The sequence below is a fragment of the Arvicanthis niloticus genome, chromosome 2 (assembly GCF_011762505.2).
Source record: "Arvicanthis niloticus isolate mArvNil1 chromosome 2, mArvNil1.pat.X, whole genome shotgun sequence".
NCBI lineage: Eukaryota > Metazoa > Chordata > Mammalia > Rodentia > Muridae > Arvicanthis > Arvicanthis niloticus.
The window spans coordinates 141,940,430-142,009,765 of record NC_047659.1 but is presented as its reverse complement, the minus strand read 5'-3'; the positions used below and the strand labels follow the sequence as shown (position 1 = coordinate 142,009,765).

At 50.4% G+C, this 69,336-nt stretch overlaps 3 protein-coding genes across 9 annotated transcripts; all 3 read right to left on the bottom strand.

Moving 5' to 3' along the window:
- Positions 1-6,239: 6,239 nt before the first annotated feature.
- Positions 6,240-19,381, bottom strand: Rbm38 (RNA binding motif protein 38). 3 transcript variants are annotated; one of them, XM_076930324.1, is made up of 4 exons: positions 19,001-19,381; positions 18,357-18,480; positions 17,807-17,861; positions 6,240-6,691 (listed from the first exon to the last, which is right to left on the bottom strand). In XM_076930324.1, the coding sequence occupies exons 1-4, from the start codon at positions 19,229-19,231 to the stop codon at positions 6,490-6,492; spliced, it is 612 nt and encodes a 203-aa protein (XP_076786439.1). In that variant the 5' UTR covers positions 19,232-19,381; the 3' UTR covers positions 6,240-6,489. The 3 variants fall into 3 exon arrangements, with proteins under 3 accessions (XP_076786439.1, XP_034351128.1, XP_076786440.1); XM_034495237.2 differs by having other exon boundaries at positions 6,547-7,462; positions 19,001-19,374; XM_076930325.1 differs by having other exon boundaries at positions 6,547-7,462; positions 19,024-19,242.
- Positions 19,382-27,498: 8,117 nt separating this feature from the next.
- Rae1 (ribonucleic acid export 1) lies at positions 27,499-42,352 on the bottom strand. Of its 3 annotated transcripts, XM_034496060.1 has the most exons (13): positions 42,063-42,319; positions 41,428-41,595; positions 39,751-39,845; positions 39,060-39,164; positions 37,366-37,458; positions 35,869-35,955; positions 34,785-34,871; positions 34,608-34,679; positions 33,292-33,399; positions 30,555-30,661; positions 30,404-30,479; positions 29,749-29,943; positions 27,499-27,911 (listed from the first exon to the last, which is right to left on the bottom strand). In XM_034496060.1, exons 3-13 carry the CDS (start codon positions 39,838-39,840, stop codon positions 27,825-27,827), a joined length of 1,107 nt encoding a protein of 368 aa, XP_034351951.1. In that variant the 5' UTR covers positions 39,841-39,845; positions 41,428-41,595; positions 42,063-42,319; the 3' UTR covers positions 27,499-27,824. The 3 variants fall into 3 exon arrangements, with proteins under 3 accessions (XP_034351951.1, XP_034351950.1, XP_034351949.1); XM_034496059.2 differs by lacking the exon at positions 41,428-41,595 and having other exon boundaries at positions 42,209-42,352; XM_034496058.2 differs by lacking the exon at positions 41,428-41,595 and having other exon boundaries at positions 42,063-42,340.
- A 6,860-nt stretch (positions 42,353-49,212) lies between these two features.
- On the bottom strand, positions 49,213-62,674 carry Spo11 (SPO11 initiator of meiotic double strand breaks). Of its 3 annotated transcripts, XM_034495565.2 has the most exons (13): positions 62,544-62,674; positions 60,417-60,530; positions 58,413-58,501; positions 57,811-57,877; positions 57,245-57,353; positions 56,605-56,691; positions 55,688-55,724; positions 55,303-55,412; positions 53,483-53,582; positions 53,095-53,132; positions 52,433-52,509; positions 50,258-50,369; positions 49,213-49,422 (listed from the first exon to the last, which is right to left on the bottom strand). In XM_034495565.2, exons 1-13 carry the CDS (start codon positions 62,672-62,674, stop codon positions 49,303-49,305), a joined length of 1,191 nt encoding a protein of 396 aa, XP_034351456.1. In that variant the 3' UTR covers positions 49,213-49,302. The 3 variants fall into 3 exon arrangements, with proteins under 3 accessions (XP_034351456.1, XP_034351458.1, XP_034351459.1); XM_034495567.2 differs by lacking the exon at positions 60,417-60,530; XM_034495568.2 differs by lacking the exon at positions 60,417-60,530 and having other exon boundaries at positions 55,303-55,400.
- Between the last annotated feature and the right edge of the window lie 6,662 nt (positions 62,675-69,336).

Below are 69,336 nucleotides of genomic sequence, written 5' to 3'. Positions count from 1 at the left end.
CTTCCCTAGGCTTGTGAAATATCAGTCTTCATGTGGGAATTCCATGGCTGTAGAATTAAGTTACATTTTGTTTGTTTGTGACAGGTTCTTCCTTAGACCAGGCTAGCCCCGAACTCAAACTGTAGCCAAGGATGATCTTGAACTTCTAATGCTCCTGCCTCCTGGGTGCTAGGATTACAGAAGTATGGCGCACACCTAGTTTATACAGAGCTGGGACTTGAACCTGGCTGCACAGGCTCTTCCTTGAGCCATGCCCCTAGGCTCTAAACTAAGTTCTTTAGGACTCATTCATGTAGGAAGTAAAGCTGGCGCTGGAGGCTGGATTGTCATGGTGGGCCAGAAACACCTACCTCCTTTGAGCTCAGTGTTCAGGACGGGGAGAGAGAGCAGCTACTGGAGCCTATGACCTAACCCAGGGGTCAAACCCAGAAGCTTGCTGAGCAGTGAGGAGGTCAAGTGACAGCAGAGTGCCTGGCTGGGACTGCCAGGGAAGGGCACTGATGGCAGAGGAAGGCACATATGCAAAGGTCCTGTGGTTGAGAGGTGCTGTCAGGGAGCACATCCCTCCTGACTGCTCTTTCCGTAGACATTACTGAGCACTTGTTCCAGACAAGGTATCTGAGTACTGGAATGACAAAACCCGGTTCCTCTGTATTGGGGTCACATGGTCCAGCTGAGTCAGACCCCCTGGCCCTCCAGTGCAGGTGACTCAGTGAAGAAGTGCTGGCTGAGGCCTTCCTCAGCCCCTCCTCAAGCCTGACACTCTCTATGAAGCTACCATCCACTCATCCTGAGTCAGCACCTCTCTGCAGGCACTTGGCATGGCCTCGGGTAGTGACGCTTGTGTGCGGGCACACACACACACACACACACACACACACACACACACACACACACAGTGCTCCCAGGCACACAGTAGGCTATGCCTGCTTCCCAGACAAAGCTGAGTGTGGGTGTGACATGCCACCTGCCTGCCATGCCCAGGCCCCAAGTTCCCACCCTAGATTCCTGCAGCTCAGGCCTAGAAAGCACCACCCCAACCTGGCCCTCAACCGACCCATCAGCCTAGCCTGTCAGATCCTCCTTCATAAACGTTTATTTTTATTTTGTGTGTATTGGTGTTCTGCCTGCATGTGTGTCTCAGGGAGTCAGATCTTCTGGGACTAGAGTTACAGACAGTTGTGAGCTACCATGTGGTTGCTGGGAATTGAACCTGGGGCCTCTGGAAGAGCAGCCAGTGCTCTTAAGTGCTAAGCCATCTCTCCAGCCCAGTTCTCCCTTCAAATGAGCCCCCAAATGACTTCTTCACTTGCAGTTGTCCTCCCTGCAGCCACTGTGGACACATTCCTGTTCCTCTGACACTCAAACCCACCCCACCAGGACCTGTGTGCATGCAGTTCGAGCTTCTCAGCCTGCACTTCTCTGTGGCTCTTCATGGGGGCCTCCCTGGATAAGGCCCAGAGGTGAGCAGCACATTCACCATCCCATCTCTCCTCTTGGTCCTTCCTGGTACTCACCTACTTTTAACAAGGCTCCCAGTCATTTCCTCAGGAAAGCACAGTGCACATCCAAATGATGTGTTTGTTGGGGACCTGGAACACACTGGCACACTGTCTGCTCAGAGGTGGCGTCTGCTGCCCTCTGCTCTGGATGGCTGGTGTGAAGGCCTCTCTGCAGAACCTGAGGTGTTCTGGGACTTAACATCTGCAGTCAGCGGTAAAGAGGGTCCACCACTGCATTGAGCCAGCCCCCTGCCTCACAAGGGGTCAGTTTGGCAGTAAGAGACAGGGTATGACAGCCTTTCCTAAACAGCTATGCAAACCTGGCTGAAGGAGCCAAGCTGGGGTTTGCACACGCGTGTGGTGTTGAGGATGGAATCCTGGCTTTGTCCACGCCCACTCTAACACTGAGGTGCACCCCCAGCCCTCCAAGGTGGGGTTCCAAAATACTTTTGTGTATAGTTTCCTCCTTCTAGAAGGTGTTTTTCTGCCCCTCAGCTATGTTTCAGTTGCTATAAAAGGAACTCCCCACTATGGCTTAGTGTTACACACTCCTTTGTCTCTGCACAGGGCCTGGCCCCAAGTGCAAATCCTGCATCCTGTGTGTTGGGAAGCTGAGGCAGGAGGATCTCAAGTTTCAGTCCATAAACTGGGACAGAGTGAAGCCCTGTCTCAAAAATTTAACAACAACAACAACAACAACAACAACAAAAAAAAAAAAACCAGCCAACATCTTCTGTGCGCACATAGACACAGGTGCACAAAGCCACCCCACTGATTCTCTATCAGAGGATGTTTATCTGTATGGCAAGTGACATGTATTCTTTTATTTACTTACATTTCCTTTGAGACAGGGTCTCACTATGAAACAGAGGCTGGCTCCAAACTCAAGGTAATCCTCCTGCCTCAGTCTCCTGAGTACTGAGATTATAGGCTTACACCACAACACCCAGATTCCAGCAGGACTATTTATATCTATAATTTAGAACAGAACCTTTATTCTTAAAACTCCTCTAAAAATGCCCCTATCACCAGGTAGGGGCCAGCAGGAGGCATCCCAGGCTTTCCGAGCCATGGGTCATGCAGGAGCTGGGGGTAGGGTAGTAGGGACTCCCCATCTCTGTTCTCAACCCCTGTGAGCACCCAGAGGTAGAATACCAGGCTGATAGGCAAAGCCCAACTCTTATCAGCAGCCCCAGGAGGTACTGGGAGGGCAGGTGCCAGCCCCTCCCCCAGCCGGAGCTCTGGGCAGCTGTATCTAGACACGCCAACCTGTTTCCTGGGGTCCTGGCTCAGTGTTTACATGTCTGAGGAAAAACACCAGTGTGACTCAGCAGGCAGGGAGGCCTGTGAGTGGGGGCAACACCCAGCTGGCTGTGGGTGAGGTGGACGAGATGGGTTGGCCTGAACCCGGACCTGAGGTCTTACATGGCTAGATTCACGGTGCTTGAGTTAAATCGGGCCCAGACACCCTCCAGTACTCTGGCTACTCTGGCAGCATCTGGATACAACTGGATACTCTCTGCCTTGACTGCCTCTTTGGCGCAGGAATAGTCAACCTCCCATGGGGTGCCAGGGTCTCAGGGACACGTCAGAAGAGGAACCCACCAGTTCTCAGACTCCAAGGAAAGCTTAAGCTCGGGAGACATGAGGCTGGAGCCTGTGATGTTGCTGGGCGTGGCTGGAACTGCGGCTACCCTGTCTGGGGAGCAGAGAACTAAGCTCAAAGGGTTTCATGGGAATTGGGTGTAAATCTCACTTCTGCTGACTGCCCAGTCTTTCTTGGGGCTCCGTGAGATGAGTGCCCACCTCATGTCAAACTCTTACTGGGCAGCTTACCTCAGCCATCCCCTCTCATTTCTGTGATGATCCAGGGCATTGGGACTTGGTAATTAGCCATTTTATAGGAGATATAACTATGGCTGGGTCAATCACCCAAGCAACAAGACAGCTAGCTGCTGGGGCTCCAGCCTTCATGTCCAAGCTCTAGAGTGGTGGAGCCAGAGATGGCCCCTCCCACTGTATCCTGACTGCAGTAGGTCCTTGCGGTCAGTTGGTAAACCTGATAGAGAAACGGAGACATGAGAAGAACTGGTCAAAATGTCCCACCTGGCACCTGTGGGTGCCAGCTGGCCAGTGGACCACAACATAGCTGCCTGCATAGGCAGGCAGAAGGAGCTGAGCCTGGATCAACTCTGTCCCAACCCAGCCCCCTTCCAGAGGTCTGTCTGTTACACTCCCTGGGAGAAACTCAGTTCCCCAGTGAGAAACTGAGGCAGATGGGAGCAGAACCACGGGCAGCTACTGTCCTAACCCTGCCCAGGATTACAAATGCCGGCCTACTCTGGGACTCTGTCCTATGGGACAAGGGAGATTTATGTCTGAGGACCATCCTCTAGAGCAAGGGGAAGCAGTTGGCTCTTGCTTATAACAAACACACATGTGAGGGCCAGCTTCAGGACAACTGAGCCCAGGAGCCTCAGAGGCCACCAAGAGCCTGTTTGGCTCCCAGCTCTCCTTCATCAGCCTGTCCTTCATCAGCACACCCCGCCTCCCTGACAGAAACTCGGGGTTATCTGTTCCTAGCCTGCTTCCTCCAGAAGTTCCAGAAGTCTCCAGTAGCTCCTGTGACCCAGACAGGGCCCACATCCATTCCTGACCCAATCGCTGGGGTAGGGAGAGTAAATGACTGCTCAGCTGGGGACACTGGGTGGCAGGAGAGGGCCCCTTGACCCCACCCAACCACTGGGCCCAGGACAGCTGAAGCTGACGCCAAGCGGAGTGGGGTCAGCTTAGTTTGTGCAGAGGAAACTGGGCCTAGGAAGGAGCTAGGAACACATACAGGCATGAGCACAGGGGACATAGGGACAGGGGACAGCGTGAGCCTGGTGAGGCATCAGGAGGTGATTTCACAACCACTGTATGGCTGCTCTCTTTAGGGGCCATGACTGCACCAGAGCGCAAGGACACCAGGGAGTTAGGGGCAGGGAAAGCACCTAGTGCCATAGGTTCCGAATTCAGATCTCAGGACACTCTCTGAGCCTCATGTTCCCACTCGTGGGAGTCCTCAGCTCGACACTGGCTAGAGGCTGTCTATGCTTGGAGGCCTTGGTCATACTGAGGCCTGAAGCCTAAACAGCAAAGAGGATATGGCAGACCGCATATCCGAGCCCTGGGAGGCTCATAGCAGTGGGTGGCCGGGAAAGGGGATTCCTGTGAGTAGGGGTAGGTCCCCAGGGAAAGGGAGAGGTGGCGACTATGTGGCCAACCAAAGTGGTAACTGGACCTTAGTTGGGCTCTGGGCAAGCACTGTGAATGACCTGACTGAACTTCCCATAGAGGACAGCAGTAGGGCTCGGCTGGACTCTCTTGCCTGCTGCCCACCTGAACTTAGCTAGAAGGAAAAAAAAGCAAACTGCCCCTGCCCAGAGAAGTTCAGTCCAGGGTCCTGGGTCCTCCCCTCCTCTGCCTTCCAGCCAGATCTTGCTCCTCCCCCAAGTGACTTCAGTTCAAACTGTAGCTGCACCCCTGCCCACCACACAACACAGATGACATTCATGAACCCTGTTCATGTTATCCTGGCCCTAGGATGTGCATGCATGTTTTGCTTTGCAGATAACTGCGAATATACATCTGAGCCGAGTCAGGTCAAGTGTATCCACATCCCTGTATATGGAGTTTTTGTGTGTATCCCTGTGTGAATGTCCACCAGCAGTGTACAAACGCACATGTCCATGGGTCTGAACGTCTGAACCTGTTATGTGGAGGTGAGCACACTAATGTGTGCTCGGTCTGTAAGCATGTACTTGCTTGGGCGTGTGCCTCCCCTAGGTCACACTGTGCACCACTGGGTCTGTGCTGACAGCTGGAGACACTAATGACTCAAGTCCTGTCCTTGGGAAAATCCCTGTCCTGGGATAATAATGTGGCCTCTCCTACACTAGACCTTTCACCATGCTGCACCAGGGCCGATGGTGACTGCAGCTTGGCACTTACACTTGAGGACAGTCCCATGGGAAAGAACATGTCCTGTAGCAAGAACAGCAGGTATCATCGCCCTTACTGATGGCAGTGTGGTGCGCCTCAGGCGTCTCTTAGGCTTGCTTTGTCAAGACCCAGGAGGGCACTTTCCAGACCAAGGGGCTTCCTGAGGGCCTGGTCTTATGCTGCCACCAGCTGATAAGAGACAGGAAGTATACTGGCTTTGAATGGCCTTCCTGATAACCCTGGCAGTGCCCGCCACCCCTCCCTGGCCCCACACTCTTATCAGCAGCAGCAAATGTCAGCTGTGGGCTGAGAGCCCCATACTGACCTCCTGACCCTTCAGTGTTTGCAAACTGACACTCAGAGGTAGAGGCTTGGCATGAAAGCAAACCCAGTCTTGACAACCCAAAAGGGCGTGGGCCACAGGAGCAGGAAGGAGGCACATCTCAAAGTCAAATCAAGGGGGAGCCAGAACAGGTCCCCAAAGGACCCAAGGGACAGTGCAAGAAAGCAGTCCCAGGTCCACTTCTAAAGACTTGAGATCAGGTCCACAGTGGCCATGCCCAGTACTGGCTGCAGCAGATTCCTACCTTGTGGGGCTGGAGCCCTCCGGTTCAGACTGCTGGATGGGGCGTTCTGGTACTAAAGCTCGTGACCAGCAGAGGCTGAAGCAGGGTGAGGGTTTGATGGACAGCTATCAAAAACCCTGGACACAGGACCACCAAGCCACTGAGAGAAAAACCTCAAACCATCTTTTTCTTTAAAGAAAACAAGTTTTATTTTTATAATCAGAACATTCTAATAAAAATATTATTATAACATTACTCCCTCTGCCCTCCAGGCCTTGACTAAACAGGCGTGCTGTGGAGTGCCTACACACTGGCTCCCTGAGGTAGGTGTGGAGGGACCCACTGCCCAGCCTGCGGGCAGCCCATGCTGCCAGAGATGCCCACTCCTCCCCTCCCAGACGTGGGCTGGACCTTCTCTCTGTGCAGCTAGGTCATGCTCACAGTCTGGCATAGGTGACAATGGGAGGGTGGGTGGGCACAGAGCCTGCTTGAGGGGCACAGGACCAGGAAGAAGGCCCCCATGGCACAGCAACAGACACCTGAGAATTCACCCTGCTGGGCACCTCTGCAGGTGAGGTGGGTAGCGTCAGCAGACAGGAGCCCAGGGCCCTGCAGGGCTGCGGTCTGGTGATGGCAACCCTGTGGGGGAGGGGGAGCTCCATCAGTGACACAGAGAAATACTGTCATTGTCTCCACAGGGAGTTACTGACCAAAGCCAGTCTCTAAGTAAAAAATTGGTTTGGGATCTTGGTGATGATGGTCTTGCCTGCATGGCAGAAAATTCCCAGCAGGACATGGCACAGTGCTTCGACTGAGGGGTAACTGGGCCGGGTTTCAGGAACCCTGTTCCAGCAAGAGGACAGTTCCCAAAGAGAAGGGAGGACGTCTGTACACGTCCCAGAGTAAGGCACCTGGCATGGAGTGGCTTCAGAACTTCCAGAGTGTACCTTCCTTCTTCAGCCCTTCCTCAAGCATGGCAAGGCTGCAGAAGAAGCTTGCTGGTGCCTTCAGGGCAGGTGGGCCCGGGGGGGGGGGGGCCTGACAAGACCCAGGTGGCGGCTCCTGAGGCTGGCAGGTGGTGGCTGTGGCCCTGGGCAGGACGTGCCTCACTGCATCCTGTCAGGCTGTAGCTGAGGCGCCTGGTACTGCACGAAGGTGGCGCCTGCAGGCGCAGCAGCAGACAGGGCTGGGGGCATGGCCGCAGGGTAGCCGTAGCCCACGAAGCTGGTGGCTGCGGCAGGCGAGGCGGCATATGGGTACTGGTCGTAAGTGGCTGGAGGGTACTGAGCGTAGGCTGGGCTGGCTGGTGTATACTCAAGGTAGGGCGAGGACAGTGATGGGACAGGGGTGGCAGGGATCACCACGCTGGGCTGCACAATGGCTGGTGGGTAGATGTAGTGGGGAGTCAGCCTGTGGGCCAAGCAGAGTGTCAGTGGCTGTAGGCAGAGTGGGGAAGGCCAGGGGTGCAGAGAGCAGATCCGTGCCCTGCCCTGCCCAAGCCTGTGTACCCATCTACAAAACAGATGCAGCAACACATCAGGTATGCACCAACCCCAGGGCCTTTGCACAGGCAATGCCATCAATCCATAGGCCACTTAGCGCCAGATCTCCCAGTACCCTCCTCCTCAGACCTGACTCCCACTCTCCCATATATCCCATAGGACCCACCGTACAATGTATAACACATGGCCTTTGTTTAAACCGGGAGACTGAGGCCAGGGTAGCCTTGAGAGCTCCAGGCCTGTGCAAACACTTGGGGAATGGTACAGCCCACATGCTAGGTACCTACCTACCCCTCCAGAGACACCCTTACTCCTTAGCTACCCACTACCTCCCCGACAGACAGCAGGAGGACAGGCACACCCACTGCAGGCAGGGGCACAGGGCTGCTGGTGTGCTTGCAGGCTGCTGGGCAATCGGGAGCTCTAGAGGCCTGACTCCTGCTCTACCAGCAAGTCCATTTTAAAATCAGGAAGGTTAAGTGTCCTATGCCAGGTGACCACACAGGTCCTGCAGCTTCGAACTGGAGGGCACCTGTAGACCAAAGCTCCACCCCCACAACCCAGCCACTGTGGAAATGCATCGGGTGCTACCTGCTGCCCATGGCTGTGACAAGACACCCCCTCCCCGCAAGGAAGCACAGCACTACTGCAGGAGGAAACAGGTTAGGCAGTGGGGAAATGAGGAGCGGGCACTGGACCTACTGCTGGGTCTGCCTGGATGGCCAGCCTCCTGCTGAGCAGGCCTGGGGAAAGGGCTGAGCCTCTCTGGGCCTCAGGCCTGTCTGCAGCAACACCTTCACCCTATGTACAGCAAGGCAGTTCCAACAGCAGCAGAGTCAGAGCAAGATGCCACCAAGAGTGTCGGCACACAGCTCTCTCATGGTTTGTCTGAGCACTGCCTCTGAGGCACTGGGACCTCAGCTTCCCTTACTAGCTTAAGTCAGGCCTAGAACCAGTCTAACTTCAGAGAGGCTGTGCTCTAGAAGAACAAGCACACGCTCTGCAGCGCTCGTCCGCAGCAGTGCATGCACATGTCTACAGAGAGGTCATTCCTGGAGTCGCACGGTGAGGCGAGAACCAGCAGCTTGTGTGAGAGCATAAGCAATCAAAGTCATGAAGGGGACCAGTGCAGCGGCTCCCACACCCTCCAGGGTGCAGGTGCCACACCCCAGGCCAGGCCACTGCCCATATGACACTGTTGAAAGAGAACCCTGCGACGGGTGAGGTCGTTGCAGACCCAGGCCAAGTACACCTAACACGCGGGTCCAAGAGCCGAGGCTGCCCAAGGCCATCCTAGGGCAGCATGGTGCAGAGAATGCCCAGCACAGAGCAAGGGAGGGGGCGGCACTGCCGAGGGCTCCCCAAGGCAAGGAGCACATGTGCATGATTTAAACTAAGACCTCTACTCACCAGTGACAAGAGCAGCATCCCAGCACCCACCAGTCATAAGTAGACAAGTGACATGTGGCCTGTGTGCGGGAGAGCATGGCCAGAGGGCAGCAGAGCGGCAAGAACAAGCAGCACACAGGAGCACTAGAGTAATGTGTGTGCAGGAAGGTCAGACAGATGCCAAGTGGCTTCCTGGATTTTCTCCATGTTACTTGAGGGAGGGTCTCTCACTTGAATCCAGCCCTCACAGATCCTGTAACATAGCTCTGGGGACACTGTCTCTTGTCTTTTGCATGGTGGGATTACAGGTGAGCTGCCATCCCCACCCAGTACTTCCTAGGTTCTGGGGATCTGAACCATGGTCCTCACACTAGTGCAGTAAACACGTTACCTATTGAGCCACTTCCCTAGCCTCAACAGCAGCCTCCGACAGCACATTTACCAAAGGGACAGAGGCAAGGCCGGGTGGAGCTAGCAGCAGCACTGGGGTGCAGACAAGGAGGCATCCCTGGCACAGCTGTGACCCACACCCTCACAGCCCACCTCTTCATTTCCACAATGCATGGCAGCTGAGCACAGACGCTGCAAGACGACATGCACCAGCAGTGATGAGCAAACCGACTGACTGCAGCTTTAAGGCCAACCAGCCTAGAGGGGAGGCCTGGGGAGGTGTGTGCCCTCCTTGGCTGCCTGTGGTACTTACTCCCTTGATTGGAATGGCACTGACGTGCATCCAAACACTACCTCTGAGCTGCATGGTACCTTCTCAGGTTCATGCCAGCACACAGCCATGAACAGATGGCTGGGCTCTGCAGGACAGAAACCAGAGCCCAGGGGAGACTGTACAAAGTATGGTCTCAGGGGAAGGGGACTGCAGGGAGGAAGCCCAGGCAGAAGTGTGACAGACTCCTCCTTCCCAGCACCACTCAGCTGGCCCACCAGATCCCCAAGCCCTTGCAGAGACCAAAACCCGAACAGCAGCAGACTCCACACTCCAAGGCACCCAAGACTCCGCCCCTGCCTACGTTTGGGGCCAGGCCCACTCACTCCCTGCCCTGTCACCTGCCTGACCCTCCTGAAACCAGAGCTGTGGTAGAGGGGTTCCTGCTGCCTACTCCCCGCCATCAAGACAGGGTACTAACTGGGTCGGAGGCCTTCCCAGAGAAGCACAGCCTATCTTGGTGTCCCTACCTGGGTGTGTGTGAGGGGGAGCCCCCTACCTGGTTTGGGGGGGTGTTTCCCACCCCCAGCCCTAAGATTCAGAAGCATTCGTCAGTTTGAAGCTTTAAGAGTGCCATGCTCTAAACTTCCCTAAACATGAGTAATAGGGAGGGAGACACCCTTACCCAATACCTCTAGGGGTGGAGTTTGCTAACACTGAGTCTCCCTGCAAGGCCAACCCACAGCCCCATGCAAGGACGTGTACCTAGAGCAGAGCCTGGTTTCCTGCTTTGCCCAATCCTGTATGCCCTGAATGTTGGGGTCACCCATGTCTCTGCCTATTCACCTGCACTTTCTTTGAGGTCTTGGCCAGGTACCACTGTGGTGCCTGACACCATGCCATTCCAAGATATAGGACAGGCAGAAAGACTCAGAGGCTTGAATGGCCCACTAAATCACCCACCTATGCCACGCTGCAATGGAACATGGCTCTGAACCATCACCTGTGGACACTTTTCTATAGGATGGCACTGGTAGAGAACAGGAACACAGTTACCCAGCTTCAAATCCACACACAGCACAGTGCAGAGCAAGCTTGAGGGGCAGCAAAGACTGCAGGCTGAGGCCACCTCAGGCTCTCAGGCCGATGGCAGCAACAGCTGGGACAGGGGCCTACACACCAGAAAACACTGGACAGTCACATTCTATACTTAAGTCAGTCTGCACTTCAAAACCCACTTGGGTCCTGTGAGAGCCCTGTGCCCTGTCCAAGGGTAGCCCTAGTTCCAGGTTGCACAGCACTGCAAACCCCAACCCTACCTGCCTGAAACCTGGAACTACGGTGTGTGTGTGTGTGTGTGTGTGTGTGTGTGTGTGTGTGTGTGTGTGTGTCTGTCTGTCTGTCTGTCTGTCTGTCTTCCCTAGTGCCACTCATTCAGACTCAGAAAGGTAAGAATGCCAGTTACCACCGGACACTTGACCTTCACCATACCCAGCACAGCCAGGGCACCACCCACCACACGGCAGTGACACAGGGTTCTGCAGGACTCAATGTCCCCACCCACCTGCTCCAATGCTGCGTTACTCTCCCTCCTTCCAACCTTCTGGGCCAGCTGGACTCACTTGCCTAGCTCACCGAGTCTCTCACATACCACTTCAAAGTGTCTCCTAAAGATTTCAAGATCCTGTCGATCCAGACTAGAACCTTCTAGCTCCTTCCTGCTGGACCTAGAAGCAAACGCAAATTGTTCCTGTGCTTCCTTCATGACAGTTTACACCTACCTCTCTACTCGAATCTCTACCTAAATAAATGCCCGTTGCCCTGGACTATACCCACTCCTAAGTGTTGGCATCTGGGACACACAGCCTGAAGGTTTCTTCCCCTAACATCATCCTGAGGGGCCTCCTTTTCTTTTCCACACAAAACCACCCCATCTCTTACTCTGTGTGTACCTACATGACCAACAGGGCAGAGCTTGCTTGTTTTCAGGATCTCCAATGGCCCAGCACAAGCATTTGTGAATACCCGAGCACCCTGGGCCAGCCAAAAGGCTCAGCCATGAGAATGCAGAGAGGGCAGCCGGCTTAGACAGCAGTCGGGTGTGATGAGACAGAAGGCTGAGTTCTGCTTGTCAGGTTCACAACATGCAGTCTGACCTGCTATCGTCAGTCCACCTACCAGCTGCCTGGTTCAGCCCTAGGATGTCCTCATCATGGTCCGTGCTTGGGATGACATGTTCATAGACTGCTGGATCCTCAGCCTGTGTGGGAACCCCATACCCTCGGCAGCTTTGGGGCCTGGGGAAGGCCAAGTAGACAGAGACCTTCCATACCCAAGTCTTGGGGGCTGGAACCTAAAGGCTGGGTAACCCACAAACTCCAGGGGAGTGGCTACTCCCAGCTCAGGGGGCTCTGCCATCAGCCTTCTCAGGCTCAGTTCAACCCAGGCCTAGGCCGAGAGCAGAAGCCAGCGTCTCCTCACCACACCCAGGGTTCCGTCTCCTCTCCCTCTTCTGGGAACCTCTTGCCCTTTCTCAAGCCAGGGTGGCCCTGGGACAATTAAGCCCACCCCTGGGTAGGGCAGCAGCAGAAGAGTTCCCAGGCCAGAGACCACCAAAGGAGTCTAAATCCTAGAGCTCTGGAGACCCTCCTCCTGGCAGGGACACTCATGTGATGCCCGGGGAAGGATGACTAGGTTCTGGGTAGCACCCAAGCCACCACAGGCTGAAGGGATGGACCCACAGTGGGCTGCTATGTGTGCTGGCCAGGGCTGGCAGCTGAGCCATGAGCATCTAACCCTCTGGGAGTGGTGGAACAGGTGGCTTCTCCTTACACCAAGCCCAGAGTCAGGGCAGTAGATGAGCAGCCAGGAGCTCCTGGGTCCCTGACCCTACAAGAGACCCAGGGTCCAGATCCCACGGCCTGGTGAGCTTTCCCTGGTCTGTTTCCCAATCAATAAACTAAGAAGTCATAGGCACATCCCCTGGGCTCCTGGCTGCCCAGAAGAGGAGTGGAACTCTGCAGTGACACTTGAGACATGTCTCCCCACCACAGCTACTACTGGAGCTGACGGTGAGCACTGTCAGTAGAGGCCCTGGCCCTATGTGTAGCCACACTCAGAAAAAATTCACCGGCTGCAGCCCAGGGGCCACTTCCCGAACACAAAGCCACTGCTGAAAATAAAAATGAGAAAGGCAAATGAGCCCATTTCACTTTTTCTTCTCCCCGGAGGCCTTACACCACAATGCTGGAGGCAACCTGGCAGCTTACCAGCAGCCCTGGCCTTGGGGTGGGTGGTGGCAGCGTGCGTGCATACGTGTGGGAGTGGTACCTGCCGGGTCTCCTGGGAATCTCCTGTGATGGGGGCACCAGGTTCTCTAGGGTTCAGGTGAATGCAGACAGGGAGAAGGCAGGCCACTGTGGGAGCCAGCTGGGAGCAGCAGGCCCACCTGAACCTGTCTAAATCCCATCTCTTAACTACTTTCAAAGTTGTACACTAGGACAGCCTCCTCCAAGGCCAACAACTGTCTACTCTGGCATCTTGGTCCTTCCCCCAGGGCTGGGGGTCCAGGTGATTTCACTGTCTCAGGCTGGGTGGCTGCTGTCCCATGGGGAGACCTTCTGGCTCAACTCAGCACTAGATGGATACCCTCAGAACAAATCCAAAGTCTAGCTCTCAGGAAGCAGGGCACTGCTCTGTAACCCAGGATAGCAGCCTGTCTGTCTAGCAAGCAGAAGCTGGGTTCAAGGACCACCACCAGAGAAAGCAAGACAGGTGGAAGCAGAAAAATCAGGGAGTTCAAGGTCTGCTGGGCTGTAAGATCGTCTTAAAGAGAAACAAAAAGTGTTGTCACACACATGCCTTCCATCCCAGCACTTAAAGAGGCTGAAGGAAGCTCACTGCAGGCTCTGTAGCTCAACCTGGGCTACATACCAAGACCTGTCTCAGAAAGAAAAAACATCAAGACAGGCCCGTTTTCTCCTCAGCTCCTCCAGTGTGGAGTGGTTTTGTCTGTCACTGGGAACCCACACTGGGCTTTAGACCCCACAGTCCCCTCTGCAGCTCGTTATTATCCTGTGTTCTCTCACACCTTGCTGCAAGCCTCCTGGCAGGGGCACTGTGGTCACAGCAGCGGGACTAGGTTCTCTGGCCTGACTCTGCAGACGCCCTGCACATTCTCAGTTCATAGAGCCTCGAGAAGGGCAGGGTGGGGAGCAAAGCCACCGCTCAAGGCATGTCTAAACTCCTGGCCAAGATCCATCAAGGGGCCAGTGGGCCACCTGGTGGACTTCCATGCCATGGACACATCCTTGGGGCTAAGAGCCCCTACAAGTCACGGCCCCTCAGCCTGAGGCTTCAGAAGAGGTCCCTCAGGCAACTGGTAATAACTGAACTGAGAGGAACCTACGGAACCTAAGGGCACCAGAAGCAAGCTTCTGTCACAGCAGACAGGGACAAACAACAGGTGCAGCATAGGCTACACGCCCTCTGGGAGGGTCAGACAAGACACAGCCCACGCCTGCCTCCAGACAGGCTGCCAAACAGGAAGTGATGAAGGGGGAGCAAGCAGGGCCACCCCTAAGACACCGCACAGGTGCTGGGGCGAGCGTGCTCGCACCTGCTGCTCTGGGTCTGGTCGTGTGCCTGCCTGCACTTCTGACTCTTCACTGCCGGCAGCCCTAGACAGGCCTCCTGAGACAGGGTCACACACCTGCCCTACTGCGGCCTCGCCCTGGACTCCTTTTCACTGTGCTCAGTGAAATTAGCAACTTTCTCTGACGCCCCTCCCCCAACCTTCCCCCTCTGAAGGCACAGGAATAAAGCCCCTCCCCCACCCTCTCCCCACTCAGTGTACTGTCTGTGCAGGAAATGTCTGCTACAGTGTGGGGCCCTGTGGGACCTAGACACTAGGACACTCGGTTACAGCAGTGCCAGTGTGTGGCACACCTAGCCAGTCAGATTCAACACAGAGCTACACTCATTTCCCTGAGGAGCGGCCCAGAGGCACCCTGATTAACTATGGAGTCCTTGCCATGCTGGGCCCTGGGGGGAAAGACCATCTCACTCAGAGCATCTGCGTCAACCACCACAACCCCTCCCCCAGTCTCTGGGGGACAGACTCCTTCCCAACACTTCTCCTCAATCCTCATGCATAGGCCTGGTGTCATGGTGTCAGGACAGACACCTCCATGTGCATACCAGGTCCATCCCACAGAGAACACAGTCTCTAAAACAATGCCTGCAGGAAAGCCCAAACCAGGGAGGGGATTCCTGGATGCTACTGGTCTCAGAGACAGAAAACATGCATCCAAGAACTGTCCCATGAGGGTCTCGGGAGAGGGCAGGCCACTCTATTGGCTCCAAGCTTAAGCCAGCAAAGCTTGCTGCTGGGCCTGTTGCAGGAACCACCCCCCCCCCCCAAAACCCACAGCTTACCAGGGCCCTGGGATCAACATGTTCCAAACGCCATGATCAATTTACTTATGTTTTAGGCTCAGCCACCGTCTCTACTCTACAGAGGTGTAGTCCGACACCCAGCACCTGGGGACCATGACCTAACCTCAGCCCTCAGGACCTGACTCCTACGTGGGGAGAAGGTGAGATCCGGGCAAACAGGCATCTTGCCACAGCAAGGTTCCCACTAAGAGCAGGGAGCAACCTCCTGGACTGAGAGGCTAGAGACATACCTCAGCTTCCATGAGCCGTAGGCCGAATGTGGACTGAATGACACAGGCGACCCTGGGAGGCCATGACAAACCAGATCAACACTTCAACAGGGTGGGGAAATCTCCACTGTGCGGCCCACCTTCTCACCTGCATCACTGGATCCCAGGACTGGTAGAAACCCCCTCGCTAGAAGGCCCTGGGTCACTTATCCCCATGAAGGATTACTGCATGGGCCTGGAGGCTGGAAAAAGCTACTGCAATAGCTGAGAAGGCTTCAGCAGATACTATGCCTTGGTCCCCAGATATAGTTACATGATGGACAAGCACAGGCTGGACAGCCAGCAAGGCCTATTCCACAAGCAGGCATGCAGCAAGCAGGTGAGGACTCAGGCAAACAGCAAAGCCAGACATTCTCTCAGGGTCTCTCCAAGCTGATGGGTGGTCCTGACCAGACAGGAAGGCCCAGCGGTTTGGCCTACAGATGGGCTGTGGGGTCTTTAGAATGTCAAGGGCCTAGAAAACTGTACAGCCAGTAGCTTGCAGGCTCTGAGGGGCCAGGGCTCCAGTTCCCATCAGGCCCTCGCCAGGGCAGCCCCAGGCTGACCGACAAAACCAACAGCTGAGTCAGGCCCAGCCAGGCAGGCCAGATTTTTGTAACAACAAAGGGGGCTTGCTTGCTGACAGCTCAAGTCTGCCTCCCAGCTGGGCATTAACAGCAACTGGCCCAGGCAGCAAGGCCTGACCACACCACCCGGGCTCCCCAGAGCCTGGCAAGCTCAGGAGGTGAAATGTTCCTCAGAGGAACCCAAGGATCACTGGCCAGTCCCTTGTGCCCACCTGTCTGTCCGTTTGGGTCTACACTCCTTGGCAACCCAACCAACACTGTACCAAAGGCCATTGTACAAAGGCCACTTTGTAGTCAGTGTTAGATGACCAGCCTACTAATCTAGTTAGAAATCACCGTGGCCCAATGTGAGATGTGCCTCGGAGTACCAGGACTCCCCCAAAGACAGCATGTGTGGCCCTGAGTTCAAACCTCACCCCCGGGGTAAGTCACTAGCCATCTGAGGAGAGCCTTGTTTCCCTGGAGACTAGAGCATGCTCTCCTGAAGTGGTACTGTCCCCATTTTCCAGGTAAGAAAAGTCAACTAGAGGGGGTACAGTCAGAGTATCAGACTAGACCTGTGAACCCAGATCTGAGGGTCACAGAGGCCAAGCACTAGTGATCCTGAGGCAGTAACTATTTGTCGGAGTCAGGGGGGAAGGTCCTGTCCCAGTGTAAGCAGGACTATTTATACGTAGCTCAGCTCAGTCCAGCACCAGCCTAAAGTTCAGCTCTACAGCAGGCTACCCGAGAGCAGGCCCTCTCCCTCTCCTCAGAGTCAGCAGGGATCAGCAGGGAGAAGCTAACACGAAGCTGTCAAGGCTGGGATGCTCCCACACTCCTTCCAGACAGCCTAGAACACATACGACACAGATCCCAGGGGGAAAAAGTGATCTGAAACAATCTGCCACAGTAACACCCCAAGTACTTCCCCAGGAGAACCCCTATGACAGGAAACACAGGTTGGGGCCTAGACCCCAGTTGTCCATAGATAAACTCCTGTTCAGCTCCCATCAATCCCCTTCATCAACCATCAATCAAGGACAGTTGCGGTGAATCCTGGTGCCACCCCACAGGACAAGCATCTGACCCACTGTGCTGGGCAAGCTCAGCCCCAGCCCCGACAGACACTCCACTCTACCCCACTCCCAGCCTGGGACACAATACCCCGACAGACACTCCACTCTACCCCACTCCCAGCCTGGGACACAAAACCCAGGCAGCCAGAATTTGACAAGTTTGCCACTGCAAAAGGTGGGGTCTGTGTCAGAGTCCCCACCCGTCACCTCAGTCACAGCTAGTCTACACTGAATAAACAGACCAAGTACCATGGTCCAACTTTTGTGTCCCTTAAGTGAGTGAGTCCTTCCCTAAGCAGTTACCAAGCCTATCAGTCTTTTCAAGACAGGAGGAAGGGGGACACAGAGCAAGAGACTCACACAAAAAGCCAACCAATGACAGTCACTTACGCCATTCAGAAACATCAAACCTCAGCTGATACAAACCCACAGTAACTACCTTCATGGTAACTGTCCACATCAGAAAACACCCCAGGAAGAGCCCAGCCCACCAGGTCCAGTCTTAACACACATTTCAGAAGAGCTGCCTGCACTAGGTGTACTGAACTCCCGAACTCAGAGTTAGAAAAGCTGTCCCCACACTCACTGCACAGGTAAGGAAGTGGATGCCCATGTGACACCTGGCTGAAGAGATGTCACATAAGTGGGGACAAGGTACACACCAGACTTGAAGACATGTGCTCCCCTTTGGGTTACAGAAATGCAGTCAGTTTTATCTCTTCCTCCATACCCCCAATACACAATCTAATTTCTGAAAACAGCCATTCCCCAGCCTTTCAGATCTGAGACTGAGAAGCCCACAGCTGTCCCACCTCAAGGCCTTCCCACCCACAGCCAGCTATATCTACTCACCCATAGGTGCGCTGGATCAAAGTGGGGTGCAGCTGCTGCACGCCAACAGCAAAGCCTAAAACAAGAGGACAGTTAGGAACAGTATATTGCAGGGGTAAGGTCCCAGGGCCACACATGGGGGGGGGACGAACGACTGAATAACACACACCTCTCTCTCCTAGTCACAAAGGATAACTGACTTCCTCCCCAATCCCACCCAGCCACCACCTCTGTCCCTGCTTGTGAACCCTCAAAAAGCAGTCAAAGCACATTAAGTCCACGGGTTGTATCTATCAGCTTCTTTCTCTGGATGTCCCCTCATCTCCTGCCTCCTTCCCACCTCAAGAGAAGGAGAGGTTTGAAAATTGGTATCCCTGGAACCATACAGTGTAGAGAAAGAGGATCGAGCTCCCAAGCTAGGGGTGGCTGCCCTGGGCTGCCTCTGCAGGCACATGATTGCTGGCTGCCACTCTGGGACAAAGGGGGAGCAGGGGCAGCGTTTTTCCATCAGACAGATACCAAAGCTGAATATAGAAACAAGAAGGGCTGGAAAGAAAACGCGAACTCTCACCCGTCTGCAGGCTCCTAGGCTTGGCACCCAGGTAGGCCAGGTTCACGTTGGCCTTGCGGCCGTCGATGATAGGGTTAGGGTCTTTGCAAGCCCTATCAGCTGCTGCCCGATCTGCCATAGTCACCTGCAGGAACACAGAAGGTCAGGGGCTTCGGTGACTGGCTGAGGAAAACAGGGCAGAGAAGGGAAGAGGGTTTAACCCTGACATCAGGCCCTCTGGGTCTTTCTTCCCAGGAGGTATCTGGTATTTAGGACCCTTGGGGCACTGTCTTCTCAGCCTCCAGGACTGCAGCTCCTTCCCCTAAGTTCAAGTGCTGAGAGTGCCTTCAAGGACAGCGACAATCCCCTGAGAGGTGGAGTAAAGTGAGCCCTAAGGGGGACTCCCCCCCACCCCCGGGCTGTTCTGGCCATCAGTAAGTACCGTTAACTTTCTCAGAGAATTAGTTTGGGGACACTAGAGTGGAAGGAAGTGGGAAACCGTCTTCAAGTCGCTGGCGCTAAAGCTTACGCTTCTTTGGGGCGGCTGGAAAGTGTGGGGGAAGGGCCGACGGCCCCGGGAAGCCCCGGAGTCCCGGCTGCGCGCGGCGGGTCTGGGAGGCGGTGGGGGAGGGGCGGCGGCAGGTGCGCGCGCCGCGGGCACTCACGAAGCCGTAGCCGCGGGACTTGCCGGTCTGGCGGTCGGTGATGACCACGGCCTCCTCGATGTCTCCGAAGCCCTCGAAGTACTTCCTGAGCGATGCGTCGGTGGTGTGGTAGGGCAGGCCGCCCACGAAGATCTTGGTGAACGTGGTGTCCTTCTGTGAGCCGTGCATGGCGCTGGGGGCGGCGGACGGCCGCGGAAACACACTCGGGGCGCACGTGGGCTGCAGCAGCATCGGGGCCGCCGCTACCGAGCCGGCCGGCGCATGCGGGGGTGTCGCAGGCCGAATCCGAGTTCCCCACGCCGTCCCGCACCGCTCGTCGGTCCGCCACTAAGCGTCTACTCCGCGCCCTGCGAGCTGCCGGCCGCCTTTGTAGCCGGCCACGCCCCGCGGTCACGCCCCCTCTCGTTTCAGACACGCCTTTGAAAGCGGGGGCCGCTGGGAATTGTAGTTCTAAACACGTCCCTCGTGCCAGGACGCCGGGCCGGCGAGCGAGGTGGGTTATCACCTGCGTGCACGCCAGTATCAGCTTGTCTGTCTCGCGGGGCGCACGATCCGGTAGATTGCAAGCGCTGCTTGAGTCAGTGGTTTACGTCCGAGCGACTAGGGGTGCAAACGTACTTGTTAAATGGTCCAAAGGAGTGCCTCAGCTACTCATGCGCGAACTCTTGTGTTTGATCTCCGCATCACATAAACCTGGCTGGTGGCACACACCTGTAAACCCAACACTTAAGAAAGAATCAGTTCAAGGGCACCCTTGGCTATATACTAAGTTGGAGGCCAGCTGGGCTAAATCATACCCTATCTCAAAAAAAAAAAAAAAAAAAAAAGGCAAAGTGGATTTGCCATGTACATAGAAACAGTTCACATCACATGAAGTTTGGAGGTCCTGTGGTGTCAGGCACTCTGTGCTGGAACTTCAACAAAGGCACACCTCGGACTAGGTTTTCTGTGGAAATGAAGGCTAATCGACAGTGAATGAATACACATTTTACAGTTTTATAGAATTAGACTGTGGGGGAGGACAAAGGCGGTTGGGCTCCCTTGTCATTGACATGGGAGCTCCTGTGGGGTCACCCTCAGCAGGAAAACAAGCAGAAAGCATAGCCTGCCACGTGTAGACAGGTGGGCCAAGGCTGGGACCAGGATGCCAGTCTGCAGAACTTCTTCCCCACCAGCGCAAATGCAAACGCGGAGCCCCTTGTTGAAGAGACGTAAATTTCAAACAGCCTAGTGGAGTACACGGGCGATCCTAATACTGAGGAGGTGGAGTTGGGGGAGCGGGGGGGGGGGGGAGGGAGGGGTGTGGGCGCTACGGGTTCATCCCCTGCTACACAGAAAGTCAGAAGCCAGCCTGTATGTCAGGAAACCATAAAATATAAAAAAGAAAAATGGGAATTTCAGCACTGAAGCCGGCACGATGCTTAGCTGCCAGGCCAAGAAGCAGCCCTGATTCGGCGTCCCCCATGTCCCCATCTCTGGCTATCACTCTGGGACCTGAAGACCTGCAGCTTTTAGTGGGGGTAAAACTGGCCTGGCCCATTGGTCAAGGGGGACAGTCAGTCTGGCCCCCTTCACCACACAGAGCAGAACCCCACGCCTGCTGGGGATACCCCTGCTCAGTGCCTCAGTTTCTCGGCTTTGCCCTCCTCCCTTCGCGTTTCCTTTGCTGTAGGTTTGTTTTCCCGCAGACACTACACAACCTTTCTGGTCTAAGGTCTTCTGCTGCTGACTGAGCTCTCTGGCAAGTGGGCTCTAGCAGGTTTTGTTCAAGTTGTAGGCGCCTTCGGGACATGCCTGTTGAGTGAATCCGTGGCAGAACGTAAAGAGGAGGGGGGGCGCCCCACACCAAAGACCCCTTAAGAAGCGCCTTTTGAAAACTAGATAAACTGTGGTTTTTACTTATTCCTAAAACGTCGAGACTCCCTGGCCCTGAAGTCTTGAGCCACCTCGGTCTCTTCCTGGGGCCTCAGTTTCCCCTGGGTGCCACACGGCAGCTGGTGGCAAAGACTGTTGGTTTCAAGGCTCCTCGCCTACAAGTCCCAGCGCCGCCCCTGCCACCGCCCAGCCACGCCCCTCCGCTTCCCAAGGGCTCCGCCCCAAGAAGCTCGCTGGGCGGACGCTGCAGGCACGTGCTGGCGCCTGGGCGGGAGGAGGGGGAGGGGATCGCAGAACTTGCGAGAGCGCAGCGCGCGGGCATGACCCTGGGGGCAGGCTAAGCCTACGAGTCTGAAACTTTGGCTGTCGGAGGTCAGTCCCAGCTCGTAGCTCCCCTGGCTCTGGCTTCTGTATCACCCACTTTTGCACCTGTTCAGGGTCTCCACCTCCCTCCCATGTGTCACCACCCCCTGCGTGTCCGATTCGCCTTGCTCTGAACACACATGCTCTAACGGCCGCGACTCCCGGCCAGGCTTGTTATGAATGGGAAGCAGATATCCGCCGAGTTTTCGTTCCCGTGCAGCTGCAGCAAGTGTGTAAGGCTGCACACAAAGCATGCCCGCTAGGCACAGTTGCCAGGTGGGCACTTAGGAGGGTTCAAAGAGGGTAGGAAAGAGCAAGCGCGGCCGGGAAACGGTGGCTGCAAAGGCCCAGAAGTGACAGCTGCAGCTACTAACGAATCCGAATCCTCACCTCCCTGCCACCTCTCACTCAGGGTCTCATTATGCAGCCCAGACAAACCTCTAACTTTCTGTCCTCCTGCCTCAGCCTCCCACGCGCTGGGATTACAAGCATTGCACCTCCATGCTAGGCTCACTGGTGTGTTTTGAGTGCTGGCAACTGCCTCACGCGTCATTAAACATGAAGTTCATTTGGCCTTTGTGGTGCTTGCTCACTGAGGGTTTTCCCTAGATTAGGTGACTTAACCCAGAAGCAGACTCATACCTTTATCGTGAGCCTGGTTCTCAGGTGGGGTGGACTGAGGCTCACTCAGAGGGTCCTGAGCCAACCCAACTCTAAGACCCACTTCATCCTCCCAATCTTTTTTCAGAAGCTGCTCTGGCCCCCTGCAGTAAAGGGTGGGAAGACGGGACCCAGAGAGGTAGCTGTGTGGTCCTGGACAGGACAGCCAGGTTGGGCAGAGTCAGGATTAGAACTCAGGAGTGGGAGGAAGACCCTTGACACTCATCTTCTGGGCTGGAGTGGGGTGCCGTTGGCCATGAACCAGCTAGTCTGTCAGTTGATGAAAGTTTGTTTACACCTGTGTCTGTGCTGGGCCAACAGCACCTGAGAAGAAGAAACTCTTCTCTGAAGCTCAGAACCCTTCAGGCTTGGGCTGCCCCATTACCCAGCTGGCAAGGCCGGTCATCAGGAGCCTTGATGGTGTAGGCATACACAGGCTGCCCAGTTAGCTGGCCCTGAGAAGGACAAGGGGCGGGACTGGGGCTGGCCAGTTCCTGTAGCCCTCCTGCCGCCAGAGGATAATAATAACTCTCACAGGGTCAGCAGCTCTGGAGGCGGAGCCCTGGGCACAAGCCTGAAACTACCCCTGTGATGCTGTCAACGCTGGCCCGTGCTGTGGAGGATCCCCTGTTTCAGTGGGGAAATCCTGCCCCGGGAGCCAGCAAAGGCTAGATAAATGCCAGAGACCCAGCAAAGGGACATGGTGACCAGAGGACTACACCACAAGGAAGTAGGGGACAGTATCTTGGAGCAAGCTGGGTTTTTGAAGACCTTTCCAAACCCAGGGGTCAGCAAGGTGACTCAGGGAGTCAAATGTGCCTAGCTGAAAGCCTAGAGACCCAAGTTCAATCCCCAGAACATACGTAAAAGTAGAAGGAGAGAACTGACTGGACAAAGCTGTCCTCTGACCTACACTTGAATGTGCTCGCTCATACGTGTAAACACCACACACACACACACACACACACACACACACACACACACACACACACACACACACACAGAGCTTCTGTGACCAATGCTTTCACCGTTACCACCAACAAAACAGTAAAAAACAAAGAGAAAACCCTCACACACTGTTCTAGAGACAGCCTGAAGGTGAATCTCTGCTGCCCCCCAGGTACCTCAGGCAGGATATGGGTGGCATCAGGCACCAAGGCAGTGGACATGGAAACCTGGTGTGAAACCTTGGTACTCTGGAGTGGACTGATAACACCTTCTTCCTCTCCAGAGCACTATGACAGGAGAGGATGGGAGAATGCAGTTGCTTTTCCAGCTGTCTGTGGGTAGGGAGTCCCCAGTGGAAGTCTGTCAGGGTCCTGTGGAGCTTTCCACTTCCTGACTAATGAGATAACTACTAGGCAATCATTTTCTTCTCTTTTTCTTTTTTTCATACTTTTTTTGTTAAGGCAGGATCTTGTGTAGCCCAGGCTACACTCAACCTTGCTAGTAGCCAAGGATGACCTTGAGCTCCATCCTCTCACTAGGTTGGCAGGAGTTGCAGCACCACCCTTGATTTATACGGTTTGGGAGTTCCGGGCTCTGGGCATATGCAGCAAGCACTCTGTGAACTGAGCTACTTCTCAGCCAAACCTTAGCATTCTTTCTGTCCTGTGTATGTATCAGATATCTGAAACTCTGAAGACATCTTGTGACCACAAGGCAAAGGGCAGGATGCAATCGTACTGATGTAAATAAACACCGGGATGTGGGGAAGCTGGAGACATCCTTTACAGTCACGGCTGGGTGGGGGTGGGACTCAGGTAGGATATGCTGCTGTACCTGGGGCAGAGGTCAGGGGTAGCTCTGTCCTAGGTGTGGAAGTCAAGGCCCCTGGGACTGGTTCCAGCTCTTCTCCCCACAGCCCCCTCAGCTGCTGTGGCACAGGGGCTGGGGTCAGCCTGGACTTAGATCTCAGCCCCGTTTCTTGTGCTCCCAAGCCTGCAGTGACTGGTCGATTGGCTGGTTGGTTGCAGTGCTGCCTTCTGCTCTGGGGTTGGGGTTGGAAGTAAAGTTCACAGGTGCAGAGGCTCCAGTGTTCAGGCCCACACTGTGGGACACCAGTTCACAGCCTTCTCCTCCCCAGAGGACAGTCATAGACTCGTGCTCCCGACATGGCAGGTTCATGTGGATTCCAGTCAGAACAGCCCTAGCTGCACACTACCCGCCCCACCCTCAGCCAACCTGCTCACCAGAGCCCTGGAGTGAAATAGCAAACTAGCATGTAGCAGAGAATGCCTATGGGCGTCAGAGCCTGGGTTCAGGAGGAGGCAGAGCCTGACCCCATCTGTCCCGCCTGTCCCCTTTGGTCATAGCACGGTACCTCATCTTCTGTTAGTGGCATTTTCTAGGCCCGTCTCTAGGCTCTAATGGGCAGAGCACCAGGAAGTCTCTCGCAGGGCTTTTGCGACGGTTTGGGGTTGCTCTCAGAGAGTATCCAACTTGTTCTCATCTGCATAGGACCACCGACTCACTAGTTTGTATTCTGCCAAGTAGTGTTCCCTCCCAGGTCCTCCTAGGCCCTGGAGCCTGTAGCCATTCGCAGAGACTGGAGGAACTTTCTCAGAGTCTTGGCTTCAAGACTGGAACAAATGCTTCAGCATACAAAGGAAACAATCACATTAAGAACACAGCTATGAGGGCTGGGATGTGGTTCAGTGGGTAGAGCACTTGCCTAGCATACATGAAGTCCTGAGTTCGAATCCCAGCACTGCATCCCAAGTGTGGTGCTCTTCCAGGGGACCAACATCCTCTTCTGACCTCTGCATGCACCTGCACGTGTGGCATATACATACATGAAAACATAACATTTTAAAAATAATATTTAAAAAAATTAAGGTTCTCCTCAGTCACATAGCAAGTTCAAGATGAGCCTGGACTACGTGAGACCCTGTCTCAAAAATTTAAATTCAGTTGCTAGATTAATATTAATCTCACATTGTATGTACTTCATGTTAATACCCCTAGTTCACAGGCTAGAGAGATGGCTTAGTGGTTAAGAGCACTGGCTGTTCTTCCAAGGTCCTGAGTTCAATTCCCAGCAACCACATGGTGTCTCTGTAATGGGATCTGATGCCCTCTTCTGGTGTGTCTGAAGACAGCTAGTGTATTCACATACATAAAGTAAAATCTTTTTAAAAATACATCCCTAGTTCACATTAGTGAATACTAACTTCATTACGTGTGTGATGTAGGCACATATGTGCTCTTGCACTAGTGCATTATAATGCGGCCAACTGGCGGTCGCATCATACTACAGCGTGGACCATGTTGGTGACAGCTGCATACTGGCATGCAGCCTCTTGCTTCTTGTGTCCTCCAAGTCACCGGTGCAGCTGACGGTGCTGGGACTGCCACACGCACACAATGATCCTGGGTCACTTGAGCTGTGGCTGGGGAAGACAAGGCCCTTCTCCCACCACATCCACGGGTCTGAGAGCAAGAAACTCTATATACCCCTCCTGTGGCCCGTGACCAACTGCCACACATCCAAGGGCTTAAGTATTACCGATTAATCCTTATCATGGAGGCCAAGAGTCTGTGGAGAGGAGCCGTGATGCCTCTGGACAGAGCCCTTCTTCTCCCCACCCCTCCTCCTCCTCCTTCCCCAACTCTTCCTCCTCTTCTTCTTCCTCCTCCTTCTTCCTCTTTTTAAAAAAAAAGATTTTATATATATATACTGTAGCTGTCTTCAGACACACCAGAAGAGGGCATCAGATCCCATTACAGATGTTGTGAGCCACCATGTGGTTGCTGGGAATTGAACTCAGGACCTCTGGAAGAATACTGGAAGAATAGATGGTGCTCTTAACCGCTAAGCCATCTCTCCAACCCTCTTTTTTTTTTTTTTTTTTTTTTTTTTTTCTTTTAAGATTTATTTTGGCCGGGCGGTGGTGGCATACGCCTTTAATCCCAGCTTGGTCTACAGAGTGAGTTCCAGGACAGCCAGGGCTATACAGAGAAACCCTGTCTCGAAAAACCAAAAAAAAAAAAAAAAAAGATTTATTTTATTTATATGAGTACACTGTAGCTGTTAGACACACCAGAGAACATCAGCTCCCATTACAGATGGTTGCAAGTCACCATGTGGTTGCTGGGAATTGAACTAGGACCTCTGGAAGTACAGTCAGTTTTCTTAACCACTGAGCCATGTCTCCTGCCTGAGCCCTTGTTTCTTGACCAGCGAGTGGTCCCTATGCTCCCAGGCTCGAGACAAAAGTTCTCTGGCTTCATGGCTTCTCGAGGGCTCTGTGGCTTTCTGATCTTCCTTCCCACTTGTGAGCCCTGATCCCTAGTGGGCCTTGTTATCCAGCTGCTCCTGGTTGGCCATAGCCAAGCTCATTAATGGTGGATACTGGGGGGGGGCGGGGGTGTTGGAGGGAGAAGCCGGCCTGTCTCCTCAGCACTTGGGTGCCTTTCACCTGTCGGCTCTTCAGTGTGTTGAGGGCACAGGAGCTGAAATTAATGGAACCAGGCCAGTTCCTTGACACTGACGATCCAGCTGGCTAAGTCTGGTCCCTAATGTGGTTAGCTTTGACAGTTTGACACAACCTAGGATCATCTGGAAAGGGAGCCCCAGTGAGGGACAAATTAAGTTGGTGGGTGTGCACGTCTGGGGGGGGGGCTATTCTGTCAAAGGCCGTGAACCTGTGGGGGCGGCACCATTCCCGAGGTATGGCATCTTGAGCAAACATGCGTGTATCCATTGTTTTCTATGATTATGGACGTGATGTCATGACTCCTTCAAGCTCCTGTAGCTTTTGACTCCCTCAGACTCCTGCTATGATTTACTGTAACATGCAACTGTGAGCTAAAGTAACCTTTTTCTCCCCTAAGCTGCTTTTGCTAGGGTGTTTTATCACAGCAACAGGAAATGAAACTGACAAGCTTAGTTTCCATGTTCACCCAGTCCCGTGAGCCATAATGTCCCCTAATGTCACTCTTGCCAGCTTCTCTAGCCAGGCAGGTCATGGGAGTCCAGCAGCAGCCACCCAGCCTGTCTCTGCCCACCCACTCTTGGCCCTCCAGGGGCCAAGGCCAACCCCTTACACCACCAGTCAAGCCACCATGGGAAGGCTCTCCACTAGGGAATAGGCCCCACAACTCCTCACAGCTAGCACATATGTATGGGCATGTATTTACCCCTAGAGGCCACAAGATACTAAAAACATAGTTCTGCATGTCAAACACACTGTGGTAATTCTGTAAGAAACCCAGGGCAGACACACAGTCATGATCTTGTGCCAAAGTGCTCAGGTGGTGGGCTAGACCGTCCCTAGCACTTTGAGACAGGGTCTAAACCGAGTTGCCTGCTGGACTCTAAGGGCACCCCAGGACTTTAGGGAGGACCAGTCACCTGAGATCCACTGTCTCTAGTTTCTGTGGGATAAATGAGCTGTGGAAGGAAGACCCCCAGTGCTGGGAAAGGTGGTCTCTCTTAAGACACGACACCAGCACTTAACACGGAGGCAGGAGTGGCATATGGTTCACAAAGCTTCTCAGGAGCTAACAAAAATAATGAGAAACTTGGAAACCCAGCACTGATTCTGGGATTGATGGCTATTTCCTGAGGAGTTGGGGAAAGGGATGAAGGGGCAGGCCATCTTCAAAATATTTTATTTATAAAACACAACACAGGGCTCACCAACAGTTCCCACCCAACACTGTCAAATAAACACTGCTGGACACAGTGCTCTCAAGGTCTGACTTCAGGGAGAGTCTCCATTCCCTCAGTTTCAGGAAAATCGCAACAGGGAGTGGAATGGAGAGAAGGTAAGTCTCCAGGATGCCGCGCCGACGCTGCAAGAACACAGTCCTGCAGAAGTGGACACCCACAGCCAGGGTGGCCACCCAGAGCTGGGGCCCAAGTGTGGGCAGAGATGAGGTGGAGTGGAGACGAAACTCCAACAGCCCCAGCTTCAGGCCACTACTTCTTATTCCTTGGCTTTAGCTCTTCAGCTGCATTACGCAAGAAAATATAATTTTTCTTCTGGGGATTATAAAACTCATGTCCCTAAAGAAGGAAAAACAAATGACCTTAGTATTAAAAGCAATAGCCACACAACACCAAGTCCTGCTCTGAGAAGCCAGAGTAAGGATGGTGAGATGTCAGTGGTTCTGTGTTATACATGGACTCTACCCTCAGAGAGGAGAGGAGTCAGTGGTACTGTCTGACTTCATTGTTAAGGCAACTGCTTAGGGTCTCAGACCAGAGGTCTCACCCACCGAGGGCTGAAGTCATCGATGATGCTTTAGGGGAAGGACCTATTCCACAGAAGGAACAGCTCCCAGGAGAGCAGCAGCGTCTGGGGCGTCAGTGGGGGCCTGCCCTCTGATCTGGATTCCAGTGAGGAAGAAATGAGCACCATCCTACACAGGTGAGGTGAGACTCGGGAGGGTGTGGGCCTGGAGCAGGGACACAGCGGCTACACACTCTTGCTCTTTTCAGTCTTACCCCAGCAGCATTTACAAGGCTCTAGAGTGTGTCAGTGGTCAACAGTAGCTTCTCACAGCAGGCCAAGCCCAGCTTTAGGGAACAGCGCTGTCCAGGCTGCACGCTCATCTATGCAGCCATGGCTGCATGCTGGACAGATGCTACCGTTCTGAGCAGAGGATTCCTGAGCCTGTCTCTGCTGGGCATGTGTCCATACAACAGTCACTGTGAGCCCACATCTCCACAAATTTCAGCTTCAATTGTTTTTTCATTTTTGTTTTTGTTTTTTTTGAAATAGGGTCTCACTATGTAGAGCAGGCTGATCTTGAACTCGAGAGAGTTCCCCTGCCTCTGCATCCCCAGTGCTGGATTAAAGGTGTGCTCAGCTTTGGGCTGCACTGACAGCATAAGTGCTCATGGCTCCAGGAGGATGCAGGAATTTTTTTGTTTTCTAAATATTTCTTGTCTTTGGTGGCCTTGCCACAATGCTAGGCAAGCACTTGGCTACTGAGCTATACTGAGGTGACAGGAGGGCATCAGATCCCGAGAACTGGAGAACTGGAGCAGTTATCCCGGCTAAGGCTGGGAACACACAAAAGAAAGGAGCAGAGCAGCCAGGGCAGCGGCTGTGCACAGGACTGCTGCCTCAGGACGGCAACAGCTAACGAAGCCCAGGCCACCCCTAACTGGAGGGGAGTGGCTGGACGGCAGCGGGGTGGGGGGAACAGCCTCTGAAGGACACTTGAAGTGGCTGTGGGAAGCAGAGGAAAAGCAGGGGTGAAACAGGAGGCTGCAGACTAAACGGGGACGGGGAGAGATAAATGTCTCAGCACTGCGGCCAGGGAGGACGCATGTGCACATGGAAGGCAAAGTCTAGATGGGGCTGAGCAGGCGGCCATGCACACTCTGCTGATGGCAGCAAGAAAATAATGTAGAGAAGTGGAGAAACGACTTGGGGTAGGAGGGGCAGCAAAGGTTGAGACAGATGGAAAAGATGAGGAGCAAGGGTGGATGGGAAGAGAAATGAAAGCCATGAGGAATGAACTGGAGCCATCTCCCCAGTAGACCCCGGCAGGGAGGTTTCCTTACGGCCTCAGGCCCACACTCTACTGCCTGTAAGCCTCAAGATGCAGCCAGAACCCTGTCAACTCTTTGCTCTCCCTGCTCAAACGAACCAATGCTACTGGAGCAACGCCTTGGCGGCCTGGGCCTATCTCCATCCATGTTCATGATGGCTCTTTCTGACACAGCACCCCACCCCACCCCCCTGGCAAGGTTAAAGCCCACACCAAGGGGAGTGCCCACAGGAAGGTGGCAGGGCCTGAGAGAATCACCTCACACCCAGATCACTTCAAACCCAGGTCTTTGGCCCCAGAGCCTGAGAGGGAGGGACCAGAGCTGGCTCAGAAGCCCTCACCTTGGACCAGTCGTAGCTGGAAGCATAAGCAAATATGTTTCCGTTGTGATTGAAGCAGCAAGCTGCTATGGGCTGATCTAACTGCTCCGAAGTCTTTAGTTTTGTCCTGGCATCTTTGTCCCAGAAGCTGAACCGACCGTCAGAGCCCACAGTGGCAAGGGTGCCGTGGACAGGGTGAAAGGCAATTCCATTCACCTGCAAGGGGAACATGGACAGTGAGCGGCACAAACAGGGTTCTGCCAATGTAGCTCCTGCTAACTTCAGGAAAACACATGGGCACATTTCACTCCCCAGCCATGCTGTCTGAGGCAACCAGCAGCTTAGAACTAAACCCATTATAAACTAAACCCCAGGAGCTCCCAAAAAGGCATTTGTGTTTGCACCCACTGGCCACACTAAGCAGCAACCTCAGGGAAAGCGTGACATTTCTTTAGCAGACTAACTTCTTGACCATCACTACGTGTGGAAATTGTCTATGGACACCCAAAGACAAGTTGCAACCTCAAATTCCAAGCACATCAAGAAAAAAGCACTGAAGTCTGCAAACACAAGCACAGGCTCTCCTATGACTCCTGGTTCCAGTGCACCTGGAGAACCAGCTCCAAGTCTGGTTCCAGGGGCTTTCTCTTCAAGATGGAGTGCTGCTAGAACGTACTGCATAGATGTCCTGAGGGGCGGAAGTGTTGGTTCCGTTGGATCGGTGGCATTTGAAGGTGAAGTTATCTTTGGCCCTGAAAAGCAAAGGTGTCTCAGTTTCCCTTTAGAACCAGCTGGGAAGGGCACCCCAGGCAGTGAGAGTCACTTACGGATTTGGAGGGTTGATGTAGTGAATGGCAACTCTCCCCTCAATACTTCCAAGAGCAAAACCAGTCGGCTTGTTCTGTTTGTCTTTAAAAATAGCCACACACCGGTGCTATGGTTAAAATAAAAGGGGAGGGACCATCAACACTGTGTAAGTAAAGAAGAGTTAACACACACAGAAACATCACCTTATGTTTAGGTTTTAGAAGAACTAAATCATGACTCAAACATGAAGGCATTTTTGTTTCCCCAGCAAATGCTACTCTCCAGCCTGCCTTCCTGCATCCCCGGACCCCAGGAGTCATGTGTGCACACACGCAGCTGCCCCTATTGAGCAGTTTGATTAGCAGGTACCCTTTAGATCAGATACCCAGTGTCTATGCTCTCTCCCTGGCCTGCAAACACAGCCAAAGCTCTTACAGGGAACGCTGGATAAGCTACACATAGCAAGGCAGTGTGATGGCCTGTGTAACCTCAGCCCAGGCAGTGGCACTATTTGGAGTAGGTCTGTCACTGTGGGTGTAGGCTTTAATATTCTTTTTTTTTTTTTTTGGTTTTTCGAGACAGGGTTTCTCTGTGTAGCCCTGGCTGTCCTGGAGCTCACTCTGTAGACCAGGCTGGCCTCAAACTCAGAAATCCACCTGCCTCTGCCTCCCAAGTGCTGGGATTACAGGCGTGCGCCACCACCACCCGGCAGGCTTTAATATTCTTGTTCTAGCTACCTGGAAGTCTTCTCTTGTAAGAAGCCTTCTCTGGAAGCCTTCGGAACAAGATGTAGAACCCTCAGCTCCTCCTGCACCTGCCTGGATGCTGCCACACTCCCACCTTGATAATAATGGACTAAACCTCTGAACCTGTAAGCCAGCCCCAATTAAATGAGCTGCCTTGGTCATGGTGTCTTCCCAGCAGTAAAACCCTAACTAAGACAGTATTTTGGTATCATGTATAAGGACCCAACTATGCTGTGTCTTCCTGCCCTGGCTCACTGCCCTCAGGGCCCCAGATCCCAAGTTGATCCACTGTGTTCTTAGGAACTTCTGACCCAGCAGTGCTCCTACTGGACTGCATTAGAACCTCAGATACTTCAGGCCATTTCCCAGGGGCAGGAGGAGCTTTCGCCACACTCTCCCCAATACTCGCTACTGTTCTTATTTTTTTATTTGTATTTCTTGTGTGTGTTCACACATGTGAACAGTGTAGTATAAATGTGCAGGCATGTGAACAAGTTCACAGGAACCAAGGTTATCAAGGGTTCCCTGTCACTTTCTGTGTATTTTCTTAAGGCAGTCACCCTGGGATACTCCTGTCTTTAGCTCCCACAGCACTGAGGTCACAGCAGTACACTGAACCAGGCCTATCTTGTCATGTGACCAGGCTCACCATGTCACGTAAGTGCTGGGATCTGAATTTAGCTCTTTGATACCAAGCATCATGTGCTCTCAACCACAGAACCCTTAGAGCCCTGTGTTCTGAGTTTCTGAAAACAATGTGTGAAGTGCTGTGAAGTTCCTGGGATAAAAAGAAACACTGACTGCCTTCACATATGCAGGCCAGGTCATTAGTTTCAGAGTTGTTAACTGGATCATTATTTTGCTAAAAGCTCCTTATACCCTTTAAAAGCTAACATGTTAGCACCTACAGGCTCTTCACTAGTCTCTGTTTTCTGTAGGTTTTTTTTTTTTTTTTTTTTAAATTGCTGGTCGCTCCTTCCTGTAAGGATCATGTCTGGTGTGATCCTGCTGGGTCATTGTTTATTTCTTGCCTGTGTTTTCTGGTGTCATACACAAGATAGCACTGCAAGGACAAATGGCAGGAAGTTTTTCTGTAACTTCTAGAAGACCTGTGACTGGGAGTGGCAGGAAGACAGAGAAAGGAACGGGGAAGCCTAGGGCAGGGGGGGAGGAGAGAGAGGTGATCTGAAGGGCAAAGGGAGCCTCACTAGAGATGGTGACCACCAGGGGCAAGGTGTTCTGGAGAGTTCCTCACTGCGATGCTCTAGGACTTACACTGCTGCTGTCAGTGAATCCTTAGGGGACAGAGCGAAGAGTGGGAGGTGTGGGGAGGAAGACTGAAGCGGAGGGAAAAGGATCACAAGCAGTTCTGGAAGGGGCAACGATGGTCTGTTTCCCAGGATCAACCAGAGTAGGCACACTTGAGTGAAGTGCTAGAGAAGTCAGGGATGGACTCTGTCAAGTTCTTGCAAAGGTTGCAGGGCCTGCAAGATGGCTCACCATGGAGCCAGCCTCCAAGCACCTAGCAAGGGAAGCTGTAGCAGGAGGAAGGCCTGGATGGCCAGACCCTTCCTCCTCTGTTCTGACAGGACAGATCCCATTTGCTGAGCTGTATGTTGGGAGGAGACTTAGATCAGGGAAGCAGGAAGGACTCAGTCCTGCGGCCAGGGTAGGACTGAGCTAGAGGAAATCCCGACAACCCGTAGGAGTGAAGGCAGAGCTGAAGCTGGAGGACAGAAGCAGTCTGCCCAGATGGGCTGGGAGCACATAGCAGCACTAAGCTACAGGGTGGGGGTGGAGTCTGGGGGACAGGGAAGTCTGGCTCAGTCACGCTTATGTAAAAAACGGTTTGCTTCCTTAAATTCACCTCCTCTTGAATGTAGCAGCAAGCTTTTCAAGAGAGACACTGCATACCTGTGCCCCACAGGAGCGCCACCCTGCATGTGGAGGTGCACAGCCACCCTGCATGTGGAGGTGCACAACCTATGCTTCTCAGTGGTGTGTGACCCACCTGGTGCTTCAGTGGAGACTCTATTCTCCTGAACTCCGAGGGCTGATTCTCTAACTGATAGACAATCAGGCCCCTCTCTGCAGTGGCCACCACAGCCATTGGGTATATCTAGAGAAAAGAAGAAAGATACACACTTGACATAAAGATGGGGCTTTCACAACCAAATGTTTTCAGTCAACATTTTAGTTTTAAAATTCTAATGTTTTCAAAGTTTAATCATTAGTGCTATCAAAGTGTCTGTGAAAACCTAGAGAAGCCCCACCTGTAAGCAGAACACCCACATACTTGATGCTTTATGCTGACGGTAGGGATTTTTTTTTCCACACAGCATAGTGTGGTCTCTTGTCCTGCACCTGGATTCTCTCATTGGTGCATCCTAAGTACTACAGGTCCAGGCTTTTGTTACTATGTATTTTATAGTGTTTAAACTATAAAATATGGATATTTAAAAAGTACACTGAGTCACCAGTGAGAATGGATGCTCACTTCCACCCCATCATATGATATATTTCAGTGATTTCCTCTGGTCTTTGACACCAGGTGTCTCTCTCTTTCCTTCCTTTGTTAAGACAGGATCTTACTGTGTGGCTCTTGCAAGCCTGGAATTCCCATTGTAGACTGGGCTAGCCTAGAACTCACAGAGACTGTCCTGCCTCTGCCTTATAATCTAGAATTACAGGAGTGGGCAACCATGCTTGGTCAGGTATGTTTCTACATGGAGTTTGTGAGTGTCAGCCCTCACCATGCACGTTTCTGAAGATGACCTCTTCACTGTGGAATTACTGAGGCAGTTGCTACAAACCCTTAAGACTCAATTGAAGACACTGAGATGGCATTTCAGTCCCCACGCCACACAGAGGCAGTCCCAGAGATCAGGGAGACACACACACACATACACACATACACACATACACACATACACACATACACACACACACACACACACACACACAGTCCCACAGATCAGGGAGACACACACAAAGTCCCAGAGATCAGGGAGACACACACATACACACATGCACACGCACACATGATCTCTCCTGTTGTCACTCCTCTACCACCACACCACGCTATTTCCCAACGAGGGAGGACAGGTAGCTAGTGCACATGCTCAAGCAATAGCCAAAAATCCAGCGCTTTCATCTCCAGACCCAAAGACAGTAAAGGAAAACACCCAAAATTTAACACTCAGCACTTTTATGTCATGTTATGAGCAGAGTCTGTTGAAGTTGAAGGATCTGGATCACCCACAAACTGCAAGATGCCACACAGAGCCCTGTTTACTCGTCTGCTGAAAAGGAAGTGAGATTCCTTACCACATCTGCACAGTAACAGCGCTCAGGGAGTTGCAAGACCATCATAGGATTTGACGACCGGGTATCCCAAAACTGCAAGCCAAGAGGAGCAGCAGTAAGAGAGCGCTGAGGGCTGAGGTCTGCATGGACCCAGAGATCCATCTTCAATTGTGCACAACCCCCCAAGCACACACATACCTTCAGAGTCTTATCCCAGCTCCCAGTCATCACGCAGCTGTAGTTTGGTGCTTTGATCCAATGTATGGTTTTAACAGGAGCGTCATGCTTTCCACAAGACAAAAATCAGGGGGACAGTTTAACAACTAGTGCAACAGCTCTAGTTCTGGAAATTAAAGGAACTGACTTACTCAGACACTGGGTTACATTCAACACTAACACAACCAAAGTGCACTGTAGTATTCTCCCATGACCCCAGAGTATAGCTCAAGTCTTGCCCCTATGTGCTGCTCTGACCCAGGCTCACTCCCCAGGGAACCACTGGGAAGAGCTGAGGGAAGGCTCATTTGTCACTAAGAAGCGTCTATTAGAGACTGGGGGATGCCTGCAGTACAGGTGCTGTGAAACACCCAGGAGCCTGCACCACCCCCTCACCTAAGGTGGCCTCTGTTGACACCACTACACTTAGTGGTGGTTTGAATGCAAACGGCCTCAGCAGGCTCACAGGTAGCGGCACTATGGAGTGTTGCTGGAGGAAGTGTGTCACAGGGTGTGTGGGCTTTCAGGTTTCAAATGCTCAAGGCGGACCCAGTGTCACTTTCTCTGCCTGTTGCCTGCTGCTCCAGGTGTAGAACTCCAGCACCATGTCTGCCTGTATGTTGCCATGCTTCCCGCCATAACCACGATGCACTAACCCTCTGAACTGTAAGCCTGCTCCAATTAACTGTCTTCCTTTAGAAGCGTTGCCACCATCAGAGTATCTCTTCACAACAAGAGAATCCTAACTAAGACAAGTGATAAATGCTCCATGGGTACATGGTGTCCTAACCCTGAGGACACTGCCTGGCACATGGCAGACACTTGACCAACACCTGACAGTAATTGACAGAGGCCAGAACGCCACCTGTGTCAAACACTACGTCCTGTCGTCTCTACAGGTCTTGCTGTCAGTATTCTCGTCACTACCTACGATTACACGGGAGATTTGTGACAAAGTGCTCTGAGAATCCTATGAGCACAAACGAAGGGGCTTACAAAACATGCTATGAATGTACTAGGAGCCTCCCAGTGCCATCTTGTCAGCCCACCCACAAAGGCTTCTCACCTGTGCTATCTGAATGGCCTGGTTGCTGTTCAGGTCCCACATCTTGGCTGTCTTGTCACACGATGCTGTGAATACTTTGCTCCCATCCTAAAATAAAAAGAGACAGTCTGCTGGCTCAGCAAAAGTCTCCAGGCCTGAAGTTGGGTCAAGCATCTGCTCTGCATTGTGGTTTCCTATTATTTAAGGGCCAGCACACTGCACACTAGTCCCGTAGGCAGTACACAATTACAGCTGGCCACTGACCACTCACAGAGCTCACGGTGAAACAGGATCTCAAAGGGTGGTCGGAGTGCATGATTTTAATCCCGGCACTCAGGAGGCAGAGGCAGATGGACCTCTCTGAATTGAGGCCAGCCTGGTCTACAGAGTGAGTTCCTGGACAGCCAGGGCTACAGAGGAACCCTGTGTCAAGAAAAAGAAAAAAGAAAAAAAGAAACAGAATCTCTAAGAATTTGAGTGGGTTTGAAAGCTACCAAATGAAAACCAAATGTGGCTGGCGAGACACTCAGTGGGTACTGGTCACTGCCAAGCCTGACTGACTGATCATATGACCCTCACCTGTCACATTTCAGTGCATCCTCAGGTAACCAAGAAGTATCTAGATTGGTCTCTACAGCTCACACTGTTATCTAAGCCCCAACTCTGAAAGGTTCTTCACCCTTCAAAAACAACAAAAAACCTCATACATTCGGGCGAAATACAACACCCATAAAAATAAAACTAAGAACCCATGGTCACTTATATTTAAACCATAACACACATTATTTAAAAAACAAAATGAGTTGGGTGGTTGAATCTCTGAGTTTAAGGCCATCCTAGTCTACAAACAAACAAACACCCAGTCTCAAAAAACCAAAAAAAAAAACCCAGTCTTAGAAAGCCTGGGTGGCCATGCCTGTCAAAGAGTTCTTATCTTGAGCACAGGCCCAGAAAGGAAAAAGGCCCTCCATCCTCTAAGCCATGAGAGGGAAAGGGAAGGAAATGAATCTTGCTTATACAACTGGAGGTGCAGCCTCCCCACTTCGGACATTCTGGCTTCAGGGTTCATTCCCTTAATGCAAAACCCCAGGCTCCAGAGGGCTGCCACACTCAACTACTTACTACACTCACAAGCTTTGGAAACCAACACACTCTGGCCCTAAGCGTTTTGTTGCAGAAGACTAACTCTTTGCTGAGACATTAGGAGCTCATGAAATTAGGGACAGAGAATTCTGTGAGTTCTGTACCACCCAGGGCTGCACTGTGAGAGCCTGTGGTGCTGAGAACGAGCTGGTACATTTGAGGTTTCCCAGTGGCTTCCTCGGCCTCCTATCTGCAGATCAACATGTGAGCGGTCGGCTGTTTCTGTGGCCAGGACTCTGCTCCGCCACCATGGACCCTGACCCTCTGAAACCATATGCTCAATCAAACACTCTTTTATGTTGCTATGGTGTTCTGCCATAGCAACATAAAAGTAAGTAATACAAATCCTATCTTAAAAGAGGAAACAAGAATTACATCACTCCAGCAGACGTCAAGCACTGGCCCGGTGTGCATCTGCTGGGCCTTTGGAATGGTTTGCCCACTGTCTTGCACTTCCCAGCATCGAACCTGTAAGAACAAGACAGACCAGTGAGATCGGGGCGATTCCCAGTCTCTGGTGTACACACGCACAGTACATACAGTTTACTGCAGACTGCTTAAATTTAATTAGCTAACTTCAAGAGCAAATGAAGCAATGTGTACGAGCAAGCAGCTGAAACCCACGAGTGGGACCACTCACACCTACACTGCGGCTAAGCTGCTGACTCAGCAGCCACTCTGGCCTCAAGAGGAAATCCACCTCTCCCCTGGAATGCTTCCTGTGTCACTTTCCTGTTAAAGTCACGCATTTTCCAGATTTTGTTAACTATGACAAGAAAATAAATTACATCACAGAATTAGTTAAGTTGCGGATACATTTGGTCTTCCTTCAATGCACACACATCTTACAGTAAACAAACCAGAAAACTGGAACACATGGCCAGCCTCTGCTGCTGCAGCTTCCCTTACCTGCATGCTCACCCTGTCCATCTCTGAATATGCTTCTGACCTGGCTTACTTATTTTTTGGAGACAGGATCTCACATAGCCCAGGCTGGCTTCAAACTCATTATATTTTCCAGGGGTGGAGAACAGGTGTGAGGCACCAAATCTAGTTTTTGCCCAACACTAAGGAGCAAGTCAAATGAGGAGAAGCCAGGCCCGCCCAACCAGCCCGTGCTTCCTCCTCCTCCCTGCATCCTCACTGTTGCAGAATCTTTCCCTGAACACTTCTGGAAACAGTCTGTGTGTAGCTAAGTCTGGTCCTATACAGCAGGGCCAGGCAGAAGCTAACTATGGACCTTAAACTTGGGCTTTCTGTGGTATTGGGAATGGAACCCAGAGCCTCACACACCCCAGGTGTGTGCTCTGCCTCTGGAGCTGTAACCCTGGACCTGGGAGTGCCAAGATTAGCTGGCAGATCTGTGTCCCAGTTTACACACACCTATGTGAAGCCACTGTCCCAAAGCATGGACATGAACAGTCTCAAACTCTGGGGATGTGAAGGGCATTGTCAGGTGTTTCCCCCAAGTCCTAGATGCAGAGTCAACAGAACAAAGGGCTTAAATGGAAAGATTTGTGAGGAGCTGCTGCAACCTGCCTGACTACCAGCATGACTGGAAGGCACTGGCTTGTCTCCTCACAGTAGGGCCCATCACAGAGCTGCTTATTCTTGCTAACTTCATGGGGGAAATGAGGGGAGCATACACTTCTTTCTGATCACGGAAGTAGAATGGTCCAGAGCTGCTGGGCTGTGTCGAGCCTCCTGACTGGCATCCATGCCAAGCCAGACCTCAGCAGCTCCCCTGTGCACTCACTGGGCTTAGTGCTCAGGGCTGACGAAGTCTGCGAAGCTGCTAAAGTCTAAGAAGTTCAACATTCATCTGAACAACAGTTTCTGGGTGCCAAGCAAAAGTTCTTAACAAGCAGTGTGAATGGTGCAGTTGAGTCAGGTCCCAGGAACCTTTGGGCAGTGTCTGGCTATGGTACTGCCATTCAGAAGGATGCGGGCGGTTTCGACACTGTGTCTTAGAAAGGACCACGCAGAAGCCTTAGCCTCAGTTCACTCAGACAGGATGGAGCAAGGGCGAGCTAGCCTGGCCTACATGCAGCTGTCTGACAAGCACTTACATCATTAGCCCATGATCCTGCAATAAGGAAGTTGCCTGGTAAGGTTGGCGGGCTGAAAGACAGACACCCAATGCTGTCATCAGGAGAAGACGTTACTTCAATATCCTGGGGAGGGAAGGTCAGGGTTGAAATGCACACATCATCACCATAGGTACCTTTCTTTCAAACCAACCACCTTGAGCTCATCTCTTTCTGCCTTGAGACCTAACTGGATCTTACCTTTCCTTACTCTGATCAAACACAAGAGCAACACACAGGTCCAGGAACACTAGAGCTGCAGGCTTAGCAATGTGCTAAAAGAAAGGCACCAGGCAGCACTTGCACAAGGCGGCTCACGCTTGCTCCAGGTGTCTGGCCAAGCTGTCCCACCCCACCCCAGCCCAGCCCTAGCTTTCCTGTGTACAGAGAACAGTGGCCATTCTCCAGGGCTGCTGTGAGAGCCACACTAAGTTGTGCACAAGTGGCCAGCAAGCTGGCCCTGGGAAGCTCTGGCTCTCATAGGTTGCCTGGCAGTTGTGAGCTCCAAGTGAGGACAGAACACTAGTTCTGCTGAGGACGAACTTAGTGTGCCAATGTTCCTCAGTTTCATCCCATGAGACCCTGAAGCCAGCCAGAGACCCCCACCCGCTTCTCTTCACCCAACAGGAGGCTCCTTGGCTCTCTGCATGCCCTGTGGGGGTCCAGGTGATACCTTCATTGGGTTGTGGTTATCTGTGGTTGTGCTCCCAAACATGCTGGTCCCACCAGTCCCAAAACCAGAGGTTGATCCAAACAGACTCATGTTGGCTGGAAAACACAAAGTGGGAACCGTTAAGGATGGGCCCCTCTTAGGTGGTACAAAGTACACAGCACTCTGACACTAAGCCAGCCTTGCTCTTGAGAAGAGATTTAAGCATGCTACAAGCAGAACACCTAATAAAAGGAGCCTTCTGCCTAGCACAGTACCATCTCAACACTTGGGCAAAGGGAGGTAGATCTGAGTCCAAGAACAGCCTGGTCTACATACTAAGTTCCAGGCCAGACAGGGCTACACAGAGTGACCCGTGTCTCCCCCCCCCCCCCAAACACACACACACAATTATTTTTAGCCTCTGGAAGCTATGAAGGAAGGCTCTCCTACATCCATATCCACATTCCTCTACTATGTTGGAAGGATGCCCTTGCGAGCACTAAGGCACCAACACAGACATGTCACAGTCTTCAGTCAGCGGCTAGGACAGAGCTATCACTCTCCAGAGTCAGAACTGCACACTAGGCATCCAGCAGTAGGCAGGAGGGCCTCCTGTGCTCAAGGTCCATTCCTGGGGGTTCCCCTTCCTCTCTATTTTAGGAGTCCTAAATACTTTATTTTAGCTCAATGTCTGCATGAAGCTACCTAGAAAGAACGACCAGTTCTGGCAGGGGTTTAAGCAGTCCACACCAGGCAGTGGTGGTGCACGCCTTTAAATCCCAGTATTTGCAAGGCAGAGGCAGGAAGATCTCTACAGTTGAGGCCAGCCTTGTCTACAGAGTGAGATTCAGGACAGCCAGGGCTAAATAGAGAAACCCTGTCTCAAAACACTGAAAAAGAAAATGAAGGTCTGGTGTGATGGTGTAGACTTGGAGCCACCAAGAGTCAGCACTGCTTTCTTCAGCATGGCTGTCTACCAGGCCCACCTGTCACTCGCTCGCCACACCTCATCTTCCAGCTGTGCTGAAAGAACAGGGCACACTCTCCAGGGCTGCTCTGTGGCTGGCAAGTTGGCTCAGGCAGTAAAGACACCTGGTATGCAAGCCTGGAAACCTGAGTTTGATCCCCAGAATCAACAGAAAGCTAGGAGAGAACTCAGAAGTTGTCCTCTGACCACTACATGTGGACTGTGACATGCATGGCCACACACACAACATGCAGAGACAGTTTAGGGTTAGCCAGGTGAGATGGCACTTGGGAGGTAGGGTCAGGAGGGGCAGGTCATCCCTGACTGTACAGAAGTCTGAGGACAGCCTGGTCTACAAAAAAGCCCGTTTAAAGAAAAGGATTTACATGGTCTAGCACTGAATGTAATAAACAACTGTGTCGTTGCCAAGGAAACCATCTGTGCACAGTAACTCCAGACTGGAATACGCTTTTGCTACACTTCAAGCTGTTACTAAGAAACACATTCTTAAAACCCAGAATTCCACCAAGTCAGCCACCTCTCCAAAGTGAGGGTAACACCTGAGCGATCCTAATGAGGGTCGATTCCTTGAAATAACACAGAAAGGGGAAACTACAAGCAACTTTGGGAACGCATTTGAGTTCTGCTGGCCTCAGAACAGACATGACGGGCAGAGCCACAATAAGGAGCACATTCGCATCTCAGAAAACGACTCAGGAGACAACTCTTACTGTTGACGACTACAAGCCTGTCTGTACAGGTAGAGAGATGCACAGACAGGCAGCTTTCCCGCTTGGATGAGCCAGGGAGGACAGGGCTTCTGCACAGCTGTGTGTCTTGGGAACGTGAGTTAGTCTTGATTTTCCCACCTTTAAACCGGAAACATTAATTCCTCCTTCCTGGAGTTATGAAACGAAATGACACCCAGTGTGTGCATGAATTAGCAAGCTCCTCTAATGTATAATTTACTTAAGACTTGTTTTAGTTTCAGATCATCGTGCGGCGTCCACCGAGACCAGAACACAGCATCGGATCTCCTGGAGCTGGCGTGAACAGACCGCTGCGAGCTGCCGGAGCTCTGGAAGAACAGCGGGGCCATCTCTCCAGCCCAAATACCTCTGAGGGGTCTTTTTTGAAACAAGGACTCATGCAGCCCAGGCTCGCTGGGAACCCACTCTGTTAGCTCAGGCTGGTCTTGAACTCCCGAACCCTCGACCGCCCAAATGCTTGACCACGCCCGCCAGCTTGGCCGCGCCCCTCCCGTCTGCGCTCGCAGGGAGCATCCCCGCCACCTGCCGCGTCTCCCTCTCCGCTTCCCCAGCTCCGCGGCCTGGGCGGCGTGGGCACGCGGGAAGGCCCGGCCTACCTAGCAGAGCGCACAGGGTCCGGCTGCAGAGAGGGGCTCAGTTTCCCCACGCGGGCCCGGGCTTTCCTGAGGGAGCGCGGCTGGCGGGGACGGGCGCGCGCGGCCGCCTGAGGGTCGCGCACGCGGCGGGGCCCGAAGCCACGAACCTGCTCGGGCGCGAGGCGGAGCGGGGCGCGGCCAGGAGACCCCAGACCTCCGAGTCGCCTCAAGCCGGTGGAAACTGCCCCGTTACCACAGAAGCACCGCGCACGCGCCACGAGCCACTTCCGGGACTGCCCGGAAAGCGACCGGGGACGACGTTCCGCCCGGCTCTAGGCGGGCGCACATGCGCAGACGCCCTGCTGAGGTCGAGAGGAAGTCTTTATGCCAGCAGTTTGTGGGTTGGTGGAAAGTCGGCCGGCGCAGTTGCCAGGCAACTAGTTGAGAGAGAGAGAGCGTTGTTTTCACTTGTGTATCATTATATTTATTGTTGTTTAAACGTCTAAAGATGGTCGTGGAGCTGAAAAGATGGCTCAGCGGCCAAGAGCGGTGGCTTCTTAGAGAAGACCCAGATTCTATTCCCAACACCTACTGGACGGCTCACAGATCCAAGAGAACCAACGGCAGTTCCTGGAGAACTAACGCCTCCTTCTGGTCTCTATGTGCATTGCACGCAGTGGTGATTAACCGTCTTCAGGCAACATACCTACATATACATTCAAATAAAAATAATAATAAAAAAAGAGTTCACTAGCTCAAGTCTAGCGCTGTCCTCTAAGAGGCTGCCTACTTGGAACATCCCGAGCGGTACGATAAGGAGAATGGTGCCTACTCCCTGGGATGTTTGTTTAAGATTTATTTCTGTGCATGGATTTTTCCCTGCATGTATGTATATGCACCACATGCATGTGGAAGCCAGAAAACGGTATAGGATCCCCTGGAACTGGAGTTGCAGATAATTGAACCATCGTGCGGGTGCTGGGAACCAAACCAAGGCCCTTTCCAAGAACAACAAGTACTCTTAATTACTGAGCTCCATGTACTGGTCAGTTTTAAGCTGGCCTGAAACACAAGCAAAAGTCTTGCTCCTTGAAACATTCCATATAGAGTGTTTGAGGTGTCGGATAAAATGATGACACAATTATCTAGATTCCAGAATGGGGTTCCAATCAACAACCATTCAGGGAAAGGTAGTTTTAGAGAGAGAAAGGCTGAATGCCAATAAGGAAGAACAAAATGTGATTGGTTGCTACAAAATTCGTTTCCTTGTTGGGCAACCCAACTGGCAGGCCTTCCACTCCCTGAATTCAGGAGGTAGAGGCAGAGGCGGGTGGATCTCTGTGAGTTCTAGGACAGTCAGAGCTACACAGTAAGGTTCTGTCTCCAAAACAAGCAATTTTTTAAAAATTTAAAGAAGGAACAGGGTTACAGAATAATGGAATAAAAACTGACTACTGGTTACCTGTCTTATGGGACCTCAGGAAAATACAGTGGAAACTGGCCTGTCTAGGACACTTGGTGATCATCTACGTACTCCACCCCCAACCCCCCGCTGAAAAGTCAAATAACAAGTTTTGGTTTGGTTTTATAGAGTTTGGCTTGTAGTCGTCTTTGTCTCTGTTAGGGTCCAGTGAGAGAGTTGGGTCCACAGGAGTGGGCTCCTTTAGTTTGGTCTCACAGGGAATTGTTACTCTGACTTTTCTAGGACCACCCCAGGACCAGTGCAGATTCCTCTGTCTCCGCAGCTTCTGTGGTCCCTGTCTAAAAAATTCATTAGGAAATACAGCACACTCTCAGTCAGTGAGGGCGGCTGACAGTGGTCAGAGGCTTTACACTAATGTCCACAACCATCAAGCAACAAATAACACAGTTTCCTTTAGGGCCATGGCCCTTGTAGTGCGGTACTATAGTGCTATGGGATGCGCTGGATAGTTTCATGTCAACTTAACACAAGCTGAAGTCATCTGAGAGGAGGGAACCTCAATTAAGAGAATGCTTTCATAAGATTAGACTGTAGGCAAGACGGTAAAGCATTTTCTTAATTAGTGATCAATGGGGGAGGGCCCAACCCATTGTGGGTGGTGCCATTCCTGGGCTGGTGGTCCTGGGTTCTATAAGAAAGCAGGCTGAGCAAGCCAGGGGAAGCAGGTCAGTCAGCAGCACCCTCCATGGCCTCTGCATCAGCTCCTGCCTCGGTTCCTGCCCTGCCTTCCTTGGCCAATGAACTGTGTTGTGGAAGCCTATGCAGAATAAACCCTTTCCTCCCCAGCGTGCTTTGCTTATGGTGTTTCATCACGGCAGTAGAAATTGTAAGTGAGACATATGGTGTTGCAGCCTATGGAGCCAGCTTCAAATAGTTATCATCAACCTCGCAGGCCACTGGGAGATCATGTCGGGCAGAGAGGTCATCTTTCTTCTTCAGTGTTAGCACTCTTTACCATCCAGCCCCTCCTGCCCTTTGTTTCTCAGACTGCGGACTGTCATGGGTTCGGCCCCAGTGTCCACAAAGCCTGCTAGTTACTGAGAAGCTACTGAACACTGTGAGGCTGCTTATGTGTCCTGGGTCCTCATGACTTCTCAAAGAGCTTTAGATTTATGATATAAAATGTAGATCCGATAGGTCTGGGGCGGGCCTGAGGACACAGATTTCTACCACCTTCTCAGCTAGGGCTCTTGGGCCAAAGACCCCACCAAAGAATTCCAACCAGGCTGTTAGAATAGCTGGGAGATTACAAAAAAAAAAAAAAAAAAAAAAAAAAACAAAAAAAAAAAAAAAAAAAAAAAAAACAAAAAAAAAAAAAAAAAAAAAAAAAAAAAACAAAAAACTTCATGTCTGGGCTGCACTCACAAAAACTCTAATTTAGTAGGTCTCGGGTGGGACTCAGGAAATCATTCTTTTACATCTCCCAGAGAATTTTGAGATACAGCCAAGACCCCTGCTGTTCAGGGGAATAGAAGGGACTGGCTGCTGTTGCATGCACGTCCCATCAGTATACCAGTGGCAGTGGCTCACATTCCGGGACTGTTTCTAAACTCTACTATGCAGACATATACTTTCTGTGAATAATCCTGCTTCATCCTCAGAACAGTGCTTTAGGGTCTTCTCTATTGCTATGGCCATCCCTTGTCATGGCTGTGAGCTGGAAACCAGATTCTAACATGTTCCTCTCCACAGAGGCAGTGAGTGACGGTAACCCCAAAGCCCGGACAACACTAGAGGTAGTGTTGTCTCTTCCCCATGCCTGAACACCAAAGGGAGATCAATCATCTATGCATTCAGTATGGGTAAAAACTCACATAAGAATCAAAATACTGAAATTCTGGCTGTGAATATCACATTACCCGTATTGGTTCACTTATCAGGATGCACTGCAGTTTGCAGCTTTCTTCCAACTAACTGGGTGTGCTTATAATTTTTGTTTTAGCTAATATTTCAACTTAAATGATGATAGTTAATTTTGACATTTTATTTACTTGTTTTTATTTATTTAATGTTATGCGGGCTCTATCTGCATGTACACCTGCATGCCAGAAGAGGGCATCAGACTCCATTATAGATGGTTGTGAGCCACCATGTGGTTGCTGGGAATTGAACTCAGGACCTCTGAACGAATAGTCAGTGCTATTAACCACTGAGCCATCGCCCCAGTCCCCTAATTTTGACACTTTTATTGAAAATTTATCTTAGGCTGGTTTAAGGTTTGCAACCAGTTTGGACTCCACATCTTGGGATTGGGGCAGCTGGAGCCGATTAACTCATGGGGCCTGAGAAGTACTCACCAGAGGTCTCCTGGCCTCTCACATTTTCTTTTTAGGAGTTTTGTGCTTTCCCATTGAGCTCTTTTAAAAGTGACTTGGAAATAATTTTAAGGAAATTACTACTCAGAAGAATGGAAGGATTTGAGTGCCCAGCAAGCTTTTGCCAGCAGAGGGCAGCCTTGGCTCGTCTTAGGTAGCTGTAATTGTGGGGTGTGCATGGCGTCGGGTGGGGAAGGGTTGGAGGGGACAAAGTCAACACTGCTCCACACCGCCTTCTGAAGACACCTCAGCATTTCTGTTGATGTACACGTGTGGCATAGTTTTCAGAGTGTCTGACCTCTCCAACAGCACCCAACAGAGACCTGTCACGCACTAACAGCCTCAAAGAAGAGAGGGACAGCCAAGAGGATTTGCCTGTGCTTGTATGACATGCACTGTTTGTCTCCCCGCATGAAATCCTGACTTCTGAAATCACTTAGCATCACCAATAACAACAGTTCAATTTCCCAGAAAATGGGATGTTACATGCAGCTTTTTTTCGTTTTAAATGAGGGTCATTATGAACCCTTAAGGAAAAACCCAGTCTCTGAACATCTTTTGTGGTCCTCTTCCCTCCCACTCTAACCATAAACAGATCCCAGCTGTCTTCCTCCACGGGCCACGGTACCTTGAGGGCATGTCTGTTGCCAGCTGCCACTGGAAAGAGCTGTTGTGCAGTAACCTTTCTGAAAACAAGCTTTGTGAGCTAGCGCTCTAGACGGTCCCCAAAGTGCCCGCATCAGTCTCTCAGTCTCTCATGTGCATTCAATAAAGGTGGGCAGCAGAGCCAACTTCACTGTGGCAGATCTACCATTTCCCAAATAATGGGAAATTATTTTAAGAAAATTTCTAGTTATAAACTTTAGATAATTTACTTAGATGACTGAATCTGCAGGCCATTTTGAAGGTTATTTCCAAATTTTCATGACTACTGTAGATTTGTGTTACCCCCTCATTTTTGACAAAATAGCCTAACCCAGATGTTCTTTGGGTTAAATATATTTCCAACTTGATATTTTCCCTTTTAGCTTGGTACTGGGTATAAATTTAAAGAAAAAAATTAATTTAATTTTTTTATGTCTCACAAGGAAGTCAAGTCAACAGCATATTAAAATGTCCTCAGAACAACATTTTCATGTCCTGTGTGTGCAGGGGCCATCCTAACCCCATAGGTATGATCAGAGGCTGTAGTTAGCACATGGCTCAGACCTTTCCCTGGCAGTGTGCACTAGGTCTCACGGGAAACACGCTCTGTGTCCCTTGTACTGCTTACTAGTTTGTGGACATGGGACAGTCATTAAACCTCCCTGTACTCCATCCTCATGCATGAAGTGGAATGGTGAATAAGGTACTTAACTTACAGGATTAGGCAAGCCAGCATTTGTCTAGATAAATACCTTCCATGTGATGTGTATTGGGTCTATGCGTACTGGGTCTGCGTGTACTGGGAATGTGTGTACTGCGTCTACATGTACCTGGTCTGCGTGTACTGGGAATGTGTGTACTGTGTCTACATGTACCTGCTCTGCGTGTACTGGGAATGTGTGTACTGTGTCTACATGTACCTGGTCTGCGTGTACTGGGAATGTGTGCACTGCGTCTACATGTACCTGGTCTGCGTGTACTGGGAATGTGTGTACTGTGTCTACATGTACCTGCTCTGTGTGTACTGGGAATGTGTGTACTGTGTCTACATGTACCTGGTCTGCGTGTACTGGGAATGTGTGTACTGCGTCTACATGTACCTGGTCTGTGTGTACTGGGAATGCGTGTACTGTGTCTACATGTACCTGGTCTGCGTGTACTGGGAATGCGTGTACTGTGTCTACATGTACCTGGTCTGTGTGTACTGGGAATGCGTGTACTGCGTCTACATGTACCTGGTCTGCGTGTACTGGGAATGTGTGTACTGCGTCTACATGTACCTGGTCTGCGTGTACTGGGAATGTGTGCACTGCGTCTACATGTACCTGGTCTGTGTGTACTGGGAATGTGTGTGCTGTGTCTACATGTACCTGCTCTGTGTGTACTGGGAATGTGTGTACTGTGTCTACATGTACCTGGTCTGTGTGTACTGGGAATGTGTGTGCTGTGTCTACATGTACCTGGTCTGTGTGTACTGGGAATGTGTGTGCTGTGTCTACATGTACCTGCTCTGTGTGTACTGGGAATGTGTGTACTGTGTCTACATGTACCTGGTCTGCCTGTACTGGGAATGTGTGTACTGTGTCTACATGTACCTGGTCTGCGTGTACTGGGTCTGTGCATACTGAGTCTCTTTTTTTGATTGTCACATTGCCTCATTTAATTTTACTATAAGCTCTCGGGCGGGGCGGTGTCATGGCTATGCGCCCTGTGGAGTCACACAGGACTCAGCTCAGCTTGAATGCTCTGCTGCTGATGTCTTGGAGCTGTGAACTCTGAACAGGGCCGCCTTCCCCGCTTCTTTGTAGCCACTGCATGTTCTTTCGTTTGTCCAGCAGGGTGGGTGGTGTCGTTGTCTCTGAATGCTACAGTGGCCTTGGACAAGTAACACCTCTGAGCTCTGACTTGTAAATTTCAGAGTCACTCCTGAGAGTGAAATGAGAGCACGTGCACAGTGGCAGCACACTCACGCACACCCACTCACAAGTCCAGAATGGGTCCTATTGTACCGCTGCTGCCGAGCCTTACAGACTAAGCAACACCCCCACTCTTCTGGAAGCGTGCAGGCTTACCACAGTTGAAGCTTCTTTTCCTGTAGGGATGCACTGAGACCATAAATGTTCGTGGTTGACAGTCTGACAAAATCACGGTAGAGCTAGAGAGGCAGGGAGCATAGCCTATGGTAAGAGCCTACTATAAGCCTGCTTGCAGTAAATCTCAGCACTCAGGGAACAAGGTGGAATCCAGGTGCCTGGCTCTGAGCAACGTTGTGTGGTGGGCTCTGGGATGGTGTTATGGGTGGAGACGCGTACCAAACTTAGTAGAAGAAGACAAGGGACACACACCAGCGTGAATCTTGTTTATAATAAGCTTCACTAGCTCCACAGCGACATTAACAGGGCAAGGTACCTACACCATGAGGCAAAAGAAAGTGCTAGAAAAGAATACCTGTGACTCCTTTGCAACCTCTTGAGGCTCGCCTGCTGGTTTTGTTGCTACTGAGATACTTCATGCTATGTTAGTTATGTCGCAGGAAGCAAATTTTTATAGACTTTTATGATACGTAACAGTTTTTCTAATAAAAATTTAAAATTAAATAAATTATTTTAGAATCACTCTAGAACATAGAATAAGAATCCATCCTTACAGAAGATCAAACCTTCTAAAGAGCACTATGAAATTCACTTTGACAAAAATATGTTAATGTAAAATTATTTTTACCGTTGCAGAACTAAGACTAGATACGTCTTCACCCAGTGTTTGTAACTCAAACAAGCCAATAGAAAGCTCTGGTGGTCCATGTTCCCCCGCTGTGATTTTATATCCATCCTCCAAACCTCAGCTTGTTGGGTAAGTACACTCTGGACAGATAGTCTGACGACAGGAAGGTCAAGGCTTGGATCTCCGCCTTCATCTTAGAGTCTGCCATTATTTCCATCTGTCAGAAGGCACCACAGTGTTGCCAGCATGTGTCAGGCCTGCAGACTAGACAGTCTTCAGACCCACTAGGGCATCTAGAGTGGCTACTGCTCACAAGGTAAGGCACGGCCTCAAGACTACAGTGCTTTTGTTCTAAGACTTTTCCCAGTTTTTTCTTTTTTAACTTCATCAACTGTGATGTCATCGCTCCATCCCTGATAAAGTGACATGACTGTGAAGGAGGACAAGCAGACATCTTCTTCCTGCTGGCCTCCTCTGTCAGAGCTACTCATGGGATGTGACTCCAACACATTATCATTGCCAAACTATGCTAGTATCAGTTGTTGGAGACAGAATTTCAAGAAAATAAGTCAGACTCAGAAGGATGGGTACTGCATGCTTTCTTCCATGTGCAGAGTCTAGACTTAAAAATGCATGCATGTAGAACATGAACACAGAGGAGGCACTATGCTGGGAGGAAGGTTCTCACGGGGGTGGGGGAGAAGGACATTGGGCAGACAGAACTGGTAGAGGGGGAGGGAAAGACAAAGTGCTGTATGTCTTCTTTTTTATGAGAACTCTAGACCTAACATGTAGTGTGTGAGAGAGCAGAGCAGAGCATGCTGGGAGAAGAATATACTTGCAGAGGTGGGGTGGGGTTTTGAGCAAAGTACCATGATATATATGTATGAAATGCCATAATAAAACCTGTTATCTTGTATACTAACTGAACGCATTAATTAAAAATCAGTAAGATTGATAAAAACTGAAACAGCAGTTCAGGGATGTGCTGAAGATATCCTGTGAACAGCTACCATGACAGTGAAAGAGAGTTTATAAAACACACCACCTACCTCTTTCTTCCAACAGGGCTGGTAGGTGATGTAAGGTCTCCTCAGGATACTGTCCAGCTTCATCTGGTCACGCTTTGTCAGTGGGATCAAACTCTCCTTGGGTATATGTAACCTGGAGGACAGGCATGGGAGTCGTCAGTCAAAACAAGGCGCTCCTGCAACACATCTATTTTGCCTGCATTTATGATGTCACATCAACAAACTAAGAAGGTGAAGAAATCAGTCCATTCCTCCCCCTCAAGCCCAACATCTGGGGGCTCTGTGACACAGGCCAGGGAGTTTTCCAAGCTCAAAGTAGAAGTTTGTGTTGTCATAGCAACAGATTTGGTTCCCTTCCCCTCTTCATCCTCAAGAGATGACTACAGATGAGCAGGTACTGGCTACTGAAGGAAGCACTGATGTCAGACACATTGAGCCAAGCCACTCAGCATGGGCCAGCTGGAGCTTTCTGTTCTTGTAGCCGTGACCTCCGGCAGAAATTGCCAGTGGCTGGCACTCAGAACCTCAAAGAAGTCAAAAGTGACAGCTGATAAGCACTTGGGTCTCAGCACAGAGGACATATATCTTATTTTCTTATGCAGAATGCACACTTACCTAGTTGAAGTCTGAACACAGTAGAGCTATCTGGACTTGTGACAGAGCAATCTGCTTTTGAAGTCTGAGGTTTTCAGGTAAGCTCGAATGTGAGCTTTCCTCAGTGTCCCCATCATTACCAGCATTTGCCAGTGGCAGTTCCTGCCTGGATGACTGAAGGGAACCTAGCGCTGCTCCCTGAAGCCTCTTCCCTTTGATCATGGATCTATCTGGAGTGGCTCTTGGGGCACCAGAGAGGTTTATGAGCCACCACTGGAGTTTCTTCAAGACCTCTGCCTTAAAAGCCATTGGTTTCCATGTTCCAAATCTGTTTGAAATTGTCTTCATGCAGAGAGTCACTCCCAGAGAAATGACCATGATGAGTATACTGCATTAGTTGAAACTCTGCTTCTCTTTAATGGAAACATTTAAAACTCCAGAGGGAACGCTTCCTTCCTGCTCACTCTGTAGCTTTATGGTCTCCATGTTCTGGAAAAAAGCATCTACAAAGACAGCCCACTGCCTCAGCCTCCCTCACACACATTCAAGTTCTTCTCAGGGGAAAGAAGAATAGCAAGAGGGTGCTGGAAGGGCTGGAGAAATGGGCTGGCTCAGTGGTTAAGAGTGTATACTACTCTTGCAGAGGACCTATGTTTGATTTTAGCATCTGTCTTCGTAGCTCATAACTGGGTGTAACTCCAGCTTCACAGGTTCTAAGGCTTCGGGCACAGTACCTGCACTCCCATGTTCATGCCCCCCAGTACCTGCACATCATTAAATAAATATTTTTTAAAGTATTTGAAAAGCAGTGCTCCCCCATGGTGAGGGCCAGGCCAGGTGGCTCACTCTCCAGGGAGAACAAACAAGAACTTATTGACATCAGGGGGAAGCCTCAGAAATGCACACACACTTTGTCCCATCAAGTCTCTGGGAATCCTCAGAGACTACATAAAGGTTCAGGTAACTACTGGAGGACTCTTCGATCTGCCTATCATCTATCTACAGCCTCCCAGAGTAGCTGTGAGGGATGGCCTAAACAAATGCTAGCCCAGGAATTCAGGAGTAGGAACTGTTTCTGTGAGGAACATATTTATTGTTTTTTTTTTTTTTTTTTTTTTTTTAAATATCACATTGTGTTGTGTGCAAAAATCAGATGACAAAGAAACAGTTGAGGACCTTGAGTTTTCTAGGGAAAGGTCATGGCTGTTGGCAGAAAACCACCAGCCACCCAGGACTGCTCTGTCTCAAATGACTCTCAATTGTAAGTGATGAAAGTTCTCAAACTCTGACTCTAAGTCCCTGAGCACAGGATTATAAATATGATGCCATGTCTCTCTATGCATTATTCTTTTCCATACAAGAAACTTGTACAAGGGATTTAACCATAATCCCTTGTAAAAATTGTAAAAGTAACCATAGCTAGCTGAAAGTGAAATTAAATAATTCATTAAGCTGCCCTTTTTTTTTTTTTTGGTTTTTAAGATAGGGCCTCTTTATGTATGTATCACTATGCCAGAACTTTATTAACTGTTTTAATAACAGAAACCCCAAGAAATTTAACTCATGACTACAGACAGCAAGTGACATCAGGCACCATCTTACCTTTTAATATCAGAAGGGAGGAGACCAAGCCATCTGATTGTTGGGACAGTGAGATTGTGGGCTTCAAAAGACATGGACTGAAATAAAGAGCGGAGCTGTGTCAGGTGGCTTCCTGTTGGCAGCAGGGTGAGGTAGGTGCTCGGAGCACTCTCTCTGGCCTGTCCTCACTCCCTACCTCCTGCTCTGCCCCGACCCCTCTGCTCTGAGCTTGGCTGAGCTACAGGCTTATTTAGAGATTCAGGCTTGGCCACTTTGGAGGGAACCAGGATTTGTAGCTCTACAGGTTTTCAAGATGTGCTGAATTTGGTCACTGTAGGCTTCAGCGAGGACTTGGTGTTTTCTCTTCTCTCATGGTAGCATTCCCAATGGTGAAATCAAAACTGGAAGCGGCATGTGACGTTTATGGGATATCTCGTGCTCTTTAGGAGTGTAGGCAGGAGGCTGTACCTCTTGCACACACCTCATCTCTGCTACCTGTGAGTGCTGCCGGTGCTGAGAGCCGGGCTCACATCACCGAAGCACAGGCTGGCTCTCAAAGACATCACCATCTGCCCTGGAACATTCTGGAAAGCCTAGCCTTACATAAGGCACGTAAGTAGCCACCCCAGCGAATGTGCAGAGTGTGTGGAGGCAGCAGAGCGGACGCGCTTCTCTGTACTCACCATGGAGCCGTACTTATAGATGCACATAATCTCGATGCCTGTTGAGAGTGAGCTTCAAGATTAGACTCAGATCACAGCTGTGGAATCTACATCTCAAATTTCATCTAACAACCTAAAACTTTTATTTCTGTAGACATTACCAATGAAAAAATTATGTTGTCAGTTTCATATGTTGAACATCACATTAAATAATTCCAGCCTTTATTTTGACTATTTTACTAGTCTCTTACATTGAACCTAGGACACCATGCACACTAGGCAAGTACGCTACCACTGAGCTCTCCCCTGGCCCATACAATGTACTATGCAGATGCTCTAAAAGCAGAAAAGCACATCCACAACAGGAAACAATCCCGACTATTGTCCCAGACTGTCCAGGAAGGATTACCGTAGGGATCAGCATCGACCAGCGTGAAAACAGGAATATGGAAGGTGTCCCACAGCCTCTTTACCAGGAGCCTGGTGTTCAGGTCTGGAACACCCTTTCCCTGAAAGCAGACACAATCGGACATTGTGACCCCAGAAGAGGACCTGGGTCCATTCGGCACATATTTCATCAACACTGACAAATGGGACCCCATCTTGACTTCCAGGTGGGAGCCCCAGGCTGGTAGTGAGGGCAATGTGCAACAGGGAAGGGGCCGCGTGCTGACAGTTCTGCTCGGGGTGTGCCTGTTGGAAGATCCCATCCCAGGGAAACATTTCTCCAGGAAGAGAAGTAATACAGGGCCTACCCACTTAAAGGTGCTCACTGTAGTGTTGACATGGAAAAGAGAGGGCCAGCGAGGTGGCTCAGCAGGTAAAGTCTAATGACCCACTTGCTGCAAGGAAAGGTCAACCAGACGCTTGCCAATTTTTTTATCTTCTATATTGTCTCTTGGCTCTTTCAGCTAAACAGATGCCACTAGGATTTCCTGCCATCACCCCAAGGCACCCCATGTCAAAATCACACTAGGGAGAACTACTTCTATAAAGAGCTGAGTGCTTGTGTCCTGTGGCTCTGTGGTGACACTGCAGTAAGTACCGCAGGTAGGAGCCACAGAGACTCCTCCCCACAGTCAGCAGTCACAGTCCTTCATGCAGTCCTTCCACTCAGTTGTCCGCTTGCGCTTGCGTCCTCACAGGAGATTAACCCAAACCTCCCAAGCAGCTGTCAGACTCTCACTTCTGCCATCTGACCCACAGGCAGCGCATAAGCCATACTGCGCAAAGCCTCCCATGAGCCTATCTTTTTGCTGAGTCAGGATGCAATGGGACAGAACAGGCCTGTGAGGCTCCCCAGCTGCCTGGCACCTCCTCATAGACCCCCCTCCTTGCTCCGCTGAGGGTATGTTCCTGCTCAATCTAACAAACTAAAACACTGCAGACAGCCAGACAATCATCTTCTCCAGGGAGCAGGTGTTCTACAGCTCGGTAAAGGCAGGCTGGGAAGAGATCACTGAAGAGGGGAGCATGGTCTACTCTCACTCTGCAGTTCCCACATGCTGTGCCCCAAGCTCTCTTCCTTCCTGAAGCCTGTTCCTTTGGTTGCTCAGACTCGCAAACCCCATCACCACATCACCATCCCGTGGGAAGCCAACTGCCCACGGTGGAACAATACATTTGTCCCTCCCAGACTCACATCAGGACCCTACAATGTGAGTTCAGATGACTGGGCTCTGGGGTAGAGAACAGAAGGGACCCCTTGAATGGATGGAAGCCCTCATGTAAGGGAACGCAGAAAGGCTTTCTCCTGTCTCCTGCCTGCTCCTTTCTGGGCTAGCTGTCACTGCTGACACACTGCCTTTTGCAGAGCGGTCCTGAAGCACCACTGCTGCCTCCACTATCGCACATGGATGCTTGCAAAGAGCAAGCTCCTTCAGACTGACCCAGTGACTCCCCGGGGATAGAAACCCATGTGAACAACAGCAGGCAGGGCACTGTGCGCTACCCAAGCCCCGGATAAACCCACAGCAGCAGGAATGTGGGGGCGGGGGCGGGGAAGGAGGAGCATGGAAACTAACCCTGTTTTGGAAAACTGCTGGTGTTTAAGAATGAAGACCATAGTCTGAACTTGAGTTAGGTATGGGGACATTGAAATAAGCACCGAGGACACTTCTGCTCTGTGGTGCTAGACAACTCATTATACCGGACAGGGCCATGATGCACACATGTTGTTGGAAGCCTCTCTCCAGGCACTGAGGTGGTAAAGGAAGGCAGGTGTCCTACCGTGACCATGATGCATGGGGATACCCTGCTGCAGAAGTTGTCATCCAGGAGCCGCTGGAATGTTGCGTCCTTCTCAACTATTAATAGAAACTTCGCATCTGTCATCAGATCTGTGGCGCTAAGGCTGAGAAACTACTGTCATAACACCCCAGGGTAGTCACCTATGACATCACAGCACTGTGTGTAGTGCCGTGATGACTCAGAGCCTGCTCTAGGGAAAAGGCTTTCGCTTACCCTCCAACATCCACACCCACCCAGATGTACAAGGGCCTGCGCTTATTCCACAGTGAGTCCTTGGGAGCTCTAGCAAGGGGACTGTGGCTGTCTCTACAGCCTAACTTGCTTGCTACACAGCGGGAGGGCAAAGCTCACTGAAAAAGGATACTCTGCATTCCTTGAATGTTCGATGGCACAGCAGTAGCCTGAGTTTAAAACATACAGTTTGTAAGTTAAATAAAAGGAGGTGTAGCTACATTTTATAATTCACCCCAACAATCCTATGCTTTCACTTTTCTCTGATGGGAAGTCTAGAGACCGCTGCTCAGGGAAGAGCAGACCAGCTGCCAGGAGAGCAGACGCACGGCCCGTGGCTTCCCAGACTGAGACGCTTGCTCTTTGCACATTTGTCTTTGCACATTTGTGGTTTAAGCAGACAAGATGGAGGAGAGTGTCCTGACGCAGGCTCTGCAGCACTGCTATGTCCTGTCCTGACGGAGCAGCAGGACCACTTACACCTAGTACAGCGGCTCTAGTACAGTGATCACCAAGGGGTTAGGGATGAAATGCGTTCACTTCAGAGCACACAGATTATGTAAACAGCCATTCCAAAAAGGCTGCCATGCCACAAGCTACATGAAATAACAGCACATTTCAAAAGAACATCTGTCTGTTTATTCCAATATGACAATTAGCACAAGAAAACCGTGTGCTTAATGTAGGCCCTCCCTCCCCATAAAGCACACACCATTCATCCACATCACCACTTAAAGTCTCTGGGTTCAAGCACGCTGGCTCAGTGGGTGAAAGTACTTGCCATACAGGCCTGATGACCTGAGTTTGATCCCAGGAACGCATAGTGGAAGGAAGGAACTGATTTTGAAAGTGGTTCTCTGACCTCTGACCTCCACACTTGTGCTGAGGCACACATGCACCTGTGAGCACACACACATATCATGCTCATATACACACAATAATAATTTTTAGCCTTATCTATAAATTACACACACAAAAACAAGGAATGAAATCTGATTCAAAATGGAAGGGTTGTGTGTCTCTGAGCAGGTGAGATGGGAGGATGCTCACCGAGGCACTACAGGTGCACTGGACTCGGGTACCATCTTCCTCCATGTATCTCAAGTTGCCAGCAATCAATCCCTTGGACGTAGATAACTAGAAAAAAATAACATATTTGAAAATACTCCACGATATATTTGTTGCTCCAAGCCTCTCACATGTTCACCTGTTACGATACTTGTATTTTAGCTTAGACCAGAATCTAGGTAGAGATGAAAAAGAAAACATGTAAGGGTATTTAGGAAATAAAAATATTTGCCAGGCGGTGGTGGTGTACCCATTTAATCCCAGCACTTGGGAGGCAGAGGCAGGCGGGTTTCTGAGTTCGAGGCCAGCCTGGTCTACAGAGTGAGTTCCAGGACAGCCAGGGCTACACAGAGAAACCCTGTCTCAAAAAAAAAAAAAAAAAAAAAAGATAAGGTCCTTGCTTTGGTTCATTCAACATAAGGAATACATTGGAAACAGATTAAGATTTCCAATGGTGAGAAAATTTAGTATCAAACAAAGTGAAAAGGGCAGAGACACTTGTCCCTCAGTCAGGATTTCACTTTGTGGCTCCGGCTGACCTCTGCCTCTGCCGGACTTTGCTCTGGGACCCGGGGCAGCTGGCATTTGCTTTGGGGCAGTGTTTGTACTTAGAATGGCTCACCACGTGCAGACTCCTCCTGGGTACTTTCAGCATACAGGAAATGTCATCCACAATGCTGTCCACCGCGGCCTGGGTCCCGAAGAGCTGGCTGTCAGTGTAGTATATGTCTCTATCAGATGTAAGGTCAACACTGAATGAGCATGTGCTCCTGGACTGTGACAGACACAGAACACTGGAGACAACATGTGATGCAGGAAACACGCCATACGAGGAGAGCTCCTTATTACCCGGGCTCCAGGTTTCATGGCTTCTCACAGCATATTTTAAAAGTTAATGGGAACTGGAGGGATGGCTCAATGGTTAAGAGTACTGGCCGCTCTTCCAGAGGACCTGGGTTCAATTCCCAGTACTTACAGAGTAGGTCACAGCAGTCTGTGACTCTTGCTCCAGGGAATTGACACCATCTTCAGGCTCCTTCAGACACCAGGAATACATGTGGTGCACAGTGCACAGGCACACATTCAGGCAAAACATCCATACACAGTAAATTTAGAAGAAAAAATTTAACTAAATCCCACACTGCATTGCATTTTTTGAAGATGAATTTACCAGAACAATATATTTACCTCTTGGTTGCATAAGTGTTGCTCTGTATTAATTTATAAATCATGGACAATATTTTCAGAATTAGAGCTGGAAAATAGAACATAAGAAACAATTTACTTCTCTCTCTTTCTCTCTCTTTCTCTCTGTCTTTACCAATTTGAAACAATAATTATCAAAACAATAATTTTTTTTCTGAGACAGCGTTTCTCCATTTAATGACCTGGCTGTCCTGAACCTGGATTTGTAGACCAGGCTAGCCTCCAACCCACATAGATCTGTCTGCTTTTGCCTCCCCCGCCCAAATGCTGAGATTAAAGGCATGTGCCACCACACCTAGCTGTTATAAAAAATTATAAGCATCCCCTCTGTCTGTCTATAATACTTTAAAAATTATCTAAAAAAGAAAGGTTAGATAAAGCACAATTGTCCCAGGAATCCAGAACAGCATGCTTACTTTGAATGCAGCATGTTCCTGATGTTACTGACAGTGAAAAGCTCTAGAAATTAATCAAGGACAAGTTGCCCACTCAAGAACATGTGAAGCCATCCCACTAAAAGCAGCTAAGCTCTAGAAATATCTCATTTATTCTTCATCACTCAATGCCATCAAAGATGAACTTACCGAATTTTTTAAAGGATTTTGGTGAGTTGCTTTTGATTTTTCTTGTGGTACACTGAGGTATCACCTGAAGGCCTACGGAATCTTCGAACCTGTAGTTTTGTTCAAAACAAAGGAACAAAATGAGAAGGACTTAACTCCTGAAGAGCTAACACACACTCGGGGTGACCTTCTGCATATTACGCACACGTGTTCAGAGGCCAGAGGCCACGCCTTGAGAAGCATTCTGTGGGTACCACCCGTCTTGTCCTGGAGCTCTCTGGTTACTGTAGATTGAGTGGTCTGTAAGCCACAGGGCCCTCCTGTGTTCACCTCCCCAGCCCTGGGACTCCACGCACATGCCCGTGCTGGCTCTTATGAGGGGTGGGGTAGCCTAACACATGTGCTCCCACTCACACAGCCCACGTTTCAGCTGCTCAGCCTTCTCCCACACTGCTGCTGTGTGTGGGTGCTGAGCTTAGGGACAGTTTAAATTGCTGCAGGTAGTTAACAGGTGACTAGCTAGGGGTTAAGTATATTAAACGTGCTTCAGTGCTCTTGGTTGGGGCGACGGTGTGTATTAAGTACTTACACATACTTTACTATTATGTGTTTTAATCATTCTGCCATTACGCATTCTCAGTTACTAAGTTGGCTCAAATGTTTTATTTCAATTTACCCACAAAGTGACACTGTGTGAACTACTGATATTAATTTGTTAAACTGAACCTCCCAGACTCTCCTAAAGGTGGCAAAAGGCACCAGGCATATGGCAGCTGCTTGGAAACTGGGTGGAATCCATTTTTCAAAAAACCATCGTCCAAGTATACAGCTTACGTTAACTATACTGATCTTAAAGTAATACTCACACAGCATCTCCTCACCCTGTTCCTCTATTTCAGTGAGTTTCACAAAGTCAGAGAACCACCTGTCCTGTAGAGAAGGCGATATGGACTAGAAAGGCCAATCCTTTATCGCTAGACTGGAGAACTTGGATAAAGCTCCCAGAGCAAGCAGCTAGGACAGGGATAAGAACTGTGCCACATCCCTGTGTGGAGTTCAGAATACTTGTAGTGTGGTCTGCATGGCAACACCGAGTGTGGCTGCCTGAGCAATGGCTTGCCTTTGCAGACTGGAAGACAATCACACCAACGGTGTCTTCTTAGTGCTGAGGAGAAGTCTGGCTGTTTTGAACTAGGGCAAACAGACTTTGAACCTTTCCCTCCCGCAGAGCAGCTCTAGTGGCTAGCCTGCTTGTCTTTGCCTTATCTTTCACACTGACTTCTAGTTTACAGAGCCCTCCTGTGGAGCACAGATTTTGTAAACCTGCTAATTCTTATAGGTCAAGAGGATAAAAAAGAATAACACGTGACTGTAAGTCTAATTTAAACAAATTGAATTAACGATGTAGGTACTGAATTTTAAAACAAAACTTCAGGACTGGAGGGATGGCTCAGTGGTTGAGAGCACTGACTGCTCTTCCAGAGGTCCTGAGTTCAATTCCCAGCAACTACACGGTGGCTTACAACCATCTGTAGTGGGATCTGATGCTCTCTTCTGGTGTGTCTGAAGATCATAACTACAGTGTACTCATGTACATAAAATAAGTTAATAAACAAAACAAAATTCAGGGGGCCAGGCACAGTGGCACATGTTTTTAATCCCAGCACTCAGGAGGGACAGGCAGGCAGATTTCTTTGAATTTGAGGCCAGCCTGGTCTACATTGTCAGTTCCGGGCCAGCTAGGGAGTATAGTGAGACCCTGTCTTAAATAAGTAAAACTTCAGGGGCTGGAGAGCTGGCTGGGCAGCTGAGAGTGCTTGCTGCTCTTTATAGGACTGGAGTTCAGTTCCCAGTACTCACATCAGGTGGCTTCCCAAGAATCCAGGTAATCTGACACCCTCTTCCGTGGGGACTCACAGGCACAATGCACTTTCAGGTACACACACACACACACACACACACACACACACGGGCACAGACACACATCTTTTTAAAATGTAGAAAAAAAAATTGCAGAATGCCCACTTTATGTTTTCCCAGCGCGATCTGTTGTCTATTGTGAAGGCAGGTACTTCATTTCTTGCCAAGCTTTTGATTATGTCTTGGATAATATTTTCTATAGATGTAAGAACCTCAGAACTGAAACAATAAACACATTGTGACTCAATTTTACACCGTGTAACATCTCCCAGATCAATACAAAGCCAACCTCCCACCCTCACCCCAACAGAATTTTTCTGTGTAGCCCTAAATGTCTTGGAACTCATTCTGTAGACCAGGCTGGCCTCAAACTCAAGAGATCTGCCTGCCTCTGCTTTCCAAGTGCTGGGATTAAAGGCATGGACATCCTACACCTGGCACAATTCCTTTATTTCATTATATTATTGTTGTTTGTCTTGCTTTTGGAAATAAGGTCTCACAATGTAGCCTGCAATTCCATGAAGTCCTGGATGGGCTCAAACCCACAAACCTTGTTCGCCTGGGTGCTGAGATTGCAGGTGTGGGCCACCACACCTTGCTTCTGTTTGTCTTTTTAAGCCTTGGAAACACATGTCAATAACCATCTCTCTTACTAAATTCTTACCTCAGCATGCATTCAAACAACTGCTCTTACACTGCTTACTTAGAAAAATTAGATTTACCTGTAAATTCATTGTTCAAAGAACCCTTTTGCATTAATGATGAGCTAATATAACTTACAAATACGTTTTTTATTTGCTCACATTAACTTATTTCAATGTCGCTGAACTTCAATACAGACTTGGCTTGAAATACTACTGTAAAATGTTTTAACTGAGGATGACGTAAGACTAGCTTTGAATTTCCTTCCCAAGAAAACAACGCAGAAACATTAACATGCATGTGTGCCTCCTGTGGGCACCTGCACTTTCTTATAACACACTGCTCTAAAATTGATGTCATGTCTAAGAATTAACCATTTTTGAATTTTAGTGATTCAAAAGGAAAAATTTTAATCACTATGAGAAAAGGAAAAAAAATGGTGAGTTTTGTACTAAATAGTTGGCTTGGCCACTCAGATCATGTCACTTGACTAGAAAATAATCAAGAGTGAACCTGGCTTTCTCCAACTGGCTGTTAATTTCACAAACCGTCAGTTTAAAAAAGATATATCGTTTTAAGCAACATTGGCATATTGCCTAGGAAGGAAAACCCAGTTAAGCAAAGAAGATGGGCAAAATGTTGAATTTTAACGTCCACACAATTTTCAACGTTTCTAACGGGGGAAAATAGATCAGAAAATGGATTTTAAAACATTTAGTATTTTCTGACACATTATTTTTCAAAGCTTGGAACAGTTTGGGGGCAAATATGGCAGGCTAAGATATCATCAGATGGAACCATACTAGAGTCTCTGTAGTTGATTTTGAAGAAATCACTTACAATATGTTCACCTGCTTCCTTCAGATCAAGAAGATTGTCTTATTATAAATTACTTAAAATGTGTTGAAATCCTTGTTAGTTCTGGGAAATTAGTGATAGTTCAGGGTACAAACGCTTTTCACTTTTTCTTTTTCTATCCCTCACCCCCAAACCTATTATATATACATATATATATATATATATATATATATATATATATATATATATATATATTATATATATATATATATTCTGTATCTATCTATCTATCTATCTATCTATCTATCTTCTGTATATATTCTCATTCTCTCTCTCTCTCCTCTCTCTCTCTCTCTCGCTCTCTCTCTCTCTCTCTCTCTCTCTCTCTCTCTCTCTCTCTCTCTCTCTCTCAAATTTTCAACACGGGGTTTCTCTGTCTAATAGCCCTGGGACTACTGATCTTGAACTCAAGAGACATGCCTGTCTCAGCCTCCCAAGTGCTGGAATTAAGGCCCAGCTTTCATTAAAAAAATTAATAAAACAAATCCAAACCAAGTCTCAAGCTCTCTGACTATAAAGGATGCTGATAAACCTAGAACGAGGCCAGAGGGATACACCTGAAACATTCTAGAAAACATCTGGTGTGTACAGGGAAGTGGTCACCACGAGGGAGCACTGGCGAGCACCGACTTTGGCGCCTGGGCGTGGCCTCCGACACTCTCCTCACAGTGGCCACTTCGGCGCCATGGGGAAACTTCCCGGGCTTTCCGTGGCCCTGACGAGCTGCTGTACCTAGAGGCCACTCGGGTGGCCCCGGCAGGGGTCTCCCCTGCGCCTCTCTTCACCATGGCCAACAGGGAAGCCCTGTGCCGATCCAGGGCGTCGAAGAACGAGGGCTCGGGCCCCATAGGCGCGAACGCCATGATGGCGGACACGCGAGCCGCTCGGAGGCCTCCTGCCTCTACAAACCTTCCCGCGCTCTAGACATGCGCATGCGCACTGCACCACGGACGGCTGGACAGCCCGCAGAGCAGAGTGCGCAGGCGCGGGGGCCTCTGAGGCCCCATGGGACCGTTCAGGGAGGATGTGATGCGCTCGATGCAGATCTAGCCAGCGTGGAGGACCAGTGGGGTCTAGCTTTCCTTGACCTGATAACTTAGGGGAAATAATATTTGCAAAGCCTTTTTGTAGGGTCATTTTTACAACTTTTCACGAGGAAGGTCATGGACCTGGGGATACTATGGGTGAGGGGAAACCTTCCTGCCTGGTTTGGCTTCCTGCCTCTGTCACATGTCCTGGCTCCTCCTCCTCCTGTGTGTTGGAAATTAAAGACTTTTCTACTGTACAAATAATATTTGGGATTTGCTTTTATTTAGAAAATCCTTGTTGGGAAAAGCTCAGCGTTAAGAATTTTATTGCAGCCGGGCAGCGGTGGCACATGCCTTTAATCCCAGCACTTGGGAGGGCAGAGGCAGGTGGATTTCTTTCTTTCTTTCTTTCTTTCTTTCTTTCTTTCTTTCTTTCTTTTTTTTTTTTTTTAAAAGAATTATTTGTTTATTTATATAAGTACACTGTAGCTGTCTTCAGACACACCAGAAGAGGGCATCAGATCCCATTACAGATGGTTGTGAGCCACCATGTGGTTGCTGGGAATTGAACTCAGGACCTCTGGAAGAGCAGTCAGTGCTCTTAACCACTGAGCCATCTCTCCAGCCCTGGCAGGCAGATTTCGGTGTTCCAGGACAGCCAGGGATACACAGAGAAACCCTGTCTCAACCCCCCCCCCCCAAAAAAATAGAATTTTAATACACTTATAGAGAGTTTAGGTTCATCCAGTTCTAGAACCCCTGTCGGGCAGCTCATACCTGCCAATAACCCCAGTTCCATGGAACCTCATGCCCTCTGGCCTCTATGGGTTCCTGCATGCATGGGATAGATACACATTAAAAAAAATTTAAAAGGAGATGAACTCTTTCAACTATAGAAAAAGTTGTTGCTTATCTGAAAATAGGCTTTCCATCCTAAGCCTTAATAGCGTGGATATCACCGTCTCTAGGTTAAGACATGTCTCACTTTATTCTCTCCCAGCTGGGATTTCTGCAGCTCTAGGGGATCCTTGACTCTCAGAACCATGTCCTTAACAAAGAGAGACTGGGATGAGATAAAACACTGACTGGACCAAGGTGGCTTGAATCAAGGTGTGTGAGGAATGCTGGGATTGATCCCATGAGAGCCGCCTGACCACAGGTCCCAGTGGATAGTTTGTATTTCTAACTAGCTCCGGGGCAGAAATAACAGCCTTTTCTTACATTCTTCTCTCTCTCTCTCTTCTCTCTCTCTCTCTCTCTCTCTCTCTCTCTCTCTCTTGTGTTTTATAAAAAGATAAGAGAGACCAACCAGAGATATGTTTGGTGGAGGTGCTCTATGGTGTGGGGGAAGGGGATGCCTCTGCAGGCCCATGTTGAGGAACCCCTTCCCCTGAGGGACCAGCCACACTTCCCTATACTATTCTATAGTGTAGAATAGTTTATTTAGGGCATGGGGAGGGGAGCTGAGAGAGGGAGGGAGGAGAGACCTAGAGGCCGGCCATGAGCACTTGGAGAGAGAAGGGGGAGAGGAATGGGGAGAGAGGGAGAAGAGGGTGAGAAAGCAAGGGCAGGAGAGCAAGAGAGAGACAGGGGCAAGCAGCCCCTTTTATAATGAGTCAGGCACACCTGGCTGTTGTCAGGTAACTGTGGGGCGGAGCCTAGATGCCAACACTCTGTGTGTGTGTGTGTGTGTGTGTGTGTGTGTGTGTAAGACCTGTGTTAAGAGCCTTTCTTCATCACTATCACCCTGCTTCCTGTTGCCTCTCCTGTGCTAAGCAGTTCTGGTTACTGAGGGATGAGGAAGCTCACAGCCCCAGGAGAGGCAGCGACTGAGCACAGACGGATGAACCGAGGCTGAGTGGACCAGGAGATAGGTACATTTGAAATCAGTCAACAGCATTAGAAGGGAAAACCCATCCTCTTTTTCTGGATGGAGAGTCTGGGCTCAGAAAGGTTGAGCTCCGCATGGGAGGCTGGGCACTCGAGTTTCTGAACCAAACGGGAGACATGCCAAGTTCATGTCAGATCCTTAGGAACCCAGGTGCCTTCAGGGATCCGGCTCAGGGTGGGCAGAATTAGCCCTTTGTCGTGGGTGATGGCTTTTTTGTTTATTTTGTTCTGTTTCAGTTTTCCTCAGGAGGACAGCCACACAACAGGCAGACTTCAGAAGGGACTTGAGGAGGGAAGAGAGCGAGATGACATCATGGAGGCACCTTTCTCCTGGGTTTCACACTCTCCTGCTCCCCCTTTTTTTTGTCCGTTGGAGACAGACCTGCATCACAGACTCCACCAGAGGTAGCAGCCTCCTCTGGGACTTGTGAAAAATCCTGAGGTGGCTGGAGGGCTAGGGAGGAGCTACGAGGCAGCCGAGGAACAAAGACACCTAAATCTGCTGTTCCTTTGAGAGAGACTCAAGGCTCGGGTGCCTGGCAGGAGTTCCCACCTCCATGACAAAGGTGAGGGGGAGGGAGTGTTCTGCCAGCAGCTGAAGTCGGCCTCTGCCCTGCAGGCATCCTGCCTGGTTCAGAGAGGAGTAGCCAAGCAGGCCGTGTGCCTGCCACTGCTGTTTACAGCACCTGCACTTCAAAGGCCTTTCCAGCCCCACGACGGGAGATGGAACCAGAAAAACACAGTCGGCTCCAAGCAAGCCTCGGCCAGCATTGCTGACAAAGAGAAGCTGTCTCGGTTCCCCCCACCCCCTCCCGGCCCAGACCTGCTCATTCCCGGGTCCTCTGAGCATTCCTCTAGACTCTGTCAGGAAGAAGTCTTAGTTTCTTTTTCTGTTGCTACAATGAAAATACCTCCACAAAAGCAACTTGAGGGAGAAAGGGCTTGTTCTATCTGGTACTTCAAGATACAGTGGATCAGAGAGAGAGACGCCAAGGGAGCAGGAGCTGGAAGTAGCTGGTCACGTGTCACCCACCATTAGGAAACAAGAGGGATGAATGCACATGTGTGGGCTCAGATCCATTTATACAGTTCAGGATCTCCTGCGCAGTGAATGGTCCTGCCCAGTTAAAATGGTTCTTTCCACATTAATTAACTTAAACCAGAACAGTTGCCCATCCAAGCTAGAAATATGGCTCAGCAGGTTCAAGAGCACTTCCAGTGGATTGGGTTTGATTTCCAGCGCCTACATGGCAACCCCCAACCATCTATACCTCCTGTTCTAGGGAATCCAGTGCCCTCCTCCAGCCCCTGTGAGCATCAGGCACTCAAGAGGTGCACAGACAAATATGTAGTCAAAACACTCATGCATATAAAATTTAAAAGATAACTAAATAAATAACTATGTTTTGAAGATAATTCCCCATAAGCATGGACAGAGGTGTGTCTCCCAGGTGATCTAGATCTTGTCAAAATGACACTGTCGTAGGAATCATCGTTGGTATTGGGCTCCAAACCCAGAGACATCACATCTAGGTGCCATATATTCCCAGAATCCACCTGGCTACCTCCCACCTTTACCTGGGAGAGGCTATACGTCACCGCCCATATAAAACAGGCAGAACTCCCTGACCTCGCTCTTTTCTTCTTCCTCCTTTCTTTTTCTATCTTCTTCCTCTTCTTCTCTCCCCTCCCCCATCTTTGCCCTACCTCCTCAATAAACCCCACTTGGAACTGTTTGGTCTGGTGTGGTCTGTTCTAAGCAGCCTGTGGATGTATTTCAGTCATTTTTGTTAGCATTCCATTCCTAGACTCTGCCCCACAGTTACTTGGCAAAAGCCAGGTATGCCTGACTCAGTATTAAGGGGGCTGCTTGCTCCTCGTCTCTCCCTTACTGTCTTATTCTCTTCCCCTCTTCCCTCTCTGTTCCCTCTCTCCCCATTCCACCCCCTCTATGTTTATGGCCAGCCTCTACTCTCTCTTCTCTTCTACGGTCTGTCTGTCTGTCTGTCTGTCTGTTTCTCTCTCTCTCTCTCTCTCTCTCTCTCTCTCTCTCTCTCTCTCTCTGCCTTTCTCTCTCTCTACTCCCTCCTCAACTCCACTCCTTATGCCCTAAATAATAAACTCTGTTCTATACTATATCTGTATGACTGGTCCCTCACAGGGAAAGAATTCCTCAGCATGGGCCCGCAGAGGCACCACCTCCCACCTCACAATACTAGGCCTCTGCCAAACATATTCTGGTTCTTTCTTTCTTTTTATAAAACACAACACTTTCTACAGCCTCATTCTAAGCTTCTGAAACCATGGGCTGTGGGCAGAGTAATGGGAAAGTGTAGGACCCTCAAATTCCAAGGACTTGAATTGACTGTACAGTTCATAAAGTCAAGGATCATGAAGACAGCTGAAGGTCACTTTTCACCAAACAAGGCAGATTTTCAATCAAACTAATAAGAGTGGATCTAGAAAAGTTGAGAATAGAGTCCTAGTCAGGCCTGTTTAATCCCTCCTGGAATGGCCTGGCCTGGCCCTGGCTTGACTCATGTTGCCCAACTTGGGGGCAGCCTCCCGTGTGAGGCATGCTCTTGGGAACACGGGAAGGCAGGTTCCCTTCTTCCCCCAGCCCTAAACAACACTAACCCTATCCCCTGTTTTCCTCCTTCCCCCACCTCCTTCCCTACTTCCTCCCCATCCTTCTCCCTCCCTTCTCCACCTCCCCATAAAGATTTTTTTGTTTTGTTTTTATTTTTGTCTGAGACAGTGTCTCACTATGCAGCTTTGGCTGGCTAGAACTCAATACACAAACCAGGTTGCTCTCTACTCACAGAGATCCTCCTGCTTCTGCCTGAGGCATGCTGGGGTTAAAGATGTGAGACACCATGCCTGACCTTGAACATGGTTTCATTAGTATACATTACATGAATTTCATTATGACGTTTAGTGCATATGCATAGTCTGTTTAGACCATAGGCATATTCTAGCCCCAGAACCTTCTTTGTTCTGTTTCTAACTTCTGCTAACCCCCTGCCTCCTCCCAACTAGAGCGCATCCACTTTCATGTCTTGTCTTTGCGTGACGAGCTTCAGAAGAATTACTTAAGGAAGGATCATCACCTTTCCCTGCACCACTAAAGAAACTGTCTCTCTCCCCTCAATGCAATCAACCATTAGCTGCATATTCTGTGAGCTCCTCCCCTGTCTTTTCTGGGACGTCTTTATATCCCGACCAGCTGTGGGAGGTGCCTCCCACTATGAAGGAAAGTCTGTCCTCCTCAGACTTTTACAGAAATGTCCTCACAGACACACCCAGAGATTTGTCTCCTGGGTGATCATTGATTCTGTCAAGTTGATGATCAAGATTCCATGATGCCAAGGGTGGGTGTATCTCATAAGATTTGAAGGCCCTTGTAGGCTTAAAGTGGCTTCCCATGCAATCCAGCTACAGGGACAACATCTCTCTGTGACAGAGAGGACAGCCAGTCTGCACAATGGTGGGAGAACATGGAGAAGCCTGAGGACTGCAGAGTCTAGCTTCAGACTGTGAATACCATCCTTCCTTCTAGGAGAAGATGCTGGGTCCTCACCTTTAGTTTGCCTGTACCTGGCTAACCTTTGACGCTCCCTGCTGCTTCCTGGAGTCTGACTGATGCAGTGAGGAGAAGCTTGTGGTAATGGTGTTTACAGAGTTCTTTGCGAATCTCTCCAAATCGTGCCTGTGGATGTTGACAGACGCTAGCAAGGGGCTTGTTGGGATACAGCCACCCTACAGCATGGTGACTGCTATCCCAAATTGTGGTCCCTTGGAGTCCCTCCGGGACTCTTGCCCCATGTCAGCCTTGGGAGGGTGTCTGAGGTCAGTCGTTCATAACCTTCATCTCACCCACTGGGAAGCCAAGGCTCGAGAAACTTAAGGGACATAACCAAGAATCTGTAGCAAGAAAGAAGGGGAGCTGAGACCTGAACCTGAGCCTGTTTTTAGAATGTCAAAGCTTTGCCATTCTCTAGGCACAGACAGACAGACAGACAGACAGACAGACAGACAGACAGACACACACACACACACACACACACACAGGTAGGAACCCCACTCAAGACATTGTGTTGGAACCACCACAGACCTGCCCACTGGAGGGGAGTAGCTTTTGGGTCCTTATTGCCCTTTGGTATTTTGCTCATAGAAGCTATGCTGCCAGGAAGGCAGGGAGAGCCAAGCCCTGGCTCAACATCCTGCTAATAGAATTAGGATGTTCCTTCCGGTTGGGAAGGATTGCTTTTGGAACGGGCCAAACAAGCCACGTATTCAGCTGCGTGGAGGCAAGAGGCAGGCTTGGCTTTGGCAGCTGAGGTGTCGTGGGTCTCAGGGCACAGCAAATGGAGAGGGGTCTGTGAGTGGCATTCCAGGTCATCATTATGGGAAGAGTTCACCTCAGCTAACTCCCTGAGGTTCTTATGTGTCTGTCCTGTCCTCTGCTTCTGAGTCATGATCAGTGGCAGCTCACGAGACCTCAGTCCTAAGAGCTTCTTTGGAAATCTTTTCATCTGATCAGCCAGTGAAGGGGTTACCCTGAGGGGAACCCTGGTGGTCTCCTCTGATCTCATCACACCACCTGC

Excerpts from the sequence above, each read along its gene's own strand:
- Rbm38 (XM_034495237.2), bottom strand. The coding sequence starts at position 19,231 with ATGCTGCTGCAGCCCACGTGCGCCCCGAGTGTGTTTCCGCGGCCGTCC. Across the intron at positions 18,481-19,000 it reads AGTCCCGCGGCTACGGCTTC|GTGACTATGGCAGATCGGGC; the intron begins GTGAGTGCCCGC and ends GTGTTCCTGCAG. Across the intron at positions 17,862-18,356 it reads GCCTAGGAGCCTGCAGACGG|GCTTTGCTGTTGGCGTGCAG; the intron begins GTGAGAGTTCGC and ends CTCTTGTTTTAG.
- Rae1 (XM_034496059.2), bottom strand. The coding sequence starts at position 39,840 with ATGAGTCTGTTTGGATCAACCTCTGGTTTTGGGACTGGTGGGACCAGC. Across the intron at positions 34,680-34,784 it reads GCTGGGATAAGACTCTGAAG|TTTTGGGATACCCGGTCGTC; the intron begins GTATGTGTGTGC and ends CTTGGCTTGCAG. Across the intron at positions 30,662-33,291 it reads AGTCTCCACTGAAGCACCAG|CACCGGTGTGTGGCTATTTT; the intron begins GTGGGTCACACA and ends TTTTAACCATAG.
- Spo11 (XM_034495565.2), bottom strand. The coding sequence starts at position 62,674 with ATGGCGTTCGCGCCTATGGGGCCCGAGCCCTCGTTCTTCGACGCCCTG. Across the intron at positions 58,502-60,416 it reads TCGCGCTGGGAAAACATAAA|GTTCGAAGATTCCGTAGGCC; the intron begins GTGGGCATTCTG and ends ACAAAACTACAG. Across the intron at positions 52,510-53,094 it reads TCTATAAGTACGGCTCCATG|TCCATGTCTTTTGAAGCCCA; the intron begins GTGAGTACAGAG and ends TCTTTATTTCAG.